We start from the raw sequence: 71564 nt of genomic DNA, 5'->3' as shown, positions 1-71564 counted from the left end.
GTAATTGTAGGGATATTTGACAAGAGGTGTTTGTCTGGTTCGGTTGTTTGAACAAAAAAACAATGTCTGCCAATGAAGATCAAGAGGTAATTTGCACGAATATGTTAAGCCATGTCGTTCGTCCGTGCTAGTTAGCTTACGAGAACAGCATCCGTATTTGTAGCTTGCTAACACGACACTTATGAACTAGTTAACGTTACAGTCTCAGCGTAATGTCACCCAGAAGTAGGTTTGACCATATCAATGAATCGTTATTTTGAATCACTTTACTGGTTTTGTATGAGTCATACGCCAGCTAGCCCATGTTGGGTTTAAACTGTCTCATCTTGTCCCCCCATGTGATTAACGCGAACGAAAGTTAGCAATAACTTAACCCAGCTAGGTAGCTCAAGCAGACTGGACCTGTGATGTTCAGATGTATCATACTCGATAGGCAACTGATCTGTTACCAACCTCAACAGTAAATGTGCATAGGTCTAAGTTATCCAAGAGATAACGGTACCTTAGCATTCCCCATGCAAGCAAAACGGGCTCTGCTAGCGTTGCTGCCTCTTTTTTTTTTTAACTAACACTGGTTAACACTGGTTGACTGTTTGATGGTTGGTTTAGCTTCGGATTGGAATAGATTCAACTTTATTGTCATTGTGCAGAGTACAAGTACATAGACAACGACATTACTGTAACACTTACTGTACACGCCATACAGAATAGGCCGGCAGCTAATTTCGGGGAAGGGGATTGTCAACATGTTCTTGTTAACTCAATGTTGCATTTGTACAGATGGAGCTGGAAGCTCTTCGTTCTATATATGAAGGAGATGAGTGCTTCAAGGAACTCAGTCCGACGTCTTTCCAGTTTAGAGTGAGTAATTTTTGCTAGTCGCATCAGTCCATTGTGTGCCACCGGAACCTGTTGCTAATGTTAATAATCCGGATATGCTGTGTTGTTGATACCACTCAATAGGATGTGTGATTTTGTTATGCATCTCTGTAAAGACACCAGACTCAGTCCCAAATCTCTATTGAAATCGAAATTTGCTAACAGGTTCTCCCAGGTTATGTTGTTACATGAGCTGCTGCACTAAGATAGTAGGATACATCTACAGGTGCACTGTATAGGTGGTCATTACTTGTGTTCCAAGTAACAGTTGTACCTTCTCTCTTCAGATAGGAGATCAGGAAGACACCAAAGCTTTTCTTTTGGACGTCTCATGGCCGGAGACATATCCTGAAACTGCCCCTCAATTAACCTTACAAGCCTTTTTCAACAATAGAATGTAAGTCACTTTCTCAGCTAAGTTGATCAACACAACATAATTGAGAGTACAGTACACTTTGTCAGATTCGTTTAACAAGTTGTTACTGTATATGCTTGTGTAGTTCTATTCTGTCTACATCAGTTGTATTTCTTGCATAACTGTGTCGATATGAACCTACTTTGATGTTAAAATATAAATCATGTACACCACTCTGTGCACCAATCAATTTGCAGAGTGTTGTAAAAATGATACATTTTGACTTACCTACCGGTACCTGTGTTTCCTGCTGGTTTGTTAGATCTCCAACCACAAAGCAGGAGATCATCTCTAAGCTAGAGGAGCAGGTGGAGGCCAACCTGGGAACAGCCATGATGTACACACTGTTTGAATGGGCCAAAGAAAACCAGGCGGATCTGATGGAGAATCACCAGCCTGTGAAGGATGCAGTGGTCAGTCACTGTGCTGTTTGTTTCATGTTGCTTTGCTTGTGTCTGCTGATCTCTCTCTCGCTCTCTCTCTTTCTCTCTCTTAGATAACTTTTTTCATCTTGTTATTAATCTTTTGTCATTTTGACATCTGTTTTAAAAGACTCTCAACCCCAGCAATGACACCTCGAGTCCTGTGTCTGTAAAGAAGAAGGAGAAGAAAGAGCAGCTGACCAAAGCACAGAAGAGGAAGATGATTTCACGTACAGGTACAGCCATGATTTGCATATGCACAACTTACTTTTCTGGTATTTTTCGCTCTATACTACAATGTTAATGTAGCATTTATTTGATATGTAGTGGAATTTAGTCTGCTAGATTACCACTGAATTGTGTTCTGATGTTTTTTTTTTACTTCTGTGTCTGTAGATAATAAAGGAGAGCTTCCTCGAGGTTGGAACTGGGTAGATGTCATCAAGGTAAATTAAGACTTTGCTTTGCGAAATCACAATCATTTGAGATTAACATTCTACTTTGTCATCTAGCCAGATAAAGCATAATGGGCAACTATAACTTTGTTCCAGTAGGGGGCGATATATGACCTTTTCTTGAAACCTTGCAACCTAGTTGACTTTTCTCTTTCCTCCCCCACATAATCTGTCATCTTGTCAACGATGAACATTCCACATCAGCATGTAAGCACATTTTTTTTTAAAGTTTTATTTTGAGCACTCTATCTCATTCATTATATTCAACGCCCTGCTACTGTATGTCATTTACATGTGAAGGCGTGCCATTAAAAGATGTAGTAATGCTGTCTTAACACATCCTTACTACAGCTGAGCAAAACGGGAGGAGCCGCAGATGACTAGACGACCAGCAGACGAACGGAAGGAGGCAGAGATGGGGAAAGATGGATGGAGGGATGGATGAATGGATGAGGTGGTGAAGAGGTCTTAAGTGGAAGGTTGGAGGACTGACACTGTCCGTCTCGCGTTTTCTGGAGAGAGTACAGAGTGCAGTACAGTGCAGTACGACCTCTCGCCACACTCGCTTCAGACAGGGTTATGTGAGAACCTCCAGAAGATGGGTCTCTCTTTGCATTGGGGGGACTGTCAGGCCACTGCACGGATGTTTAGCTTTTTCAAGGTCATGTGAGCAAGGGGTAAGACTGAGAAGTCTCAAGCAGCTTTGCTGTTCCCTCTGCTGTCTGCTCTTGGGTGTTTTTTTTGCTGTGCAATTTAGGTAAAGTTGCGGAGTGTGTGTAAGTGTGAGAGAGAGTGTGTCTGTGTGAGAGAGAGAGACCGAGAGAGAGAGGGAGAAAGAAAGAGAGAGAAAGAGAGAGAGTGTGTTTGCGTATGCGTTTGTGTGTTTGTGTCTAAACGTCTATGAGTTGTATCTGAGTGTGTTTGTATCATTTGTATGAGTTTCCCTTGCAGTATCATGACGATGCCATACATACAAATGTGTTGATAGTCCAATCGGGCAGGCTGCCAGTCTCCTTATCCAATGGTAGATGCCATCCCACTCAGAACTCTCACCTACCTCAAGTGTAAAGGTGGAAGAAGAAACCCAAAATGAGTGAGACAAACAAGGTCAAGATCCAGACATGGAACTCACAAGAGCGGAAGACTAGGCCTACACATTCATTCTTGTTCTCATAGGCTTCAGTGATTGATTGAATTTAATGACGCCTGTTATTTTATTTAAATTCTGGCTGGTGTGCAATGATTAACTAAATGGAAACGTGCTGGAAACAGACCTGAAATAAAGGACCTTTCCTTGTAGGCTTGACACTGTGTGTGAAAGGAACACTTTTTAAAATAAAAGACTTTATAACCTATTTTTCATGTCCAATGTGATTTTTTCCCCCCACTTGAAATCAAAATGTGTTATGAAGTATGTAGGCCTACGTGTAATGTTCACTTGCTGAGAGCTTGTGAATAGTTTTTAATCCCCAATTATGTTACTCACAGACATATTAACTTCCCATGGCAATGTCTGTGAGTAATATTCAGAGGTGAACAACTTTAGGCATTAATTAAGGCATTAGACGTCATGCTGCCTGAGATATGTCAAGGAATGCGTTGTTTTGCATCAAAAAGAGTCCGAAACGAGTTAAAATATATATATATAGGCTACTAGCACTGTCCTCATTAAACCTTAAGATGATCCAAAACACGTCGGAGTACATTAACCTATATTTTCCTGAGACACACGAGCGTGTTGGGGGAGAGAGTAAGGTACTGTAGGCTATCACGTTTGCTGTGGAAAAAACTTGCGCGCAACGAGGAAGTTTGAGGAGTCGTTCACGTCTGCGAAACATGTACAGTAGAGACATTTGGAACGGGGATATTCAATTCGAATCGATTCATTCGAAATGAGTCAGACAAGGCTGTTGGCGAAAATGAAGAGTGCTTAATTATATCCTAAGGGGTTTTGATATGTTTGACAAATTAACACGTTAACCACCACGTTGCCAACCATGTGGACATACTACAGGAACGGAATTGGACCACCAAAGAGGAGAAATAGAGTAAGTTTAAATTGTCTAAAGATACCTTAGGTTTTGTATATGTAGGCCTATACATTACTACAATTGACTTATCTCATGAAATAATATCTCATGAAACGTTGTTCAGTCTCACAAATTGAAAGATTAAAACAGACTGGTCATAATCAGCTGATTTAGTTCTGATCATTAAATGTTTTATAGGACAACTTAGAGGCTCTGAACTTTCCACCCATTTGTAATGAAACATCAAAGCCATTAAAACAGGTGAGTAGGCTATTTAGGCTACATTATTGGATGGGAGAATCTTGTAGTCATTTTCACCAATAGAGCAAGCAGAGCAAAATACATCTCAATACATCTATTTTAGGATCTTAGAGAGAAGAAACAACCCATACCTACATCAGAGAGACTTCAGCAGCTCTTCTTTTCCAACTCTCTGATAGACCATGGTCCTCTTGAAAGAACGTTCAAAGTGAAAAAGGTAATAAATAACCATACAGAAATTATGGATTTTTCAGATTTTTAGTTCTTGCCTTGTTGGTGAATTCATTTATGTTTGATAGAAATCTGAGGGTCGGTCAAAAGTCTCTCATGCTAAACTGAGTGCTGAAACTGAGTTTGAGATCAAGTACCATCTAAGAGTAAGTTTATGATGTCTGTTTCTCTGAGTAGGTTTCTATATATTTAGTCTTCATAGTATGTGGCTTTCAGACATACAGTAACTGACATAACATGTGTACTTTTTGCATAGAGTAATCTTCAGCAGCGTCATAGAAAACCTCACACACTAAACTCTAATCTGGAGGAGAGGGCTGAGGATGTTTTGAGTCTGCTGCAAAATCAGACCTTCATTTTGAAGGTAAGGCTTTGAGTAAACGTGGCTGAGGAGACATAATGCCTAATAAGTTAAGAGTACCCTAATAGTATCCTAATCCTGTTCCTAGGGATGTAGTGGAGGCTAAACGCAAGTAAACACAGTAATCCACCTCTGAAATTTTATAAATACAGTTTATCCACCTATCAAAATAGTTTATTAATCAATTGCATCTTTTGACGCTGTATCACGCTGTATTATCCATATTCACAATATTTACACTCACCAACACAGGAACCATTTAACGCCACTGGTATTATTATAAACATTGGACAATAACCACCATCATCAAATATGTTCTGAATGCCTTTACAAATCTGATACCGCATGGCACAGTCCACCTCACCGTGATCACATAATTCATAGTTTACACACCTCTTATTTGACCACTACATCCCTACTGTAATCCTTCTAGAGACCCATCCTGGTGCTGAATTGCATTATAGCCCTATTGTAATATATATCCAATCTAATTTGATTTATATAACTTAGTCTTTCAGTAGAGATATCAGAGGCAGGTGTGTATAACTTAGTCTTTCAGTAGAGATATCAGAGGCAGTTGTGTACAACTTAGTCTTTCAGTAGAGATATCAGAGGCAGGTGTGTATAACTTAGTCTTTCAGTAGAGATATCAGAGGCAGGTGTGTATAACTTAGTCTTTCAGTAGAGATATCAGAGGCAGGTGTGTATAACTTAGTCTTTCAGTAGAGATATCAGAGGCAGGTGTGTATAGTCTGCTACTTGTCCACGCTTCAGGACCATGCTCTCAGCGTGCTGCTGGACTTTAGTGGACGTGGGTCTGAAGAACCTCCCAAGTTCCTTCAGAGCTTGGCAGCCCTGGGGGAGGGGGACGAGGTGGAGCCGGGTGGAGGGGAACCCACAGAGGGGCCGATGGTGACATCACTGACGGAGTGCGCAACGGACTTCCAGACCTCTCTCCCGGAGGAGTCTCCCGTTTCTGCCTGCCCTGTTCAGGCTGGTCCTACCCTCTCCGAGGTGGCTGGCCCAAGTCCAAAAGCCCTGACCCATTCAGATGCCACCAAGAACAAGGCGGTCACACCTTGCCCAGCCAAGCAGAGGAGGTTTATGGTGTACATCTGTGGTGGATACCGTGGTAAGGCTCACCTATAAAGTTTCACTACAGGAAAGGGAACCCTTTGGTTGTGGGGATGTCCATATACTGTGAGCCCTAATTTGAGTGACAGTCAGAACTTCGGAGGTTTGACATTATCAAACACATGGACTAAACAAACTCTGTATGTAAAAATATTTACGTCAATATGTGTAATCAAAGATCCTTAAGAACCCTAATAAGCTTTTTCAACCGTCTCTGGTGTAATACATAAGCACGTGTCATGTTAGACTTCGCTCATCATTCAATGAGGCACTTGTGTTTTCCAGAGCAGATTCAGGTCAGGGTCTATAATGTCAGTGTCATTACTCGCATGTTGTTCATACATAATTCACACCTCTGGTGTCTTCTTAGGGACACAACTGGGTCATTGGGTCAATAGCTGGTAATCACGGTATAAACATTTGTGTTAACTGCTCGGCCATAATTTCTCATTTGTGTCCCCTTTCAGACACCGTGACAGAGAGGCAGGCTTTGAGGGAGAATGTTTATCCACAGCTCTATCTCTACTGCAAGCAGCGCGGCTATGATTTCAAAATGGTGGACCTGCGCCTGGGTGTCCCAGACCCCATCACTGAGCAGAATGACTCGGTAGAGCTGCACTTGGAGGCCCTGCGAGAGTGTCAAGAAACAGAGGCCGCAAACTTTTTCGTAAGTTCTAGGGGGAACATTTTTTTTAATGACTTACAATCCTTCATCTCATCTAATATATTTGGAAAATTGTTGCACTACGACTCCACATTTCAGGTTGGCATACTTTTTCTCACTCTTTTTAAATCCATCCATCTGTTTTTTTTTTTATTAGATACTATTCTGGTATACCATTCCAAAATGAATGATGTAACAACCTTGACCTGTTTTATAAGGTTGTACCACTATTTCATTGCAAAGTAATAGGTTCCATGATAAATATCTTGAAATGTTGCCCATTACGTCCGGGTCCCGATTGGCTTGCAGAAAAGTAGGCCAGTTGTCTGAACGGACAGATATTTATAGTTGTGCTGTCCTGTTCTGATGCATTTTCTGGCAGGTGTTTGCTGGCCAGAAGCACGAGGTGCCGACCCCACCTGTCCGCATCTCCCAGCATGCATTTGAGTCTATCCTGAGGGTCGTGGAGTGCGACCGAAAGAAGCGCTCCAGGAGGCGACCCGAGCTTGACGACGAGCTCGCCTCCGACTCCCAGTCCAGCGTGACTCCGAGCGACGCGGGGAGCAGCTTCGCCCGAGGCCTGAGCCACGATCGGGAGGATCTGCCCCGAGGCTCGGACACGTTGATCAGCTCGGGAGCGACGGTGTCGCAGACCTCCCTGTCCGACGGGGACGAGACGGGCCTGGCGAGGGGCTGGGTGGATTTCGACCGAGATCTGACGCTCCTGCAGACCTGGTACAAGCTGGATGAGAACCGCGTCCCTGCAGAGTACCGGCTGCTGCCAGTGAGGTGTGTGAGGGTCTTTAAGCTCCTTTCGTTTCCTACATACTGTGGTATATATTCTATTTCAATCAAGGGACATATAGACATGTTATAGATCTGCGTCCTATTGCTTGCAAGTGAGCAGAACAAGTGTACAAGTTCTTGCTTGAGAATGGCAGGCATATATGGAAAATGATTTCTCCCTTTGATTGAAATAGATACTTTCACACAGATTTCCCACCACCCAAAAGACTTTGAGCAATACTTAACCTAGATTCCATGGATAAACAGAACAAAAACGTTCTGTTAGTTATGAAAATGCCCTCAGGAAATGGAATCGATGGTCATGGGATTTACAGAGTGTATGCTAGGGAGTATAAATAGTGTCTATTATGTAGTTAAGATTAGGCTGCCATGGTCGATTACTACGGCCTTTCCTTACAACCCCGTACAACTTGAACAGCAGCTTTGTCCGTAGTGTGACGGTTGGGCCTCATGGAGGCAAGCTATGGGATGATTTGTTTGGTTCCCATGGTTATGGCCTTAGCAGTTGTATTGTTTTTGGTTATGGTGTTTGAGTGTCGTAAAAATGGTCGTCAGGATGCAGTCTGTGGAGGTAAGCAACCATTCTGCAAATACAAAGCCTCCCTCTGTCCCTCTGTCTCTCTGTCTCTCTCTCTCTCTCTCTCTCTCTCTCTCTCTCTCTCTCTCACACTCACACACACACACACACACACACACACACACACATACTCACACCCACACACCCACACAGCCCAGTCCGAGCCATCTAAGCTGGTCTTAAATTACCCTGACAATCAGTCTGAATTTAATGTTCGAGATTTACCGTTGGTTTCAAATGGAGTTGAAGCAGTTCATCACGACTCCTTCCCTGAAGATGACAGCGAGGGAATAAATCCAAAGTTCAGCGAGGACAGTCAGTCCTATCAAAACACAACAGCAGTGACCGCAAACCCATCCCTCATTTTGAAGCCCGTTAATATAAAGTGATAAAATATGAATTAAGGTCGGTGCTACTGGGTGGGAGTGGAGTGGAGTGTAAGGAAAACTCCAATCTGTTATTTCATACAAAGCCATTATTTGTGTTGAAGACTATAAATAATGGAAGGAAGTAACCACCCGGGTGAACCAGCATCCTTATGGCCTCTGGTGGTATGAATTATTAAACTCGCCATTACTGACGGCAGCTTTTAGGTTTCGTATCGTGTTGCAAGGGACACATGTAAATCAGTTGCCAGTTCATAAATTTGATTCCCTATTGTGTGTGTGCTACAGCTCAGCATGAGGTCACCATGTCTGAAGGCGGATATATGAATGTGTGTCTAGCTATATGAGACTACACACTTCGCTGAACTATAATGCCTTATGCTCAGATGACTAAGATGACAAATGTACTATTTTAAGGATTTTGACTTGAACTGTAGCTCACCTGTGATTGGTGTCTGAATCTGAGGACAGGAACAGTAACCATTGGTCGCATCTTTTAGACATTAACTTCCTGTCCTTACAACTTAACTTCCTACTTAATCCTTCTGTTCTTCCTGTTCTTACTGTCCTTCCTACTTCCTGTCATCATCAGCACGCATCACCCTGACTTCCTGAGCCGAGACGGCCAGCGCAGGCGGAGGGGGAGGAAGGCGTGGCGCACTTCCTGTCGACAGCTTTGGGCGGTGCTGAGGCGAAGCGCACCTGAGGCACTGGGGGAGGAGCCAGCCACTCACCTGCTCCGGACAGGTGGGTCTACGCTCGGGTTCATATCGGTGTGAATATTCATGGATGTCTAACATGTGTCTATGTTTATCTGACGCCCATGACAAATGTGTGATTTTTGAGGTTTCTACTGTATGACAGAAAAGAGCAAAACAAGAATGTCACACAAACAGAGGAAACATATCTAAATGATGTTTTTGTGTGAATGGATGGTAGCAATATACAGTTAGCATATTAAAAAATCTTGCTGAGCATCCAATGTATTTCATCAAATTGATATTAGCGCTGCAGGTCTCCTCTTTTTGTCATTTGTATTCACTCTTTCTCTCTATCTCCCCTCTGTCTCACACTCTTTCTCTCTATCTCCCCTCTGTCTCACACTCTCTCTCTCTCTCTCTCTCGCTCTCGCTCTGTCATGGGTGGTGTGTGGTGGGTGGTGTGCGCGGCTCCAGTGTTGGACTGGGAGGTGGAGGAGGGCCTGTCTGCGCGGAGCCCCCCCGAGGCCTTCTGCCACTGCTACAAGAGGATCATCCCCGACCTGCTGTACAACCTGCGCAGCGAGCACGCCGCCAACTACATCGACCTGCTGAAGGGCCAGGGCGAGGTCAACCCCGCGCTCCACGCCGCCCACCAGAGAACCATCCAGAACATCCATGGCAAGGTAACAAGCAGGGGTTGAAGGTGTGGGGGGGGGGGGGAGAGGGGTGGGGAGAGAGAGCGGCAGAGGGGTTGGGAGAGGAGTGTGGGAGGAATATATGCAGACTGAAGACTGAAGAGAAGCATCATTTTATATTCACTGACTCCGGGGGACGGGATGAAAGAGGGAGGAAATTGGAAGCCGAGGCTGGTTGAGCAGGAGAGTGACGGGAGCAGACATAATGAATGGGGCGAGGGAGAACGAACCAGGAAGGAAATAATGGAGCAATTAATAGACCGCGGCAGATAGGAGGAGAGAACAGGATCTAGTCCTATTAAGCTGTGGCGGCTCATCGCCCCGACCACGATTAAATTGTCTGTATAAACGAATGGTAATCACATTATGACTCTTACTTCAGAAGTCAGATATCATATTATTATTTTTTCTTTGACAGCTGCGCCACACAAACATCTATGAGAGGAGCGTGGGCTGGGGACGGAAAGGCCTGAGCCCAAAGAACAACAGGTCCCACCTGTTCTACACCGAGCGCCTCTGCTCACACTTCCAACGCACGGTCACCTCCTCCCTCAATCGGTGAGAAGGCCTCATGGCTTGGCCTGGTCCTACCATACTCTCGTACATTCATAATGTACAGAGAGTCTGGCCACTTTCCATTGCCAAGCGTAAACTTCCTTGAATGTGGATACTCTGATGATGTTTAAAACTATTGGATCTGCCCAGAGCCACTTAGATCTGCCATAGCCAATCGCTAACGTTTGGTCGTGACGTGACATGCTCAAACTAGCGCACGATCTCAGCGTCATCGTTCTCAGCTACTCCCTCTGTTCGCTGATTGGACCTGCAAATTTTTGTCTTGAGAAAACCTGCATATACCGCAGACCCAGACTACATATGAAATGAAAACTGAATGGAAGTACGTAGGAAGGCGGAGCCAGGCTACTCATGGCCACCCCAGCACCCTAGATTCATCAAGCTGGGGCGCGTTTCCCAAAACCATAGTTGCTAACTAAATTAACAACTTTGTTGATTGCAATGCAGTTTCCCATTGCCAACCAACTAAGTTGGTAAGAGGTTAGCATTAGCAACTATAGTTTTGGGAAACGCAGCCCTGACTGACATATTTTTCCCATCTTAAAAGTATCAAAAGCTGCAAATGTATATTGAGAAAGAGTTTATGTCTATTGGCTTGGAAGCGTTTCACACCAAACTGACCTTGTGATATTTTTTGAGGCAGGAAATCATTTGTCATTCAAAGATGTGTACAATTTTCGGTTGACAAAATGTGAATGGTAACAAAAGCTCCATGACCTGACCTCTGTAGAGTACTTTTTAAGTAGCCTGTTTTCATTGTCCATGCTGGACGTGTGCCTGTGATCCTGTTGTGCATTCAGGTCAGGAAATGCAGTGCTGACTATGAAGTTCTTTTTAAGCACAAGTGGAAAGTTCATGTTCCGATCTCCTGACTCTTCTCTTAAGAGATGAAAGAGGTCCATCTAGTCCCAGTTTGCTCATTAGGGCCATATTTGAGTAATGAGAGAACAAACAAAGGGCGAGAGTGCAGTGTGGCAGAGCTCTTTGAACGTTGTCTTTTTCCACTCTGCTTTTGTAATAATAACTGACTGTTTTAATTCCATGCGTGCTTAAGGGTGATGGAATTAACCAGAATGAAAGACTCCTTTGATGTGAGGAGGAGGGCTACCTCTAGACAACAGATGCAGGAGGAGATTCTTTGCCACGTCCGACATGGTCACGCGCTGTATGTCAAACCCAACGACCTTCCACCTACTAGAATGTTCTGCCAAAAAAAGTGTTATTACAGGAATTTCACACGCCCGCCCGTACCTGTCATGTCTTTGCAGAGATAAGGGGTGTGTTTTCAGACAGGATGTCTTGCTGGAGATCAGAAGGGTGGTGGAGGGGGCACCACGGACCCCCGTCATGGTGCTGGGAGAACCCGGCTGGGGGAAGAGCACCATCCTCGCCAAAGTGGCTCTGCTAATGCCCACCTGGATACCTGGGTGAGGGCACGCACGCACGCACGCACGCATGCACGCACGCACGCACGCACGCACGCACGCACGCACGCACGCACGCACGCACGCACGCACGCACTGCATGCACACAATACACTAACACTTAAAGGTTCAGTCAGCTCAGTTGTGTGAAATGTTGTTGATATTTGAACTCAAATCAAATCACATTCCACCCCTACACTGTCAGACATGTACTCATTGTATGTGTGTATTTTCAGAGGTGTTCCTCTGTGTGTGTACTCTCGGTGGTGTGACCGGCGTGTGTGTCTGTGTTTTGTCAGCGATGTGAGGGTGCAGCTGTGCTTTGTGGGCCTGACAGCAGAGAGCAGAAATGTGCGACTGGTGCTGCAGAGTGTGTGCACGCAGCTGGCTGAGGCCTACGGCTGTCACGCAGACATCTCAGAGGTGCTCACACACGCACACACAATGCACAATGAGATTGCATGAGAAATACCCCTCTTTTCCTCCCTCACACCTCCTTATTTACCTTATTTACACGCACACACACACACACACACACACACAGTTTAACATGAACCACCCCCCTCCCCCAAAGAAACTCACACTCAACAAAGGAACACATTGCATACACCCTACAGATATAAAGCACCTGTGCACCACTCAGTCACACACACACACACACACACACACACACACACTCATATCATCATCCATTGTCACTGTGCACCGACCCCATCCGCTTCCCTCCCCAGTCTCTCCCTCTTTTGGCCAGCGAGCTGCGCACGTTGCTGGGCCTGGCGAGTGCGGAGCGCCCCGCGGCCCTCGTGCTGGACGGCCTGGACGAGCTGTCCGAGGAGCACCAGGCTGACGTGTCCTGGCTGTGCAGGCCCCTGCCTCCGCACGTCTGGGTGCTTCTCTCCGCCACCACTAACTCCACTGCGGCCCTGGAGCTGCAGGTATGGAGAGAGGGAGGGAGGGAGGGAGGGAGGGAGAGGGGGAGGTAGAGAGAGAGGGAGGGAAGGAGTGAGGTACAGTATGGAGAGAGGGAGGGAGGGAGAGAGAGAAGTAGTGAGGTATGGAGAGAGGGAGGGAGGTATGGAGGGAGAGAGGGAGGTGGAGAGAGAGGGAGGGAAGGAGAGAGGGAGGTAGAGAGAGGGGGGAAGGAGTGAGGTACAGTATGGAGAGAGGGAGGGAGGGAGAGAGAGAAGGAGTGAGGTATGGAGAGAGGGAGGGAGAGAGGGAGGGAGGGAGGTAAAAGCACATACAGATACCGTACACATACAGTACCTTATTTTATTTTTCTTTAAAATGGCCTTGCTTTATTACTTTGACATTGCATTGGCCAACACTGCGCTGAAGCCGTCATAGAAAATTGGAAGGAAGGAAAAGTGGGAGAGACACAAAGAATCTGATCGGGAATGGTTGATAGAGCACTTAAAGACAGGCAAAGCGGTGTGAAGAGGACAGATAATCATAGACTGTATAGAACAGTCAATGCAGATAATGGATAGCATTTTTCATATTTAAGAAGAGGATGAAAGGTAGGGAGAATAGAGGAATAAAGAGAAAAATGAAGTGCATGTCAAGCTGAGAGAAAAGCTGATTCTTAGGTTTTGAAGGAAAAGAATAAACTGTGCATCTTTTTACAGTACAGCTGTCTACTCCTGCCTCAAACAGACATGTTGATGACATATCTATGCCCTGTGCTCTGGCCGCAGGCCATTTCATGCTGTTCTTAAGCCCAACTCACACCAAAGATTCCCGACTCGACGAGACCGAGTTGCAGCGGTGTGAATTAGAAATTGCACGTAGTCGCAAGCTGTCGCAGAGCGTTCAACATGTTTAATCGCAGTTGCAAGGTTTTTAGAACGTTGTGGCTCGTCTCGTCTCGTCGGTAATCTTTGGTCTGAAGTTGACCCTACTTAAGGTTTTGAAGGCAAATAATAAAGTGTGCATCTCTTTACACTACAGCTGTCTACTCCTGCCTCAAACAGACATGTTGATTACATATCTATGCCCTGTGCTGTGACCGCAGGCCATTTCATGCTGTTTGATGTATTGACTCGCCCTTCTCTCCATCCACGGCCATTGCAGAAGCGCTCTCACGCCCAGGTGATTTACCTGCCTCCCCTCACCCCCGAGGAGGTGTCTCAGGCCCTGGAGCTCCGGCTGGAGGCAGACGGCCGGAGGCTCCAGCCCCAGCAGCGGCAGCTTCTCCAGCAGGCCTGCCTCTCCTGCCCGTCCCCTCTCTTCCTGGAGGCGGCCTGCTTCGAGACCAGGGCCTGGAGTTCTTTCTGTCCCCAGGAGAGCCTCGTGCTGCCCGGGGACCTGGCGAAGCTCTACGGGGCCGTGCTCAGCGGGCTGGAGCGTCGGCACGGGGAGCAGCTGGTGCGGCGGGCCGCCGTGCTCGTCTCGCTCTCCCGCGCCGGCGTCACCGAGGACGAGCTCCTGGAGCTGCTGGCGCGCGACGCCCAGGTCCTCCGCGAGGTGGACGCCCTATCCCATCAGCCCTCGTCCGACAGCCTTCCCAGGGTGCCGAGCGTGCTGTGGGCGCGCCTGCGCCGGGACCTCGGCCCTCACCTGACGGAGGCGGAGAGCGACGGCACCTGGCTCCACCGCTGGAGCCACGCCAAGTTCGGCCGCGTCGCCGCGCAGCGCTACCTGCGCTCCGAGGACTGCAGGAGGGTCGTGCACGCCGACTTCGCCGACTACTACCGAGGGCGAGTCAGCGGGCGGCACCCCGAGGTCTTCCAGCCTCTGGCCTGGGTCTTAAACGAGGGCGAGGAGGAGCGCGGGAGGAAGAACTACGTGTTCAACCTGCGGAAGCTCCACGGGCTGCCCTACCACCTGATCCACTCGGGTCAGATCGTGCCCCTGATGGACGAGTGTCTTTTCAACTACGAGTTCCTCCTGCACAAAGCGTGGGGTCTGTCTGCGCTTCACGTCGAGGAGGACCTGAAAGCTGCTGTTATACCAGACAAGTAAGAGCAACAACTTATGGCCGAGGTTCCCTTAGCAGGGTTCAGCTGCTTATGTTATATAGTTGCATGTTCACGTTTTTCTCTCCATCATTGTGCTTTGGTGTTTTTCATCGTTGTGTTTTGGTGACCACCTGCTTACTTGTGTTGTGTGTAATCACTTGTACTGTAATTTCCCAGCGGTTAGCCGTGACTTATACATTGATTTTGCAAAATAAAATTCAGCTTTGAGGTTATTACAATGGGACAGTAAATATACTATTAATATGGTTTCTTTTAATTTGCATAAAATACTGTCCTGCGGCTTATACACAATACGGCTAATTTTGTACATATGCTTTACATATTGAATATTTACCATCACCAACACAACAGTACCAAAAGCACTTTGTCCATCTCTGTGTTTTTCCCCTCTTCTCTACACTCTCCTTTCCTCCACACATTCCCTCATTCTCCATCTGCTCACTTCATCCCACTAACACTCTCCCTCCTCTCACCACCTCGTCTGCGCTGCACACCAGGGAGCTGCTGGATGTACAGGTGTTATCTCAGGTGCTGCTCTTATCGAGGGCTGTTCTCCTGCAGGACCCATGCCAGCTGGCCTCTCAGCTCTTGGGCCGTCTGGCCCAGATAGTCTCCCAAGACAAACCAGTGGCTCCAGGTAAACACACCGCATTTTTCTTACCACAGCGTTCACAAACTGACACTGAGATTTACTTCAGAAATGTATTTAATTATAATAATAATAATATACTGTATAATATAATATTTATTTAAAATAATAATAGTGTACTTTTGCCATTACCCCAGTCTTTTGGTTTGTCCCAGAAAGAAATTCAGCTGCAACATGTCAGAGGTCTCTTGTCCTCTGCAGTTTTTGTATGTTTTACATTTACAGCTGAGGGACCTGTTAACAGTTTCTTCAGATTGCATCAGACTAACAAAATAGTTTTCTATGATAATCTCCAAGATGATGTCTCTCACAAGGATATAGAAATCCTCTAGAGGTTGAGGTCTGACAGACTATCACACACCATGCTGGCGTAGTTTGCCTCCAGCACAACACTTTAACAGGTCACTGATGGCCTTAAGATCAACTTAGTGTTTCTCTCTCGCTTGGGTCGTCATTTCTTTCTGTAAGAAGACCTCAAGAATCGCACAATGTTTTCAGCGCTAGTTCATGGCGTACACACAGGTATTGTGCTTCAGTAATGAAAAAATGCATTTCTCCCAAGAATTGGCTGTCATTACTGTACCAGTTTAACAATTGGTAGGCACATTGGGAGCTCTGGGGTTAAGTGTCTTGCTCAAGGCCACCTCAGCAGTTAGGAGGAGTTGGGCTCGAACTGGCAACCTTCCAGTTGCTGCAACAACATCTACATTTCATATGTAATCTTCTGAGTTCTTTGTCCCAGACTCTTTCAGCTCTCTTGGCTTCTGAGGTGCCTAGCTAACGATTTATAGTTAGAGTGTGCAGTTACATGCATCTGGACTTGCTCAGAAATAAGGCATACTAGTTTCACGCTAGCTCATTTGTTAGCTTCAAACAAATGACTTGGTGAAATAGCATAAATGACTTCTCTGCTAAGGTGTAATCATATTAACCACCCTCTTTGCTCCCTCAGAGGATCCATACCAATTCACCTACCTGCACAGCCTCCTTGCCCAGTGCCAGCGCTCCACTGTGCCCACTCTGGTGCCCTCCTTCACCTGCCTACTGCCCCCTGGTGGTTTGGTGTACACCCTAATTGCTGGTAAGCCATCCAATGGATTTTACAGGCCTCGCTAGTTTGCTACTGCTACACATCCTTCAATAAACAACAAAGAGTTTCCAAGTGGGACATTTTTACATGAGATTGAAAATTCAACTCTATACTCCAACTCCATAATGTAGAGAGCTGATGAGTTGCCCATGTTTCTCATCCTAGGTCACACGACTCCAGTTACTGCCATTGCGGGAGGTCAACATGGCTCCCTCGTGGTCACATGTTCCAGCGAGGGGTCATTGAGGCTGTGGGACCTGGAGCTGGACAGTGTGATGCAGATGCCATCTGGGGACGACGAGAATCTCTCCGTGGCCGACACCCTGACTCTGTGCTTGAGCGATCGCCTGGTGGCCATCACCCACGGACACTGCCTCCAGGTCAGAGAGCTGTCCTCTGGGAAGGTGCTGTACTCCGAGAGCGAGTCTCTGGACGTTCCCGTGGTAACCTGCGCATCTGAAGGACAGCTGCTGGTGGCCTTCTACGACGGGAGTCAAGTGGTGAAGGCGAGTGTGTGTTCACCTTCATTCTTCCTTTCTTCTCTCTCTCATCTCTTACACTAAGAGCTCTTTTGATATCCTCTGCCTTTAACACCTTTTCTCATAAGTGTGGTGTAATCCTTCCTTCCCCGTTCTTTTCACCCTCCTTTCCCTTTCTTTCTCCTCCATTTGTTTCCCTTTCTCTTTGTTGTCATTCTCCACTACCTCTTTCATCCCCTGAAGGTTTTCCTTCTCTCTGAATCCTCTACACTATTCACTGCCCAAGGACATAGCATAATATTCACACACAACTCTGCCAGGTACCATAAATAATGTGCCTGTAATAAAAGCATCACACAAATGGTCTTAAGTTAGATGACAGCATATACTGTGTTTACACAGCATCTCCAAATACATTATATGTTGTGTGTTGTTCTCTAATCTATTTTACAGCTGTTGTTATCTCTCTGCACTCTGTTCTCCTGTCGTTCTCCTCTTTTATTCCCTCTCTCAGGCGTTTGACCTGACGGCCTCGTGTAAGCTCTTGTGTCGCACCAGCATCACCCTGGAGTCCGATCCCATCCACAAAGACCGCTCCATCCTTGTGTCCCGCAACTCGGTCAAAGACTACGTGCTGTTTGCCTACAGGTCAGCAAGCAGCGACGACGACAACACAAACAAACAAAAGCGCCGCGCGTCGATCAGGTTTCCAACCTTACACCTGAGGCTCCTGCGAGAGCACGCTTAGATAGTCTGATATCAGCTCTGAGAACGGTTTAAAGTTCCCCCAGGATTCCACCATGACGTGTGGACGATGTGTGTGTGTGTGTGTGTGTGTGTGTGTAGTTGTGCAGTGTGTGTGTGTGTGTGTGTGTGTGTGTGTAGTTGTGCAGTGTGTGTGTGTGTGTGTGTGTGTGTGTGTGTGTGTGTGTGTGTGTGTAGTTGTGCCGTTCTTACATGGACTACATTTCCCCTCAGTGATGAGCCTTGAATGTCTTGAATGTCAGACTTTGAATACCTCTAATGAAATCTCAACAGGAACTGCTCTTTTTTTGACACTCTGCTGCTACAACACGGGGCCACTGAGGGCCCGCTGACAGGCAGACAGGTCATTAATCATTGCCACGGCTCTTTCATCACGGCCATCAAAAGGCTTTCGCTCTTAATTAATATCACCTATCCAACAGGCACCCAGGTGTGAAAGCACGCCCCTGTGCGAAGCTCCTGGGGATCGAGTCAGTGCCTGGAAACGATATATTAAAAAAAAGAAAAGATCTGTTGAATAATTGACCGAGACGACCGTCTCCAGTGCCAGCGTATGTGATGCGTGCCGCTAGCCCCCGTTTAGTTTCCACGCCCGCGGTGCCGGCGTCAAACGCTTGACAGCGATAGCGGTCTCGGATGGTGTCTGCCAGAAAGAGGGATAAAGCTTTTTTTTTGCTCTTTTCTTCGCCTACCGGAATTTGTCTTTATCTGATTTCGTGAGCCGATTAGAATCAGGGATTAGCAGTTTGCCAGTGTAATTGGATTGAAATCCGGTCATTGTGTGTGAAATGACGGATATATCAGACTCATAGGGTAATTGGGTATATTAGGTCATTAAAAACAGGAACACGATATCAAGTGAATTTTCGTTTGTGGTTGCTCGTAATTAAAAATGGACAGTTTGCCCATTGTAATGTTCTGTAAGCCTAATAAAGAAAAAAACATATGGGATGTACTTGGTGTGTTCACACAAATGACTCATTGATATGTGGAGTTTTATGAGAACATTGAGCATATTTTCAATGAGTCAACAAGTTACTGTTGTAAGGATCATTGAGCAGCTGTTGCGCAACATAGACCAAATCATTTCTATCTTATTTTTTTTGTTCTACCATAAAAACATAGACCTCTTTGTAGTTGGTGTTCTAAATGGGCTGAAATGTAACAGCTTGTGAACTGTGTTTGAACTTGACTGGGTCTTTGAACGGCCCCTGTTTATTGACTTCCTTGGTTGGGCTCTGTGGCAACAGACTGCCCATGATGGGTCCTTAATGGCCTTGGCCACTGTGGCAGCAAATCACTGGTAGCTTTTTAAAAGGTCTTCATTCTCAGTTACTGACTGTGTGACTGTGGTTCCCCCCCTCCTCAGTACCCCCATACTCAGCTCGATTTGGCACTTCGGCTTTTTCACTGCCTTCTGTCATGTTGTTGTTTTTTTTGTCATTTCATTGATTGCATCTTTCTTTTTCTTCCTTGACCCCACACGGACACACACACACACACACACACAACACACACACACACACACACACACACACACACACACACACACACACACACACACACACACACACACACACACACACACACACACCACACGGACACACACCACACGGACACACACACACACACACACACACACACACACACACACACACACACACACACACGCACACAGAAGTGGCAGGGAAGCCGCTGTGCTCAGTGCCCGTGGAGGATCTGTTGTGGCCACACTGAAAGCCCAGCATCCATCTGCTACCATACAGGCCGTGGAGATGACCCCACACTATCTACTGGTCTTCTGCAGGTAATCACTTCCTCCTTAATCTATACGCTTTCCTCCCTCATGGACTCATTCTGTCGATTAAACATTAAATTCGCCTCATCATGCGGTTGCTCAGCAGAGTTGGTTCCGAGTAAAAAGATCTGTAGTTAAGGACTTGGCTGTGTATTGATTAAACAATCAATGCATTCTGCCACTATAACTGGCTTCGCCTCAGATATGCAACCTATCTAGCATCAGAGGGGGGTAGATATTAAAGTTTAATTCTGTAACGGATAGTTCCTGTCTTTGATCGTGTTTGGCTAGGCTGTGTTTGAAGTCGTTTCTCTTAAACGTCCGGTCTCGGCCTCTGTCCTTAGATACCCATACAAAAGCCAGGGTGACATCATCCACATCGAGCTCTTCAGCGCGAGCACCTTCCAGTATCAGCGCTCCATCCTGGGCTGTGGTCAGGATCTCGTTTCCCAGGTAACCGTCACCAGGGCTGGCTCCCACGTCGTGGCCTTTTGCCCCTCCACGCGCAGCGGCACCACTGACATCATCGTCTGGAACCTCGAGACGGAGGACCACAAGCACCTGGCACGCTTTCCAGGATTGGTCACTCAGGGTCAGTGTGACCAGACACTCATACTGCCTGACAACCTCAAAATGCTGTAACTACGCAAACAATGAAACTGAGAGAAAACATTTTTTTATAATGTCCAGCCAAATATGCTATGGATAGATTGCTGGTAATATATCAATGTAATGTGTAATGTAATGTGGACTTTTTGTATTGATAGGAAACTTTGACACAAGACAGAACAGATGCCACAAAGCCTATTTTGAGTCTTCACTTAATTTTGACCTTATGTGTAGTTACTGTGGTTTGCCTTTGAACGGCAGCATAAACATGGGAGAATGGAACGCATAAGAATGTTATACTCAATGCAGGTGTTTCATATACTTCTCTAAGATACAAATATCGATTTTGTTCCGTCCTGAAGGGATGTGCTTTGACCTGCGGTTCTGCCTGGGGTTCTGCCGGGGTGAAAGGTTCCTGAGGCAGTGGAACCTCGTCTCTCGGATCAACGACCAGAGCCTCACCTACAACACTCACCGAGTGAGGAGGGACGGCACACAGGAGGTCATCCCTATGGGCAAAGTCCCCAGGTGCGTAAGGAGGAACACAGTTATCCACACGAGCATCCATAGGACACATCACTGATGATAGAATTAAGTTCCACTGTGACATTTTAATAGAAGCCAACATGATTCAGCTAGGCTTCAACAGGGTGACTTAATACATCAATGTAGAGGTTAACATGGGCAGAACTCATCCAATTGAGTTTCAGGTAGAAGTAGTGTTCATCAGTGTTGAACGCACACATATTTATGTTTCATTTAGAAGGAGGTGCTTGAAACCTCAGAGACATCAGTGCCGCTGACACTGTCTAATCCCCAGCCCTCTCCCTCTGACAATGTGCATATGTGAGATGAATCCATGTTACAAGGTTTAAAAGACCCAAATCCCTAAATCCCATTTCACCGTTGTGTCCCTTCATTGTGCATGTCTTTGTCCTGTCCTGTCAGGTACGTGTTGTGCAGGAGCATGCGTCCGGGCACCATACGGGTATGGAACGTGGCGCGGCCTCGGTTGGCAGGGCGCCCGGTGAGGGTGGAGCACGGCCTGTTCGCCAACACGGATGTGGCGTTGGCACGCGACCTCAAACTCTACATCCTGACGGGCCGGGGGCCCTCCAGCTTCACAGAATCAGCCGCTCCTGTCTTCCAGGTTCCTCAGCCTTCATCTCGTCACCCCCCCCCCCCCCCCTCCCCACTAACCACCCTCGTAGTGTTTTTATGAAATGTCTTCTGTTGTCATTCGTTCCTCTGGGCCTTTTAAACATGCTGCTCAAATCACTGAGGATCCAACGGTTGCTTAATGTCGAGTCCCACTTGTGTGACACACGAGAATACAAAGCCCTGCAGCTATCTCACTCAAGTGTTTAATCAAAAGCACCTGTCTTGAAACTCATAGCCCGTGACCTGGAACGACGGCTTCCGTCTTCAATACCATATTCCTCAGGGCTACATTTTAGATTCACACGGGGGGCTCCTGGAATAGTTTGTTGACTGATGTCTCCATTTATTTTTTAATATCAAAATCTACCCTCTGTGTGTGTGTGTGTGTGTGTGTGTGTGTGTGTGTGTGTTCTAGACATTGTTGGTGTATGACCTGCTGAAAAGGAGCTATATAAAAAGACAGACAGGGCTCTTCGTAGTGCCTTGCCCACAGAAAGACTACACCATGCTGAAAGACCATATTCTCCTGGGCCTCTCGGAGACCAGGTAAGAGCCCATTCACGATGCCACCTGCCATCAGGTCAAACTAACGACACAGGTAAACGAAGAAGGATTGAAATTAGCGTTGATGATGAGCTGCTGTGACCCCCCCACACGCCCAGGCATCCTGTAACAGACGTGCCCGCGAATGGCGTCTCAAGTCAGCCGCGTCTGTAAGCCAACACCCAGTGTGTGATTACCCCAGAGGCTTTAATGAGACTGTGGTCAGGGCCCGGCCATCTCATCCATTATAGCTGATATCTTTGCATCCCGTGCTCTGATAGCACACTCGTTTGTGTGTGTTGATGGAATGGAACTGTTTCCCCAGCCTTCTTACAATTGTAAACATAGTGTCGGATACACACACAGCACCATTCAAAAGCCATGTACAGTCAGACTCATTCATACAGTATACAGTAATTTCCTGTATATAAGCCGCATTGTGTATAAGCTGCAGGACGGTGTTTCATGCAAGTTAAAAGAAACAAAACCATATTAACACCATATTAACTGCCCCCCTGTATTAACCTCACAGCTGAAGAAATTTAGCAAAATCAATGTATAAGCCGCGGTTAATAGTCAGGAAATTACGGTATGCATTTGTGTCTGGGGACGGTGGTGTAGCTTCTCCTGTGTTGCTCATAGGGACCATCTGATTTTGTGGGATCTGGACTCTGGGTACATCAAAGGTCGGATCAAGCCGTCTCACAAAGAATCTCTGCTGTCCAACACGCCTGCTGTGAAAGACAGGCAATCCCAGATCCTCCCAGTTAAAGAACACAAAGGTACCATGGACAAAATAGAGTACGATTTTAATAGAGCATTCTATTTCTTTTGTAGCGGAGTGAGTTTTAGGAATGACTTTTGGGAATTAATACACAAAGCGTTCAGATGCAAAACCCTCTAAATCCATCTGACCACTTTTCTTTTAATTGAGCATTTGTTATCAGGCCCCCCATAGGTTTTTGCCTACAAATCGATTTTTCAGAAAAGGAACAGAGTGGTATTGAGCTGGTTTTGAAGCGCAATTATTTGATTAACACATACTACGAACCATTCACTCACCATCACTATCTCATTTTTAAACGAGGTGGTGTTTAGAGAGTTTTGCATCTGAACTCCTCACATCTTTTTCTATCTACATTGCAGAGGTGGAAAAGTCCAGTTTCAGAAAGTAAAAGTCCTACCACATATCTGTGCCAACCATTCATTTTTAAACCAGTTGATTCTAATTAGAACTCTTCAGCTAGGTAGAGCTGCTAATTGATGGGATCACCTGTGCTAAGTGCACAGGTAGAACCAATACATGATCGGACTTTTACTCACTGAAGCTGGAGTTTACCTCTGCTACATTGTTACATTTCGTATGTGTAGCGCTCAGCGAGTGTGCTTTTCGTACACATTCTCAGCATTCCAGCTGGTGATGCCCTGGGACCGGCGCATGGAGACGCACACGGCGAAGAGGAGGCGCCTGGAGAGGGAGGCGCAGAGGGAGAAGGAGGCGCAGCGGCAGCTGGACCAGGAGAAATTCAACGCCGTGGACCAGTACCTCCTCAGCGGAGACGAACAGGCACGGCGCATTTAAGAGAGACTCTACGTTGTTCGGGCTAGCTTGTGCTTGTGTAAGGGCTGTTTTAATTAGCGTTGCGGTGTGGAGGACACTTCACGCTCCATGCTACTGCAGTAGTCCCAATCAGTAGTCCCTTGTGGGAGCCGTTGCAGCTGTTGTGAAGTGGTAGTAAGAGAGGGTGGGGAGACATCAGAGTCCAGGGGATTAGACAGAGCTTGTACTGTATGTCTTCTCTCTGTCTAATCAACTGTCTCTGTCTCTCCCTCTTTACCTCTCTCTCTGTCTGTCTCTTTTTCTCTATCGCTCTGTCTTTCTCTCTCTCTCTCTTTACCTCTCTCTGTCTGTCGGTCTCTGTCTTTCTCTTTCTCTCTCTGTCTGTCTTTCTTTATCTCTCTGTATATATCTCTCCCTCTCTCTCTCTCTACCTCTCTGTCTGCCTGTCTGTGTCTGTCTTTTTCTCTCTCTGTCTCTCTTTCTTTCTTTCTCTCTGTATATCTCCCCTCTCTCTCTCTCTCTCTCTTTCTCTCGCTCTCTCTCTCTCTCTAGGTAGTGGTGTGCTCTTACTTTGCTCACCATCTGAATGTGTTCTGTATGGGCACCCTGGACCACCTGTACACCCTGGAGGACCGCTCCTCTCTGCTCAGCCTCCAGACAGCTGCTCTCGCACACACCGGCGGGCACCTGGTGATCAGCAACTACGGCGAGGCGCAGCACACCCCCTACCTCACCCTCTGGGACCTGAAGAGAGGCGTGGTGGGTAATGTAGTTTATTAAGGGGGGTTTCAAGTGGATTGTTTTCACTCAGTTGAACATATAGGAGCAGTTGACATGGGATAAATGTCTGTGGTATTTGTAACTTTATGCATACTTAGCCGTTGTTTACTGTGCACCAATATGGTGGTGTGAAGTGTGTTTTCTCATCTGGTTACCCTCCATTTATTTTGTGGCAGGTGCGTAAGCGATTGAAAAATGAGCCCGGAGTCTGTTGTGTTGCCATGACAAATGATGCCAGCCGAGTTGCATTTGGCATTGCTGCAGTAAATAAGTACGCCACATAAAAGAGTTGATTGTTAAATTACTAAAATCATTAGTCATTACACACCCTCACAGACACACACAGTCACACACACAGTCACACACACACACACACGCACGCACGCACGCATGCATGCACACACACACACACACACACACACACACACAGACCATAATTTCATAATTAATTTGGATACTTTCCATTGTGAATTAAACTTATAATCACAAAGTATGCACAAAGAAATAACAATTTATAAAAGGATTTTGATGACCAAAAAGTTAATCATTTATTCTTTAGTGATATACTGCCCCCAACAGTTCCATAAGCGCATTGCACACAACAGGTATAATAAATGAACCGATAGCTATTTGTTGCACTTCCTAACTTACATGATCCTTTTTTACGCCGTCAGACTTAAGGTATGGGATCCATTCAAAAGGAAGCACAAAGCCATTCCCGGCTATGGGAGTCTGCAATTTGGGGTGGTGAACCAGCTTTTCCTTGTGGAAGAAGGGGCTAAAGCTATTCTACTGGCTGGTAAGCATACATTCCTGCTTAGATAACCGAATGGGTTGTCTGTGGTCAGGTCTTTTAGACCTCATTTGGCCCTCAGAAAAAGGTGCTGGATGAAAGAAAAACTTTAAAAGACACTGAGCACTGAATACCTGTTGTTGTTGTTGTTGTTGTTGTTGTTGTAGAGTTACCAGTACAATGAGTTACCATGTGACTGACAGCAGGTGCATCTTCCAGGTGAGCTGAGCATGTGGGACCTGAACGCGGGGACAGTCCTGTCGGTCTTCACGCCCGACTCCACCATCCAGTGCGTGTCCCTCCTGGGTGACGCGAACAACACCATTCTGCTCGGCTTCAGCAACGACCCCACCCTCATCACCGTGAGACTGAGCAACAAGGGGGTCGCCGTCGTCAAGGCCACGCCTGGTTCCCGCGGGGAGGACCTGTTCGGGGAGTCTAGCAGCAGCGAGGACGAGCAGAGTGGACATTAACTGGCCAACAGAGGTCATTCTGGGATGAAGAGAGAATGAGCTAGGGACGTTATGGAAAGCAATTGGAGTGAGATGTCTGTAATATCACATATGTCATGCACGGTTAGAATCAGAGTGAAACTTACCATAATTGGGGAGACAGACACCAGAATAAGGTTAATGGCTTTGAGTAAATATTTGTTTTTCAACAAAATAGCCTCTATGAATGATGTCACATGAATGAAATAAATGCCATTCATTATTACATTGTAGCCTAATTAGGCATTGTACAATGATGTATTATTTTTCACGTTATCTGATTCTGTATATAATATCCACAAGTATTAACATATAGTGCCTTGAAGATAGCACACATTAAAGCATGGCATATAACATAACCTGTTTATTGATGTTTATATAGTAGTTATTTACACAATGATTCTATGCTATCTTCTAACAATTAGAATCTAACTAATCAGCTGTTGATCAGTGAGGGATTTGAAGTTTCATTGGCTACTCTATTTTACTAACAGACATGTATGTAGAGACATTTGAAATGGCAGAAAAGCTATATTAATTGGTATTAAGCTGTATTAAGTCATATCATTATGTAGGCTACCTCAAACAATTAAGTTATTGTGTGCAAGGCACACTACAAAACAGTAAAATATACCTGACAGTGTCTGCGCTACTTCAGCGCATGGTTGATGTTGGAAACACACGTCTCGAATCCTGTTTTTCGTCGCTCATTTTCAACGTCATCCACGACCTGAGTACATAACAGAAGGGGAGCTGTCCAGAGGAAGAAGGTAACTCGAATTGTTCATTTTTTGTGCATAACGTTATTTCAGTCCATTTCAGCGACGCATTTGAAGTGTGGAAAGTGATGTAGTTTCAGTCTGTTTTCACATGCGAATGTAATAGCCTAATGACACATCTCAGGTAACCTCTAAATTAAATTAGGGGAAAAGGCAACTCAACTTGTTTGCTCAGACAGACAGACCGTTCGTTTTGTAAACTCCTCAACTTTATGCCAGAAAACCTAATGTTATAGTTGTAATATAACAATATCTTGGCTCAAACTACACCACAAATGCCTGAAATGAACCAAACATGTCATGGAAGGTAGCTAAATTACCAAACGTTGTCAGTGATGTAACTATCTCATATGGGAGAGCTCAAGCACGTCAGCTTTTGAACTTTGATTTACTACTGTGGGTTTGCCAACGACCGACGTCAGGTAGGCTCTGTTAACGGGTCTGATGTAAGTTTAAGATTTAGAGATCATCTTTAGTAGGACTGGACAGCTGCTTAACATAGCTGTGTCAGTTCAGTTGCAGCGCTATCTATCTGGCATAATAGAAGACCATTATTTTTTATTTGCCAAAAGCTTCTACAGGTAGGCCTCTACAGCATAGAGCTAACTGATCACTGATGGCTCACTGATGCTAAACCATTTTCAAGACTTTATACAGTCTAGGGGTGGGGGTAATAATACAATGTCAATCCACATATTTTTAACACGTTATATGCTGAAGCCTCTAACCTGTTGTTTCCCCTCTTTGTTTTTAGATAGAAGTAGTCATCAAGTGCCTTGAAGAAGATGAGTGTGCCAAGCTACTCGGAGGATAAATTCATATTGATTGATAGTAACAAGGATGACGACATTCCAGATATGCCCCATGGGCCCTTGGACATATACAGGAGAAAGGCCTCCTTTAACTGGAAAGATATGGCCAGGTTCATCGATGGTGAGGAGATTCTGGCATTCAAGGTAATACGCTTATTACTGTATAATGACTGTGCAGATACTGTTGTGGTCTTAATCACTGAATTTGATCTTTGAAATGACTATATTTGGCCCATGTATGAAATGTTATATCTGCATCACAACACTTTGTGTCATTTAAAATGTTTCAGTAACAGTTTCCCCAACTTTTATTTTGTCTGGTCTGGTGGGATAGCCTACCTTCTTGCTTGGAAGATTGCGTAATGGAGACCGCTGTGTCTTATATGACAAAGTTTAGATTAGATATCATATCATATCATAATGCAAACCTATGTTGATCAACATCATTGAGAACATCCATCAGTTCTGTGTCATTAGGTCACCCTTTGCAGGAGTCATAGGTTCACCCCCCAAAGCACACAAGCTTGATACAATTTGCTTCCCAGTAATTTCAGTAGAAATGTTTTTGGATATTGTTATTTGATTTATCTTTACTCAATCAAAACAACACAACCACAAACTTCAAGTTGATGCATTAGTCTATTTGAGAGTGATGGCATAGAGTGTAATATACCTGTTACCCATTTTGGGGTTTCTGCTCGAAATTGCACACTGCCTAATGGCCCTGTTTCCACATACTTTGACTTATAATTAAGTGCTTGACCTCTTTTGAAAGCTGAGGCCTTGTAGAATTTGTGTGTGACTGTGTGATGAAGCGTCAGAGTGGCAAAAGGTAGAATGATAGTGGTCATGTACATCTCTGGAATTGACCACATTCTGACCCCCTCTTGGTGGTCTTGGAAATACAACTGAACTGAGGCCCACTACCAGATCTTTTGAATCTGTATATATACAGATTCAAAAGATTTTTGATATATCAATTTTTTTTTTGATCATATTTTTGATATATCAAAGTAGATCACCAGGGGGGGCACTGTGACTGCCCCATATTCAGCACGCCTGATTGGTAATGGGTTTTAGTCTCACGCAGTCTTTCATCTCAGTGAGGTTCCGTAGGGCTGTGCAATCTCTGAGTAATCACGTTTAATAATCGTGATCTCAATATTGAGCAAAAATAATCGTGATAATGATTTTCACCATAATTGAGCAGGTTCTAACGGTTCCCTTTGTTCTGCCCTGTCCGGCAGCGGCACGTGTGGACGGCGCTGGAGAACGACCCGGTGTTCGCACGGCAGCCCGGCGAGGACGTGTCGCTGGAGCGCGGCCGGGAGCTGAACTTCCGCCGCTGCAAGCAGCTGTTCCGCTACGACTTCCTGACACGCGACGACATGATGCAGATGCCCTGGAAGACCACCGTGCTCAACGACTGCCTGGGCATGTACGATTGGTCCATGGGCGCCAAGTTCTTCCTCAACAAAGGCGTAAGTGTGTGTGTGTGTTTGTGTGTGTTTTGTGTGTGTGTTGTGTGTGTGTTGTGTGTGTTGTGTGTGTGTTGTGTGTGTGTTGTGTGTGTGTTTTGTGTGTGTTTTGTGTGCGTTTTGTGTAGTTCTATTAAGCACCACTAGTGCATCATGTTTGTGTGTGTTTTTCAATATTTGCAGTTGCATGATACATCTGTATCTGTATGTTGATTTTGGGAGTGGGGGGATTGGTGTATAGCACGATGCTCCTACTGTATACAGTCTCTTAAGTCATATTCTGTCCCTTCCAGATGTTTGGTGCGACAGTGGCCAACTCCGGATCCAAGCGGCACGAGAAGTTTGTCCAGAACACTGAGAAAATGATGGTGAGCTCCCTGAAACTGCACTATATGATACATATTAATAGAAGGGTCCAATTTCTTCCACTAAACATTTCATAAGTCTTGTGATTGTGCTGAAATTCCAGAGAAATGCAGTTTAGTATGAGTTTATTGACATAGTTTGTACCCCTATAATTGTACTCGTAATCAGCAAAATGTAGGTTTTCAAGCTGGGATTCTGTTTATTTAAGACTGGCTTGTTGCAGTGCTTATTGGGGTTCACTGAAGTTCAGTGCTTGGTGTGCTCGATATTTGCTCTCCGTCTTGGCAAGCACACACACCACACACACCTACAGTAGATAACATAAACTCTCTCTTATCTTCCTGCTCCTCTTGAGTGCTGAAGAACTGATTGCTTGATACTATCAGGAAATTGTCGTGGCTTCACAGCTATGGATAGACCTTGAGTGATGTCAAGATTAAACTCACATTGAGGGGAAGCTCAAAGGTGCCTATTACATATGAGGTTACTCAAAGCTATGGCCTTGAAACGTTACCGTATACAAACCACAGCTACAATCACAACCAAAGTTGCTTATGTTTATGCTGACAATTGTTTATCCAGATCTGTCTGCTTTTTCTGTATGTTTAAGGTGGTTACATGAATATAGATGTACGTCTGTTTGTAGGTACATTTTTCTGCGTCATGTAAATGTTGTGTTCTTGCCAACTGTGAGATAGTTCAATGTCCCTCTGCTTGTTCTCTGAGCCACCTGTTTCTCTCTCTCTGTGTGTGTGTATGTGTGTATGTGTGCGTGCGTGTGTGCGTGCATGTGTGGGTGTGTGTGTGTGTCTGTGTGTGTGTGTGTTTGTGCCCTACAGACCTTTGGGTGTTTTGCATTGACTGAACTGAGCCACGGCAGCAACACCAGAGCCATGAGGACAACAGCCAAGTATGACCCAAGCACACAGGTACCCGAGAGATTTTTCTCCTCATTGAATTAAACACACACACACACACACACACACAGGTACCTTTTTTCCTCTCTGAATTAAACACACACACACACACACACACACACACACACACACACACACACACACACACACACACACTGAGGCATCCTACCCTGTAGAGTGCTGGTGGCCTCGGCTGCAGAGTGTCACGTACAGCTGTCTGTCTGGACGACTGCAGGCGTACATGAGCTGACTGGGTAGCAGAGTCAAGGTCAGGTCGATAAGTCGACGCCGAGATATTCACCTGCGGAGATAAGAACTGAGTCACACTGGGAAGGTCATGATACTCCATCTCAGCAGCGCCATAATCCCTCAGCTTCTCTCAGTGTTTCAGATGTTAAACAGGCATGAAGTCATTTGCAATATGCAGCCAAAAGCTGCATTATTTTTTTCAGACAAATTATGATGGAAATAACATGCAATGGAAGGTCATTTTTGCATGTAAACTGTATATAAAAATGTTAAAACAGGTGCTGTTTTTGTCCCATGACCTTGGTTGAAATACATATTGCATACAGTAATCAAATATTATATTGCCATTTGACATTTTATACATTTATACAAATATATACATTTATAGTTACTGTATATAAAATTCTCTTTAAAAATATGCAGGAAGTGATTGACAACAAAGCAGCATTGGTAGAAGCCATGTGTGTGTCCTTGTCCTATTGTGTTGATTTGATGTGGTGCAGTCTGTCCCTCCTGAGCACGTCTGTGTGTGTCCACCTCTCCTGCAGGAGTTTGTCATCCATACTCCAGACTTCGAGGCGGCCAAGTTCTGGGTGGGGAACCTCGGCAAGACGGCGACCCACGCCGTGGTCTTCGCCCAGCTGTACACGCCGGACGGGGCCTGCCACGGCCTGCACTCGTTCATCGTCCAGGTACGGCTCGTTATTGTCACGTCCGCCGAGTGCCCCGGTCTTGTTTTGGTGAATCAGCACAGAGAGGGGTCTGTGCCAGTTTGCTATTGGGCTGCAAGCCTACAGGCATGTCTGCACAGCACAGCACAGCACAGCACACCCCTGAGGGCATTTCAAAGCATGTGGGATTCTTCAGATTCTTTTGAGTTGATAAGTTTAGATCAAGTTTTGATAAGACTATTATAGTACCGTATTTTCCCAGCTAAGCCACAGCTATGAAGTTAACACAGGGGGCAGTCAACATGGTATTCATATGGTTTTGTTTCTTTTAACTTGCATAAAACACTATCCTGCGACTTAAACACAGGAAGTTACTGTAGACACCTCATATATGTGCTGCCATACCATCATGGTCAATACTGTATGGATGGACAAATGCCTCAACAAATGCCCTCAGTGTGGGGGTCATTAAGAGGTGCATTGACTTCCTCTGAAGCAGATGTGTAAATATCCGTTGTCCTGATGTCACTACGTACAGGTGAGAGACCCGAAGACCCTGTTGTCCATGCCTGGAGTCACTGTAGGAGACATGGGCAAGAAGCTCGGTCAGAATGGCCTGGACAATGGGTGAGTACACTGATTAAAAACACACACACACACACACACACACACACACACACACACACACACACACACACACAAATATATACACACACACACACGCACACACAGACAGACAGGGTTGATATGATTTGTGTATCATGTATCATGTTCAAGTGGTCGTGGGTCTGTTACCCCAAGCATGCCACATTTACATTTTAAAATGAATGAATTTTTAACTTAATCTTCTGTGCTATACCTTGTACAAGCTAATTGCACTGACTGTGTAGTAAGCCCATATTTCCAGCAGATGGTAGTCATTGTAAAGACATTTTCCACTCACTGACTGCTAGACCAAGAAGGTTTTGCAACACCAGACTGATGGGTTTAACTCTTAGGCATCACCCAGACTGATAAAATGCCTGTAATTCCTTACTCTGTTATCTGTCTGAATAATTTGTAAAACTTTTTTGGAATGTGGTCGTGGATATGTTGTAATTGAAGTGTACTCAAAGCAGTTTACCAGTGTAACAGAAATTAGAGAGCATATGTTGGATATCTTTGGAGCAAACCATTCTCATGGCCCTGGATCCATTTCATATGGACTTTCTTTTGTTGTGAAGTTGTTTATTGTTTATGCCTGATGGCTTGTGCTTCTTCCCTGTGTGTGTGTGTGTGTGTGTGTGTGTGTGCGCATGTTTTAGGTTTGCCATGTTCCATAACGTGCGGATCCCGCGGGAGAATCTGCTGAACAAGACGGGCGACGTGACACCGGAGGGGAAGTACGTCACACCGTTTAAGGTCAGCCGACGTCCACCCAGCAAGCACTCACTCGCCGGGTCATTCCCACGTCAAACTACACAGATACAAAATATAGGGCATCTAAACAGTGGACTTACTCATTAATGCCTGCCAATACACAGGCAGCTTATAGCGACCTTAAATAAATATATATTTGGCTTTTGGGGCACTGGATTCCCCCTCCCCCATCATCTGTAGGCTCAAGTTGAAGAATTGTCTCATGGCTTTTGGCCTTTGGGTGTTTGAACCACAGAGGCCTTTTGGTTTTTGAGCAACAGAGGAAAAGTGCTGTAATGTTGCTTTAAGCCCCAAACGTCGTCTTCCAGGCAGTGCTGTATGGAAGGCACTAGGGTTAGGCAAGGGTTACGGTTAGGGTTAGGCGCCTTGAAGTCAACGGTCGCAGCGCTGCCTTGAAAGGTGTGTTCTTGCATTCTATGTCACCGTCATGAAGTTGTACATGTGTAGGCCACACTAATAGATGTTTCAGATAGCAACAGCTTGGGCTAAACCACATCTCTGGAGGGGTAGACAGGATGGGCAACCGACCCGTGGATGGGCGAGCTGAGAGAATAGGCTGAGAGGGAACGGCTCTGTTGTTCCAACCACCAGGCTGGAGCTGGAGTGGAAGATTCTCGCTGTTTTCAGACCAAACAAACGGGCCGTATTTTGCAGGCCGTCTTTTGACTGACGGAAAACCCGCAAGGAGGGCGTCTGTGAAAACAAACAGCGCCGAGAGGCCCGAACCCAATTAACCCGGCCGGATGTGTCCTCCAGCGCCTCTCATTTGTTTGGAGAGGCCACTCGAGCAGAACCAGGCTTTTCTCATAATCTCTCGCTCTCTCGCTTTCTCTCTCTCCTTCTCCTTCTCCTTTCTCTCTCTTTCTCTCTTTCTCCTTCACCTTTCTCTCTCTCTCTTTCTCCTATCTCTCTCTCTTTCTCTGGTTGCCCTCTGTGTCCCTCTTCAATCCTGTTGCATGTCTCATTTTTCTGTCTGTATTTTCTCTCTTTCTCTCTCTCTGTCTGTTTTTCCTGTGTTGAATGTTTATTGTCATGCTCTCTTTCTCTCTTTCTGTGTTATGTTCACACACTCTGTTGCGTTGTCCACTCTCTTTCCGCTCTCTATTCTCTGTCCTGTCTTTTGTGCCTCACTTTGTCCTTTGTCCTCTCTCTCTCTGTCTCTCTCTCTATCTATCTATTTATCTATCTACTGTATCTCTCTTTCTATCTGTACTTTCATCATCATCATCATCATCATCATCATCTCTCTCTCTACCCCTCTCCCTCCTCCTCTCTGTCCCTCCATCAGCTCCATCAGGACCCCAATAAGAGGTTCGGGGCGTCTCTGGGCGCCCTGTCTGGGGGGCGCGTGTCCATCTCCAGGATGGCGGTGGTCAACCTGAAGCTGGCCACGACCATTGCCATCCGCTTCTCCGCCACCCGGCGCCAGTTCGGCCCCAAAGACGACGAGGAAATCCCCGTGCTGGAGTACCAGTTGCAGGTACCACATCACAGAACCCATACCACACCACAGAACCGGTGCCACACCACAGAACCGGTGCCACACCACAGAACCCGTACCACACCACAGAACCCGTTTGGCACCACAGAACCTGTACCACACCACAGAACCCATACCACACCACAGAACCCATACCACACCACAGCACCGGTGCCAACTCTTTTCCAGACCCACCACATGCCAACACTGAATACTTTATGCTGACATGCAGGGTTCAAGGATAACTTTTGGTTAAAAGTGATTGCCAACTTTGTCAACCAGGTATGAGTTTTTGGTTGCCAAAGCCAACCAAATCTGGTTGCCTGTTGTAACAATTTGGTAGCCAAGGGCAACCAGGCAACCACACTCTGTTGACTCTCACTGTCTGACTGACTGACGCTTGTGTCTACTGACATGCTCAGGTTGCAGTCTGCTTCTTATAATGTCAAGGCATTCTCAGATATCCGCCAAATATTTTGCAAAAGTCTGTTGAGAGCTGAAAATCTCGATCTCTGCTAAGGACAGAGAAATGGCCATTCCTATTTACTGCGGGTGTTTCCTTCCCAAGCAATGCGGTGTACTCTACCAGTGTACAGTCATGTGTCGATGATTTGGAACATAAACAAGAGTGTGATGGAGTTCTTCTCAAAGTTGAGGTTTTGTTTGAAGTGCTATTTGATAAGCATGTGGTTGTGTGGTTGTGTTGTTATTGAGAGTTTCTTTGATGTCAATTTTCAGTTGTGTGTGTTGAGCATGTGAATACTGTGTTGGCTATTTCCTGTTGTTGTTTACTGTTGTTGTTTACCGTGTTTGTTTGGTTGCAGCAATGGCGGCTCATCCCTTACCTGGCAGCGGTGTACGCTCTGGAGCACTTCTCCAAGACCTTCTTCATGAACTTCGTGGAGCTCCAGATCGGCCTCATGATGGGGGACAAGAGCGACAGACAGGTGTGTGTGAGTGTGTGCGAGTGCGAGTGCGTGAGCGTGTGTATGTGTGTGTGAGGATGAGTGTGTAAGTGTGCCTGTATGTGTGTGTGTGCATGCATGAGTGTGTGTGTGTGTGTGTGTGTGTGTGTGTGTGTGTGTGTGTGTGTGTGTGTGTGTGTGTGTGTGTGTGTGTGTGTGTGTGTGTGTGTGTGTGTGTGTGTGTGTGTGTGTGTGTATGTGTATGTGTGTGGAGAAGAGAGTGATATATTACTCTAGTAAGGAAGAGGCAGAGGAACAGCTGTCTTCAGTTTTACAGGCTAAAATATTTGTTGGCAAGTTAAAGCTACGACCACCATGTGGTTTTCCATTGTTTGTTAGTGTTTATTTATGTTTGTGTGCATCCTAACATGAGTGCTCTCTGTCACATGCCTCTCTGTCTCTTTTGTGTGTGTGTGTGTGTGTGTGTGTGTGTGTGTGTGTGTGTGTGTGTGTGTGTGTGTGTGTGTGTGTGTGTGTGTTGTGTGTGTTGTACCCCTGCAGGCCGAGCTGGGGCGGGAGATCCACGCCCTGTCGTGCTCCAGTAAGCCCCTGGGCTCCTGGACGGCCCAGAGAGGCATTCAGGAGTGCAGGGAGGCCTGTGGTGGACACGGCTACCTCGCCAGTGAGTCTCCTTTAGCTCTCGCTCTCGCTCTCTCTTTCATACTTTAGCTCACTACTGAGACCCTCCCTCAGTCATCCCCTCTCTCACTCTACTATTGATGCTCTCTCTCTCTCTGTGTCTCACAGTCTTTATCTCTCTCTTTCTCTCGCTCTCTCTACTTCTCTCTCTCTTTCATTCTTCATCTCTCTAGTGAGACCCTCCCTCAGTCATCCCCTCTCTCACTCCACTATAGATGCTCTCTCTCTTTCTCTCACTCTCTCTCTACTTCTCTCTCTTTCATTCTTCATCTCTCTAGTGAGACCCTCCCTCAGTCATCCCCTCTCTCACTCCACTATAGATGCTCTCTCTCTTTTTCTCGCTCTCTCTCTACTTCTCTCTCTTTCATTCTTCATCTCTCTAGTGAGACCCTCCCTCAGTCATCCCCTCTCTCACTCCACTATAGATGCTCTCTCTCTTTCTCTCGCTCTCTCTCTACTTCTCTCTCTCTTTCATTCTTTATCTCTCTAGTGAGACCTTCCCTATCATCCCTTCTCTCACTCCACTATAGATGCTCTCTCTCTCTTTCTCGCCCTCCCATATCTCTTTCTATCTCTGTTTCTTTCTCTCTCTCTCACACACTCTTCTTTTCTCTCTCACACTTGATCTCTCTCTGTTTCTCTCTCTCCTATTCTTTACCTCTGTCACTCTCTCTGTCTCTCTCTCGCCCGTGCTTTCTTTTGCTCTCTCTCCCACACTTTATCTCCCTCTCTCCCTCTCTCTCTTAATGCAGTGGTTCACAGTAGGTCGATAATTAAAGAAATGTGCCATTTAACGTTAAATAGAAAAACAGATGTCCATCAGCTGTTGCGTAACTTTTAGTAAACAGTTTTCACAATTACATTTAGTAATTACATTTCACAGATAAATATTTGCAGTTTGATTTCATTAATCAGTTTAGCGTAAACAGTTTATCAGTTAAACATGTGTGTTTTATTTGGTCTGAGCGCTGGTTGAAAACATTTAAACATGTTTATGATGATGAATTTGTGCCAAGTTGATGTTAGGCACATGTACATTGCAACAATTAGGCTAGCTATTCTGTCTGCATCTAGGCTAAACAGTAGGCCCAGAACATATGTCAGATCAGAGCCGGCTAAAAACTCACCAAGTACCAAATAGGTTACTTATAGGTCACTATGTTGAAAGAGCACTTTTATATTTGTGTCTGTTGTTCTGATATCACCCTGTACAATACCTCCTTGCTGTAACACTGCACTGTCTTCTGTCTTAACATCTTAACAGATCAAAGTAAGCTAAAAACTCCAAGTAGGTTACTTATATATAGGTCACTATGTTGAAAGAGCACTTCCATACCAATTTGTAGTTGTATATTCGTGTGTATTGTTGTTCTGATATATCACCCTGTACAATACCTCCTTGCTGTAACAGATCAGAGTAGGCTTAAAAACTCATCACCAAGTTGGTTACTTATAGGTCACTATGTTGAAAGAGCACTTCCATACCAAAATGGATTTGTGGTTGTATATTTGTGTGTGTTGTTCTGATATATCAGGAAAGGAATATAATGTCTGCAACACTGATGAATTGCTCCCGTTTAATGAGAAAAAGCAACGTTTCGACCCTACTGGGTCTTCATCTGGCAAATGGTGCAATAAGTAACCAAGCAGGTTACTTCTAGGTCACTATGTTGAAAGAGCACTTCCATGCCAAATTTGATTTGTAGTTGTATATTTGTGTGTGTTGTACTTGTTCTGATATATCACCCTGCACAATACCTCCTTGCTGTACCAGTGCACTCCCACCCCGTCCCAGGGGAGCCACTGGTCACTGTGACAGCTCTGAGACTTGCTCCTTTGTTGCGGTTCTCCGGAGTCCACTACTCTACAGTTACTCAGTCCTCAGAAATGTCTGACACGCGTCTCCTCGCGTCTCCTCGCGCCTCCTCAAGTCACATCGCGGCTCATTTGTTTGGAATCTGTGTGACGATGTTGCGATGCCTTTCCCCCTGCAGTGAATCGTCTCGGCGAGCTGCGCGACAACAACGACCCGAACTGCACGTACGAGGGCGACAACAACGTGCTTCTGCAGCAGACCAGCAACTACCTGCTCAGCTGGCTGCACCTCAAGAGGAAAGGTCAGACCTCACACACACACTCACTCATGCACACTCACTCACTCTCATTAACTCATTCACACTCACTCATTCGCATACTCACTAACTTACTGACTCACTCACTCACACTCACAGTCACTCACTCACAGTCACTCACTGACTCAGTCACAGCCACTCACTCACACTCACACTTACTTTTAAACTGACTCAATCACTCGTACTCCCTCACTCTCAATATGATTCAGTTCAATTCAAAGGAGCTTTATTGCCATTATTCAGTGAAGCCGTGTTGCCAAAGCAGACATATTTTAACCGAAGAATACAAACAGATACGATATCTGTTTGGGAAAGAAACAAACTCACTCACTCACTCACAGACATTTTCACCCTCTCTCACTCAATCTGTCACTTACGTACTCTCTTTCTCACACACACACTCTCAGACACAAACTCTCTCTCACACACACACACACACACACACACACACACACACACACACACACACACACACACACACACACACACTCAAACACACTCTCACACACACACACACACACACACACACACACACACACAGCATGACTAAACCAACGTCCGAGCGTCAGCAAAAGCAAGCCCAGGTGCGGGTGTGTTGAGGCCCTACAGTGTAACACTTGGCCCGAGTGTACCATCCTCATCCTCATTCAGCCCCTTCATCGCTCACTCAGCTTGACACAATTGCGATGAGTAATGGGAGGGAGTTGGTGGCCATGGCGCTGGGGGATGAGTCAGTGAGCAGGAGGAACACCCAGGGCCATGGGGCTGCATTCCTCTGGCTGCAGCACAGCTAGCACACAATGCTGCCTCTCTTCTGTGCACATCACCTGGGCTCAGATGCACCGTAGATGAGTCAATCAGGCAATGTGAGATGAAGGTGAATGGGGTCTCTCTCTCTCTCTCTGTCTGTCTGTTTTTCTCTTTCTCTCTCTCTGTGTGTGTCTCTCTCTCTGTCTGTCTGTTTTTCTCTTTCTCTCTCTCTCTGTGTGTGTCTCTCTCTCTGTCTGTCTGTCTGTCTGTCTGTCTCTCTGTCTCTCTGTCTCTCTCTCAAATTCAAAGGAGCTTTATTGGCATGACTCATGAAGCGTTGCCAAATCTGTGTTGGGAAAAGCAAAAAGAAAAAATCTTATCTTATCAAATCTCTCTCTATCTCTCTCTCTCTCTCTCTTTCTCTCTCTCTCTCATTCTCTCTCACTCCGTTTGTAGGCCAAGGGCGTATTGAGTCTCCGCTGGAGTCGGTGAACTTCCTGGAGGACTTCAGCTCCATCCTGCAGAGCCACTTCACCGCAGGCTCCATGGAAGAGTGCTTAGACTCAGCAGGTGAGGATTACACACACACACACACACACACACAAACAAACACGCACACACACACACTCACACATGCACACACATGTGTAATCTGCATTGTGTTGGCCAACTGGATCAGCCCTGCAGTCACCAGAACCTGACTTGAACCTACACACACACACACACACACACACACACACACACACACACACACACACACACACACACACACACACACACACACACACACACACACACACACACACACACACACACACACACACACACATATAACACCTTGGATCGGGAGTCGAGCCCACTAGCAATACATCTAACAAGCCCAGACTGCTAACCCTCTCACTAGCTCGACTCTTATGGCATCGGGAGGGAGGTTTACACAACACACATACTACACAGCTACGGGCCAGCTGACTATTGCTACACACACACACACACACACACACACACACACACACTTGCAAAGTGTTTTTCCACTCTCCTCCTTCAGCACATACACATTTACTGGCATGTCCTGTGCATATGTAAACACACACACAAACACATTTGCACAGAGCCGCCTGTTCGCTCACAGCAGAATTGCGATCATTCCAATTGTTCCCTTCAGATTTGGCAACTAATTTAATAAAGTGCAAAAGAGAGTAATGGAACATATAGTGGAAAGTAGCTTTTGTTATTGCAGTACAGGCACGACACGAGCCCTGTGAGGTAGTATGTTTTGGTCGTACTGTGTGTGTGTGTGTGTGTGTGTGTACGTGTGTGTGAGTGTGATGTGCTGAGTGAGAGGTACACTTTTCCACACTAAAAAGGAGGATTCCCGAGTGCGAGAGCGCGATGTATATCCTGGCGGCGTTCCCGACACACATGTGCTCCACATCTGTCCCCCGTTGTCGGACCGCCTGCCACTCGACAGCTGGAGGCCCGACCCCCGGCTGCCGTTACCTAGCGACAGGGGTCAGAGCCGCCGGTGTGTAATTGGACGGCGTAGGGCGCAGGCGAAATAGACGGCGCGTGTCACGCTTTGTCACCCTCCGCTCACGTGTGTGTGTGTGTGAGTGTGTGAGTCAAAGGTTAACATCTGTCGGGTGTTATGTGTGTGTGTGTGTCTGTGTTCATAGGCCAGCACATATCATGTTTATTATGTTTAAACAGTCTTTTTGAACGTGTCTATGTGTGTTACAGTTTGTGTAAAAATGTAGCCCCCCCCCCCTTCCCCTCTCTCAAAAACACTTGGGTCTTGTCCATCTGTCAGTACCCCTGCGGTCACAGTACGGCCTGCGTCTGTGAACCCGGCTCTCCCACAACTCATTTTCACACCTCTCCCGCCTCGTAGCCCGCGCCCTGACAGACTTACGGAGCCAGGCAGCTCCACCGGGCCCCAACCCACAGACCAGACTAAAGGCAAAGGGGCAAAGGGGTTGTGTGTGTTTGTTTGAACGCCACCACCAACACCTACACACACACACACACACACACACACAAAGTTCTCGGACAGAAGTGATATGTCGTCACACACCATAAACAGCCCCTAAGCCACACACACATGGACACACACACACACACAGACACACGTGGAGGGCTGACGGGGGTTTTTGGCTGACGCCACAAAATGGCAGCGGATGAAATGTGTTCTCCGATCTGTCTTTGGGGGATTTGATCGCAAGCATGCGGAGTACTCAAGTGTTGTTAAGCCCTTAATGAGCATAGCGGCCTCACACCAGGGCAGTCCCCCACCCACTGCCCAATCCTCCACCCTCTGCCCAATCCTCCACACGTTGGTTGCAACAGGCGTCCGATTCAGACACAGCCTTGTGCGTCTCATAATGTGTTTGCCTGTAAGGGGACGTTGACCTATTGGTGCCTGTCCGGTACTTTCCTGTAACTCGACTCTTTGTCATCGGCCGTAAAAACGTTAATTGCACTAAATGCCGATCGACTCAAGAGGCAGTCACGGTCACCAGATGTGACTTACCGTTCAGTAATTCATGGCCACAGCCAGCTGTGACCTTAGCGAGGGTGATGTCAGTGGGGATCAACACTCACTTTCTCACACACACACACACACACACGCACGCACACATACTCTTGCACCTGCAAACGGATCGAGTGTCGTGCATTCTGACGAGGGTTGCCACAGCAACAGGGAGAGTTGGGGGTGTGTTTGGGTGTTTTTCTGCAGCATGCTGGTGTGTGTGTGTGTGTGTGTGTTATGGATGGACAGTAGTGATCTCACACACACTGGTCATCACACGGCCCTGCCAGGCCAAGTGAGCCACGAGAGAGATCAGTAAGATTATGAAACACACACACACACACACACACACACACACACACACACACACACACACACACACGGGCTCCAGCAGTGCAGTGCTGCGGATGGACGACAGACTGCTGGTGTTGTGCAGTGTTGTGGTCACTATGCGGTCACCATGAGTAGCCCCGACATCAAAGCACAGGGCGGAGGGAACCGTGACCGCACTAGTGTGTCTGTGGGCTGTGGCCAGTCTGTGGTCATCCCTCTTCAAGTCATCATCTGAGATAACAGAGTTTAGTCTATTCGGTTGCCAATATTGTTATTCATGGTATTATTGTGAAATATATTTTATTGTGTATGTCTGACGCTATGGTAATATATGTGGATGTTGTTGTTATTGTAAAATATGGTGTTGGTGGTGCTGCTGTAAAATATGTTATTGGTGGTGTGAGTGTTATTTGTGGTGTGAGTGTAAAATATTTTTTATTGGTGGTTCTATTGTGTGTTTGTTTGTTTGTTTGTTTGTTTGTTTATGGTGGTGGTGTTTGTGTTTACTTCTCAGTGCCGCTGGCAGCCTATAAGTGGCTGGTGTGTTTCCTGCTGAAGCAGAGTGAGGAGAAGCTGGCTCTGGAGAAGACTAAAGCCATGGGGGACTTTGAGGCCAGGAACAACAGCCAGGTAAGGTGCACACACACACGCGCACACACACACACACACACACACACACACACAGGCACATGCACACAAATATACAAACATCACTCAAAGACACCATAAACACACATACAAACACACACACACATACTGTACGAACCCTTCTCAAGGACACACACTATACACTCAAGTACATGCTCAACACATGCCAAATACCATCATTTCTGTCAAAATCACATGCAGATGTCATGTACACACACACACACACACACACACACACACACACACACACTCAAACACACACACACACACACACACACACACACACACACACTCAAACACACACACACACACACACACACACACACACACACACACACACACATACATACATGCACAGACATACACAAATAACCATACGCATAAATGCTCAAACCTCAAAAGTCATAACAAGTGATGTCACACATATAAAAGTCAACCCACCACTCACACCCATACAAACATCAAAACCGTAATGTAACCCTGCATTTCAGACATGTGGGCAGGCGGGCAGACACACACACACACACACACACACACACACACACACACAAACACACACACTCAGGGACCATTTCTCCTGTCTTTTGTCATGGCTATACTTAAGCAGACGTATTCATTCAGTTTGAGTGCTTTAAACCTCAAACTGGCATATTTACGCATAACAGAAGTAGTGTCTATCTGAAGTGTGTGTTTGTGTGTGTGTGTGTGTGAGATGGAGACTAGTGCTTGTTACCGAGGACCTGAACTCTCTCAAATCAAACTCAGAGCGACAGCTAAGCCGGAGCGTGAGCGAGCGAGCGTGTGTGTGAGCGTGAATGTCCATGTGACGTGCATGAGATCATGTGTGTGCAGACGCACACGTGAAGGCTGGTGCGGCCCCTTAGCATGACGGCAGTCCCGTGATTGTAAAAGAATCTTCTGGAATGCGGCCCTAAGGATGGGGGTTCTAAGTGGGACCAGTCCACGAGCCAACGGCCAAAACACACATGATGTAACCTTATTAGAGACAAGAGTGGGTGCACACACACGCACACACACACACACACACACACACATACACACACACACACACACACACACACACACACACACACACACACACGCACACACCAACCTGCACCAACGCACCAACCAGTACCAATAGACAGATGTTAAGCATTGCTATGACACGCAGACAAACAGAAAACATGCATGATATAACTAAATTGTAGACAACCCACTCACACACAAACACACGCACACACGCAGACAGACGTCATACAAACTCATGTCCTCACACACATTCTGCGTCAAAGTAAGACACAGACAAACACAAAATAATTTTAGATGACTGCACACATACTCATACACACATGCGCATGTACTTCAAACACACACACACACGCACCACAAGCGTACACACATTACACTGTGAAAAATTGACGAAAGCTTTTAGGATTTCTCTAAAAAAGACCCCAGAGGAACCACACCCAAATCTGAAGCCTCACCAGTGTGTGTGTGTGTGTGTGTGTGTGTGTGTTATTGCGTGTGCGTTCTCGTGCACTTGAATGCGTGTGTGTATTTAAGTTGAACCCTGTTTTTAATATATGTCGCACACGATGGCTCAACCCCAAGAACTTGGAATAAGCCTCCTGTGGCACCCAGCCAAGATCCATCATAACTGAACTTTCTCTGTGTGTGTGTGTGTGTGTGTGTTTGTGAGTTTGAAAACAGTGCAAATCACATTAGTTAAAGCAACACACACACATTCCAGCTGTTCACTCCCCCCCTAATTGCAAATGGGCAGACAACTCATGCCTCACCAACAACTACTCAGGGTGATTGATCACTCTCTCTCACACTCACTCACACACACACACACACACACACACACCAGGTAGTAATGTGTCCTCAGACTCACACACACTTACAGACACATGGACATGATCAAGCACACTCATTCAAATAGAGACACCCTCCTCCACACACACACACACCCACCCTCCTCCACACACACACACACACACACTCACCCCCTAGAGACACACTCTTGCTCAATCACTTCCACAGAATCCCTCCCTCCATAAAAAGTCCCTACAAACACATACACACACTAAAGGCCTGAAAGGCCACTAGGAATCCTGCAGCCATCTGTCAACAGGGGCCTCTGCATTCAAACTGGGGACAGGGTTATGAAGCCAGGCTTTGGACGGCCTTTTATGTGTGTGTGTGTGTGTGTGTGTGTGTGTGTGTGTGTGTGTGTGTGTGTGTGTGTGTGTGTGTGTGTGTGTGTGTGTGTGTGTGTGTTTGGTAAACAGTTTACACAATGTTTTGGGATGTGCATTCATTGGCTACTTCCTTTTCCTCCCTGTAAATGTGGTGTGCGTGAGTGTGTGTGTGTGTATTGAATGAGTGTGCATGATCATGTCCACGTATCTGTAAGTGTGTGTGTGAGAGTCTGAGGTGATGGAGAATTCATGTCTACATGTACATGTCCTGAGTATGGTTATGTGTGTGTACGTGTGCATTTACCAGCATGTGTTTTGTGCCTTTTGTGTGTGTGTGTGTGTGTGTGTGTGTGTGTGTGTGTGTGTGTGTGTGTGTGTGTGTGTGTGTGTGTGTGTGTGTGTGTGTGTGTGTGTGTGTGTGTGTGTGTGTGTGTGTGTGTGTGTGTGTGTGTGTGTGTGTGTGTGTGTGTGTGTGTGTGTGTGTGTGTGTGTGTGTGTGTGTGTGTGTGTGTGTGTGTGTGTGTGCGTGCGTGTGTGTGTGTGCGCGCAGGTGTACTACTGCCGCTCCCTGTCCATCGTGTACATGGAGCACACGGTGCTGCAGCGGTTCCATGACCTGGTGCGCGACGAGGACACTCCAGCTGGCCTCAGACCTGTGCTGCTGCGCCTGGCAACCCTCTACGGCCTCTGGAGCCTCGGCAACCACATGGCCATACTGTACCAGGGTCAGTAGACCAGCTGTAAATAGTAGTAACACGTCTGGGTGTGGGTGTGAGTGTGTGTGTGAGAGAGAGTGTGTGTCTGTGTGTCTGTGTGTGAGTGGAAGACATTACAACGCATTATGTAACGTCTTTGGACACCAGTAAAGAAAAGCAAAAGATGGATGCACGTGTTAATTTTGAAGCCAAGCTGCAAATAGGCCTGTTAGTTGAACTCTCCACAGACGTGCTAGTCTAGCCTTTTGAGTGTGTGCGTGTATGCACCACAGTTGTGATCACCTACACGAATAACAGGTCTTAATGATGTCTCAATGCGTAGTGTAGTGTATGTGTTAAAATGTGTATTTTGTGTTGCTCTCTTTGTCTTGTGCTTTGTAAACGCAGGAGGATACTTCTCTGGCAAGGCGCCGGCAGACTTCATCCAGACAGCTATCCTCCACCTCTGCACTGCGGTGAGCCACTCTGGCCTTTATATTTAGACCTGTTTTTTCCTCCCCTCGGGTGCGTGCCAGTCCCTTAACCTGTCCCCGGTTTCCCTTCACACGACACCGAGTGTCGGGTCTCGGCACCTGCTCCTCTCCTCCGCGGCACAGTGCTGCGGTCCGGTTTGAGTCGCAGTCATCGGGACACGGGCCCGGGAACAGCTCGCCACCGTCAGAACAGGAAATGATTCACACCAGCAGAGCTGAATGTTTTTCCTTTTTCTGCGCTGCTGTCCTTTTGCACTGCTGTTGCCATCCCCCTCCTCCACACGCACACTTCTCTCTTTCTCTCTCTGTTCCTCTATTTTTCTCTCTCCTTCTTTCTCTCCCCCTTTCACTATCCCTTGTTTTTTCCTGCGCCGCTGTCCTTTTGCACTGCTGTCGTCACCCCTAGACACACACACTTCTCTTTTTCTCTCTGTCCCTCTGTGTTTTTCTCTCTCCTTCTTTCTCTCCCCCTTTCACTATCCCTTGTTTTTTCCTCCTCTTCTTCTACACCATTTCTTCCTCCCCCTTTCTGTAGAATAGAAGTGTTGCCAAAGCACAGAATGACGGTGTAATGTCTCTTTCTCTCTCTCCCTCTCTTCCTCTCTCTGTCTCTCCCTCCCTCTCTTTCTCTCCCCTTCTCCCTCTCTCTCTCTCTCTCTCCCTCTCTCTCTCCCTCTCTCCCCTCATCCTGTGCAGCTGAAGGATGATGCGGTGGCGCTGGTGGACGTGATCGCTCCCCCCGACTTCATCCTCAACTCTCCCATTGGCAAGGCCGACGGTGAGGTAAGACCAGAGCACAGAGACGGCGTGCCGCTCGCGTCAGCTGAGTAAACAAAACACACACACACACACACACACACACACACACACACACACACACACACACACACACACATGCACGCAAAGGCGCACACACTCAATGCACACGCACACACACACACACAGGCATGCACACACACGCACATTCACACAACACTTCACACAACACTCACGCATGCGCATACGCACACACGTTGACAATACTCACACACATAGACAATACTGACACACATACACACACACACACACAGAACCCAAACTCTCACAAACACACTCACACACACAGAACACATGCTCTCACAGGCACACACACACACACACACAGAGAACACACACACTCTCACACACATGCATACACGTAAATGAGCGCACATACATGCAATTACTGGCCATCACATGTATGCATACCAGCAATCAATCACTGTACAGCTGGCCTCTCACACATGCCCGTATGCCAACACATTCTAACACGCGCATGTCAACAATGTGAGAAAAATCAAAGCGGTGACTTGTTGGTGATAAAACGGCCTCATCCGAGAGGCCTTTAATTTGATAGAGTGGTGTTTTATAAGGAGACGGGAACGAGCGCTCTGGACTAACAATGCTGAGTGGAGGAGCGCGTTGGAAACGGGGTCAGGGACGCCAGCCCAGAGAGAGAGGGGATAGAGCCAGCCAGCCAACCAGCTGTGCAGTGCAGACCAAACGACTTGATGATCTCTCTCTCTCTCTCTCTCTCTCTCTCTCTCTCTCTCACACACTCACACACACACACACACACACACACACACACACACACACACACACACACACACACACACACACACACACACACACACACACACACACTTGCCAGAAGCTACACACACACACACACACACACATGCTAGAAGCTTCAGACAGACAAAAACACACACACACACACACATACACACTCATATGCCAGAAGCTTCAGACACACACACACACACACACACACACACACACACACTCACACACACACATGCGTAAGGAAAACATTAGCAAACGTAACACTCTGTCCTGTGCTCCGTTTCTGGAGGGGACACAGCGCTGATGTCAGAACACTGAGAGGCTCGTTATTAGCCTGCTGGACGGAAGCGGCGCCGAAAAAAATCACCAAACGCCACGTCCAAAAACTCTCTCCTTGTACGCTAAGAAAGACTGCGAAAAAAAAAAAAACACACGTAATCAATGACCTCTGATTACCTTAATTCAAGAAGATGAGTTTAGGCTCTTTCCTTGAAATCAAAGATAAGATAAGGAGAAAAAAAAAAGAAAAGCAATGAATGACCTCCAGTGACCTTGAAGTCATTCAAAAAGATGAATTTGTGTTTTCCCGTGCAGCTAGTCACTGTCTGAGAGGCGGCGGTTACATTTGCAGCCCTGTTGAGATTTGCGACCTCCATAATGCCCGGTCCAGACGCCCAGACAGTCATCTAGGGCAGTGAATCATGGGGGCGCGCGTGGCGTGATTTAAACGGAGCGTCGCCCGTCTCGACACTTTGAGTTGTGATGCGCCACTCGACTGCGGTTATGAAGGCTGAGGTCGAACAGACATTCTACTGTCTCTCGTTATAACAATAGACGCGGTGTGTGTGGGGGGGGGGCAGGGGTGGTGGGGGATGTTTGGAAAAGCCAGACCAAAACAAAACAGACACTCACAGCACACATGGTGGAAGTGACACACACACACACACACACACACACACACATACACACACACACACACACACACACAGACAGACAGCACACGTTTTGAGTACCATAGGTTTTAAACAGTCTTGTGAGCTTAGCCAAACAGTGAAACCCACCTGGATATAGATAGACAGACAGACAGACAGGACTGGCTTGGTGGTTGATTGCGTAGACAGAGACAGTGCCAGACACTCGCACAGACATGTTTACTCACACTGGCTGTCAAGTGCAAACACATTGTCTGTGTGTGTGTGTGTGTGTGTGTCTGTATGTGAGTCTGTGTGTGTGTGCGAGTCCAAGTGAGAGAACAAAACACACACACACTCACACTCTCACATTCACTTAGTCTCAAAGTCAAGTGTAAACACATTGTCTCACTTTCTTTCCTCTCCCCTTTCTCCATCTTTTCTTCTCTCTCTCCTCTCTCTTTCTCTCTCTCTCATACACACACACACACACACACACACTCACAGTGGGACTTGTTTGTAGCCGGGTGGGTGTGTTCCTGGAAGGGGACTGTGAGGGCCGGCCTCCCCTCTCTCTCTCTGAGTTCCTGTAACGGCGATGGCTCAGCCGCTCTTTCACTGCACACCCGGGACCGTCTGATTGGGACCTCATGCTGTTTGCACTTGCCTGCTCTGACCACTGCTTTTTTCTCACTTTTTAGATAGAAAGCAGGTGTGTGTGTATAGAGGGGTGTGTGTTTGTGTGTGTGTGTGTGTGTGTGTGTGTGTGTAGAGGGGTGTGTGTCTCTGTGTTTCTGTGTCTCTCTGTCTGCCTGTCTCTGTGTGTAGAGGTGTCTGTGCATCTGTCTCTCTCTGTGTGTATAGTGTGTGTGTGTGTGGGGGGGGGGGTGGGGGGGTGGGTGCGGGTGTGTGTGTGTGTGTGTACAGACACTCTTCCCACCTTCCTCCATTCCTCTTTCCATCCATCCCGTAGTGGACCAGGGGACTTGGGTAAACACTGGAGTGCAGTTTGCTAAGTGGGCTAGATTTTTGTCATTGCAGCACTCAGCAGCCTTAGCATTTAGCAAGCGCTCTCGAGGAGGGGACCGAGCTTGACCGAGCTTTGTCTTCACTGTTTACCTCAAAGGGTTGTTTACATGACCCTAGAACGCCCGAGTGTGTCTGCGCTCAGAAGACTGTTGTGGGTTTGAATTGGTTTAATTAAAGTTCATGTGTTTTGTCTTAACTGTGGACAGCGTAAACATTAGAGAAACAAGGAACTTTTGTTAAGTGCCTTAATGTAAACTAGAACTGTTCGTGGTACGGAGGTATGCGTTCATTGTTGTGCGGGCACTGCCTAAGTCACGGTTGTTCTTGTGTTCTAGCTGTACAAGAACATGTGGGCCGCTGTGATGCAGGGCGACAAGGTTCTGGAACGTCCGTCCTGGTGGAAAGAGTTCTGCTCGGACAAGCCTGAAGTGGGCTCCCTCCGGGCCAAGCTGTAGGGCTGTCACTGGTAGACGGTTACCATGGCTACCACTGAAACACTTTGAGATTGATCTGCCACCATTTTGTATTTGACTGGGCATTCTTGACCTCAGCCATTGATAGATGGATCACCACTACTGGTGGTGGTATCGCTTTTGCCTTTGTTTCGGATGACCACTGCAATTTTTAAACCGATTATCTACAGTATACCTGTCTGTCTCTCTGTCCCTCTGTGCCTCTCTGTTTTGCTTTATCTCCAAATTAATTCTCATGTTAAAAATATTTTTTTTTTCCATCGTCTCAAACTCGTAGCATTATCATGCTCATTGTACTTTCTCCAGTCCTCTCTCAGAATGTTCTTCAATCTCTTTGTGGCCGTTTCTGTGTCGGGCTGCTGGCAGGGTACAGATCACATGTGACAAAAGGGATCATTCAGGCCACAGGTCTAACTGAGCTTGCTGCACTTTAAGCTTGTAGCTGTACCCGCTATGAAGCAGCAGATCTTCCCTCCTGGTTTTAGCACTTTGCTGTGACGACAGTCCAAATATATAAAAAAGTGTTTTACGGGCTGTTAGCCTTGTTGATGTAGTAAATGGCATCGGTTTACGTTGCTATGCTGCCGGTAAAATAATTGTTGAAGTTGTTTTTAAGGATTTTACGTAGGACTAATTTTCATTACACTAATGATATATTGTGTAACTAATTTCATTTGTAAAAATAATGTAAATTGTAATAAATCATGTATATTTTGTATAAATAATTGATCAGTGATATGCTTTTGCTAATATGTCTGCATATATGATGTATAATCTGTTCAAATAAAAGAAAGCCAAATGTAGTCAGCGAAGGCTTTGTGTGTATTTGAAACTGCATTTGGTGTTTGGTGATTTAAGCTCTCTGAAATGCACGATTGAGTTGTGCCTGAAATCAAATGTGAGTGTGTTAAGCGCCTAATCCTTCTTCATTTCTCAAGAGATGATTTATGTCTTTATGTAGACAAATTAGCAGATAGTCATCAGGACCTAATTCTTCAGTAAAAATTCATGACATAATACCTTGAAGGTGAAGTTTAGATGGAAATTATGTTTTTTTTTTTCTTGAACTCATTTTTTCTTTGCCTTCAGTCTCATTCAAATGGAATCTTAGACTTTTTTTTACAAATGAGCTTTTGGTACCAAAGGGCGTGTGTCTCAAATACAACAGAAATGTTAAAACAAACAGTCCTTTGCCATCAAAGCTCCAATGTGGATTTAGTGTGTAAATGGACACTCCGGATTGAGTGAACACAGGACATGTAACCTAAAGCGTATGTATGCAGGGCTTTCTTTTAGGGCTTGGAAGTGTGAAAGAGAGAGGCCTGTGGTCTCTTTTTTTCAATTTCTCTGTTTTTTTTATCAGGTGTAACCCTGTAAGCCTCAACATGAAACGATTCTATGAATGTGGTGATGTATGTGTCCCACAGTCTGATAGAAATGTGCTACATTATCATCGGTTCCTACGCAATGCCATATATGCTTGACGTTTGGCATTCCAGTCGTAATTATATCATGTCAAATAAAACATGGAAAAATGTCCTTGGATTATGCATTGCTGTAGGGAGGAAAGAAAGTAAAAATAATCCACTATATTTAGCCCAGGTCTTGGAGCCGGTGGTAAGAGTCCGGCTCGAATATCCATCAATGGGCATAGAAGTTTTCAAACAAGTCCTCCAATGCTTTACGCAAGTGTGACCCAGTTTGCACAGGCCTGTTTTGATTTGTATGGGTTGAAGTTCAGAATCCCTTCTCTACAGCAGGTTACAGAGATTTCCATCCATATTAGTTGCTCTAGGCCTTGAAGGACCTCCATGAAATTGAATGATCCATTACCCCAAGGGCAGGCTTAGCGTTTTACCCATTTATGGCAGAAGTCTAGTTTTGAAAAGGAGCAGCCACTCATCCAAAACTTTGTTATGGTTGTATGACACATATAAAGGCAATTTGGTGAAAATACAAATTCAAAAAGAAGTTAATGAATGGCAGTGTACTGTCTGTGTTTGTGGATACAATTATGTGGATAAGAATCTTAAAACAAATCTAATAGTCTATTCCATTCTTTCAACCTATAAGGTGAAATCTCACTGTGCAGTAGGCCTAGGCCTATCTTGTGTGCAGAGTCTCAGCATGTGGACATTCCTTTTTTCCACAGAGGATTATTTTGGCGCTAAACAGCACCCATAGCTGGCCGCGCGCTCATGAGGTAATGTTGCCACAGGGAAATGATCATCATATTTCAGCACCTTTCGAAAGCACAGGGTGCCCCTTAGGTCTGTTTTCCAGATCAGTCTACTGTCTAATGTGAGTGTGCTTTTGAATGTTTCGCTTAAAAAGAATTGAATTACGTGCTTTCTTTTTCTTTTAACTGTAACGTCATGCTTGAAGACGACAGCTACAGCACAACAGAAGGCCTCATCAGTGTTAAGGATAGGCGTACTGGTCTTCCTGAGCGAAAGTGATAACTAGCCTATAATGTAACTATAATGATACTAATATAACGATACATATTTAAAAAATATGTGCTTTCTTTGTCTTTTAACTTTGAAGTCATGTTTGAAGACAACAGCAGGCGTTCAGCACTACAGAAGGACAGGGCGTCATCAATTAAGGATAGTAGGCACTAGGCAGCCTCCTGTTGGCCTACTGGTCTTCTGAGCGAAGGTGAGTTCTTCTATGAGTTTCACCAATGTAGCCTACTTCCCACCACCAGTCCATTCTCTTTCCCTCCCGCATCGAGAACGATAAGTTTGAAGCACCGTTCATACCAACAACGATAACTATAAACAAATATTGTTATATCGTTATTGGTTGTTATGTCATTATGGATAGCCTACTGATCTTCCAGAGCGAAAGTGAGTTCTTCTATGAATTTCACAAATGTTCCTTCCACCACTGAGCCCTTTCCCTCCAGCCCCAAGAACAATAACTACAGTATAAAGGGCCATTCACACCATGAATGATAAGTAGGCCTCATCATTCTCGTTGATATGAATGACGACGTTCACACATAAACTATAATGTTAACACTGACGAGGCCCTGCATGGCCTTCTGCAGTGCTGCATGCCTACTGTTGTCTTCAAACATGACTTCAAAGTTAAAAGACACAGAAATCACATATTTTCTTCAACAGATATTTTTTTTACCGTTATTGTTATAGTTATCATTCTAGATTTGAACGGCTCTTTAATAGTTATCTTTATAGTTATCGTTCCTGGCATGAACGTCCCTTTACACTACAATCCTAAGAACGTAGGCCTACACCTGCAGAAAGCATCAACAACAACAGGTTCTCACAACACTTTGATCTCTTTCGCTCGGTCTCTTTTCCTTTCCGTCTCTTGCTCTCGCTCGCCTGTTTCTCCTTTGTGTTCCTGGCACATTTCATTGGCCTGCATTCCACACATGCATGTGAGCGCTCTGGAGTTGGCCCTGGATGGACACAGGCAATGGTCACACTATACTCCCAGCCACAGTACCCCTCACTAAAAACAGCTCACACACACATACACACACACACACACACACACATATACACACACACACACACACACGTACACAGGCTGTACTTGTCTTACTTGTTGGCAATATTTATGGGGGTCTGTTCCGGGGGGCCAGACGGATATTTCAGCGACAGGAAAGGTTGCGCTCATTTGGGGGTGAAAATGACAGACTGTGGGAACATTCGGCCACAGACAAAAGAAGGGCCCGCCGCGCTGCACATTCAGGAGTTGAGCTCTCGGAATGCTGGCGGAACATTCCGGCACACTGGACCACTCATCTGCGGTTAAACTCCTACAGGAAGGCACTCGATCATATTTCGAAATAAAAAAAAAAAAGACCCAGTCTTGATAACCTTTGATAACTGAAAAATCATAACTACACACTAACATGTCTGGGAACTGTGTCAAGCACAAGAGAAAGACTTTAAGACCTCTATTTTCAGGATTCAATCAACTATTTATTCAGCTTCATGCTGGTATTTCAGGTTTACACATCCTGAGCGTGTTGGCCCGTGTTCAGGTGCAGGATCTATATTCCCCACACCGTGGTGTTTATGCTAACCTCGTGTGACTCCGCTCGCAGTCAGCGATATTCCCATCCAACACAAACGGAGGCAACTTGTCAGAGAGCGGCTTTATCCCCCTGCGGTATGCTTTCATCCGCATGGCTGGAAAACCACGCCGACATGAAAAAGATGAGAGTCGACTGCAGTTCTCATGGGCGTCTGTTTTTTTCCCCCCTTTCCTTTTCCTCGTCTCTTTCTTCTCTCCCCATTCATCTATTCCTCCCTCTTTCTATCTCTCATTTGGAGCAGTGGCAGAGGGATGATATCTTCCCTCTCTTCTTTGGGGTCAGAGGTTGTGACTTTCATGTTACTTCAGTTCCACATTGACTTCTCTGAGTTCTCCAGAGACCTGCTGCCTCACCATGTTCGTGAGATGATTTGTAGTCCGTCCGGTAAAAAGTGTCCAAAACACATCTGAATAACAACCTCAGTGACACAGAGAAACATGATCTTAGGACAAACTATGACTACTTTTTCTTCCTCTCCCTCATCCGTCTTCTCTCTCTCTCTCGTTTGGAGCAGTGACAGGGGGTGATGATTTATTCCCTCTTTTCTTGGGGTGTGTGTGTGTGTGGGGGGGGGGGGGGGGGGGGGCTTTCATGTTGTTTCCTCAGTGGCTTCTGTGAGTACTCAGAGAGGCCTGATTACCGCACCATACTGGTGAGATGATTTGTTGTCCATTTTCTTTAAAAAGTGTCCAAACGTGTGTCTGCAACTGTGTCACCACTGAAATGACACAGAGAAACATTATCTTCTGACACACTATGACTAGTCCATTCTGGGATTTAAAAAAAAAAATGGCCAAAACATCTTTGTAACCCCAGCACCTCGCCCATCTGTGACTTTCAAAACATATTGGATTCATTTTAGCTTACTACAGCTACGTGCAGAAATCCTATTCCTCTCTGTTTTGAGTTTGTCTTAATTCTTAAGGGGAAAAAAAAAAAAAAAAAAAATCAGACATGATATATATTAGATATTAAAAACCCACGTCTCCATCGACAGTGCATGGCCTGAAGTCTCCGCCCTGAGTCATGCAATAGAAATGAGAGAGTCGGTTAAGAAATTACAGCGTGCAGTGGGAAGATGTGGCCCCTATAACCTCATCCAGGGCCGACCGCGGGGAGCGAGGGAGACGGACCAGATTCATGTGGGCCGTCTGTTTGCCCTACTCTCTCTCTCTTTCTCTCTCTCTCTCCATCTCTCCAGTGCAATCACGTCCTGGACACAGGCCAGGGAGTTTTAGCCGGCTAATAAGAAACCGACATTTCGCAGCTGTTTGTTAATGAAAGTGGCTTATTGTCCTTTCGAGTTTATGGAGGGTGACACATCCCATACGCACACTAGGCTTATTTCAATGCCAACTTTTATTGGGCTTTGTTTGTGGCTGTTCAAGGATCATGTCAAAACACTGGTGACATATGACAGGAACTTTCCGGTTCGTGATTTACATTATGCATTTTTGACACTCCTCTCTTTAAGGACAAGCTAAACTAACAATGACATTGTAGCCTTTGTAGCCATTTTGATGTGCTTACGCTAATCTGTGAGTGCAAAGTGTTACACAACAGAAATTCCAGGGCATCTGCCGTGGACACACTGACCCATATTCTTATTCACAGCGCAACGATTAAATAAAATAGCCATATTTCAAGACTTTTGCAAAGGTTGCATGTCTTTGTAATATCTCCCTTAGGGTCAGCCGGCCTTTTAGATCCAGTATATTTTCCTTATCAGTAAATTTAGGGCAAAGGTTAGTGTCTGTTTCTTTTGTCAATATAATAGGCCATGTGAAGTCCGTAAGAGATAACATCACATGAGCCTCGATGGGAAGTCAATAAGAGATAACATCACATGGATCTCAAGCGTTTCCTGTAACTTACTCGACCTTAAACTACAGTAAATGAGGCTACCAGCACACGTCTAAGAAGTGAGTTATAGCGCTGTCAAGGTGTCCAGAAGAGCTCCGTAACTCAGACTGGTCTCCACGCTAGAGGAGCAGATTTCCAGTGGTGAACTTGATCCATCCATCCATCATCTGCCATCTCACTCCCGGTAGTGAGCATCTCTAAATCAGTCTGGCTCTTTAAGGGTGGCAGACCATGGAAAGCCAGCGGGCCCAAGCAGCTTGAGTCCATCCATTAGCTCCGCGGGCCAGAGTTTTAGGCTCAACTTCTGCGTCGTCTCCGGTGCCAAGAACAATAGGAACCTGGAAAGTAATGTGCCGTGTAGTCTCCTGATCCCCCTCACCAAAATATATCCCATCAAAATCCTCCAACACCCCCCCCCTCCCTCATCCACCAACCCTCTCAACCCCCCTCACCTTCACTGCAAAGCATTCCTCTCTAACACCCCAATCTGGATCCTCCCCTGTGTTTTGAGAAGGGGAATTTCCTGATATCTTAGGCTGTTGTCTCTGTTTTAATTAGAAGCATGCTTTGCTTTTACAGGCTGGAGTAACACACGCGGGTGTTTTTGGGGTGGAGGGCTGGGTTGGGTTGGGGTGGGGTGGGGTGGGATGAGGTGGGGGGAGATGTCCACTGGCGGAGACGGACGGTTCCTCATGTGTTTCTCATCGGACCAGGGTGGACGTGCTGGGAAGTTAACAAGGCCCGATCTCGTGTGCGATGGCAAAAATTTCCATCGCACGCTCTTGCCAGCGAATTGTTCCCTCTCAGATGACTTAAACAGGGGTGACTCAGTTATGGTTGCATCCAACGGCAGGCAAGGAGTGAGATGAAATCTCCTCAACAACAGATGTAGGCTACACTCAACGCTATCAAACAAGGCTACACAGTCAGGTTATTTTTGCAAGATACTATCTGGCTCTATTGAATAAAGATGGCTTGCAGGACAATTTGTGCAATGGGTCCTCCAACACTTTGCCTTTTGACTCTAGGCCTATTTAGACATGGCCATGCCAAAACTCACATCTGTCAAAGCTGATCAGCCAGGCATTGATTTTCATCGATTTAATCGGTTGGAATGATCCTTCCTTTTTTTCTTCTATTATGATTTATCTTGTGGTCACGGTTCAAAGTTGTGCATCATCGTGGTTTGCAAGATTATGGGCCTTAGTGTGCACAAGTTCAAAAGAGACATCATTTTCCCTTAGCATTTCAGACTAAGTTAGTTTGTAGACTTTTCTCTATTTCTTTTTTTTTCACTATTCTACAACTGAATGAAATGGAAATGGCTCCCCAGCCTCTGCAACAGTGACATCACTTCCCTTGTTTTCAGGTCCCTCTCTTAAGTATACCCTGCCAGCAACACAGGCTCCAGTTTACAGCACGCCACGATCACTGAAACTGACCCCGGTATTTAAAGCATACCCTTCCGCAAATAACTCTGAATTAGCATTTGTGTAGTGTGTGTGTACAGCCTTGTTTCTCTGCCTCAGGGTCTACTGCAGTTCATAACAAGTAACAAATTGCTCACAGACTTGAGTGCCTGGTTTTCCTGTTAATACACTCCGCAGTTGGCCTAATTAAAAAATCAGCGAGGATAAACAAACATGGCATAGTTTCGCCGAACAGGGAGCAGTTGAAAACCAACAACACCACCTTGTTTATTATGCAGAAACGGTATACAAACACAATCCGGTGGATACGCGGCTATAATTGGGTTTACCTTCGTTGTAAATCGTACATAGCTCCAGGTGACTGGTTAAAACACTGTGTAAAAGGACATCAGCTCTGTGAGGAGCCTGACCAGAATCCAGGCCAGCCCGTGTGGATTCTCCTCTCTCCCATTCCAATTTAAAATTGGACAACACAGAAGATTTTTTTTTTCCAAAATGAAAAATTACAATGAAACGAACATGATTATTGAAGTTACTTTCAGCCCAAAGTAGGCTACATGTTGTTGACTCATAAGTGATAATGATACTCCGACATATAAATTCATAATCTAAAAAAAAGAAAAACACTAACCAGCTGATCATACCAAAAGCACTAATGAAATTTAAACAAAGCAACAGCTGAGATCATGAAACAAAAATAAACATACAATGCTTTGGTCCCATTTTTTTCTCATCAAAGAAAAATAACCAGCTCTCAGTCTCATCCTCCCTTCTTGTGTTGACTTTCCCATATTTTTTTCACATTAGTTATTAGTGTCGCACTTGAGTCGAAGCCAAGTGCAAGTATTGCATTTCATGGGTTTTGGTGATATACAGACTGTTGAGAAGGCTGAAGGCAAAAGTCTGACGGTCGAATGCCCTCTCAGATAAAACAAAGACATGTTGGTTGTAGCTTCTGCCCAGCAAAAAATGTATCTGCTTTTGGAGAAACTAAGTGCTTTATCTACCTCAGCAAAAGGTCAGTGTTAAAATATGTCAATACTGTAAACTGTTTTTGATACATTGCTTTGTGTCTTTAACGCCTGCTGGCCACTACAGTAGGCACGTCAACAATTAAGAGCTACAGTACATCGTAACGGGTAACATGAAAAGAGAGCACAAATTTGAACAATCTGAATTGAATCAATATCCAATGAGGAAATTGTCATTATGCTGTATAACGCCTTGAATGCTTAACTGGCCTGCTGTTCATTCAAGCTGTTCCTTGATAAGTCTTTAAGGTTGGCCAAAATGTCTGGCCTTTTGGCATCTTCCTCTTTGTTGTCAAAACAGCTTCACGTCCCCTCTCCTCAGAGTCTTTGAGTTTTTTGGTGGCGACTTTTTGTGCAAGCTCCTTCTTTGTGTCTCATCAGTCGCTGCTCAGTGCATGATGACGTCAGGCTGGATGTTGAAGAGCAAGTCGTCGTTTCCGCGGCGCACCTCCAGCAGCAAGGCCGTCTCTTCCGTCAACGCCTCTTTGAGGTCAGAGGTCGTCATGAGGGGCATGCCGTTCAGCTTCACGATGATGTCGCCGTCTCTAATGCCGCCCCTGAAATCAGACCCAAAGTCAGCTCCAACTCAGCATTTAGACAAAGGACAAAGGATAGTACAGACGTTCAGTATAACAAGAATAATGTGTTTTGGGTGCAGCGAAGCATGTACTAAATCTACTCTAGAAGAAGAATTATGCATCATAGGACCTCTTTTAAAGAAAATAACTTATTATTCAATGCCTGGATGATTCACCTCAGACTAGATTACAATTGTCACTGATCCAGTTAAAGGCTGTTGTATTCCTGGAACAAGCATGTTGAGCGTAGGTGGGGCTGGTACAGTATTTCCAAGAAACTAATGGAATACTGAACATCCCCACAGTCCCCCACACATGAACCCTCAGGATTAAGTCCCAAGTTTCAGAAGATTTCCCTCTCCCTACAATTCAACCTCAGCAAAAAAAAAAAAAAAAAAAACATGTGTGTAATAGATGGGCCATTTGACGTGACACTCTTGTGGCATCTCAACATGAGGGAGGGGACCACCTACTTCTGAGCGGGGGAGCTGGGGACCACCTCGTGGACATAGATCCCACTGCTGACTTCGGGGAAGTCTGGGTTCTGCTGCTGCAGCTCCTCCACCAGGCTGCAGGAATGAAAGCCAGCGGTCACGTTAATTTATAAACGTACTCTACCTCCTCAGGCCAGCTCTGACCAGCGCCAGTATTAACAACACATATCATCTTTACTAGATTATTATTGTTGTTTATGACTGGGTGCATATGCGCTCAGAATTATTCATGAATGAAAGGCATGTTTTTCGAAAGTAGTAGTAATAGTCTTATGCATTTTCAGTGGCTAAGCCTCCTGGAGCTTTTGATTCATAATGTAGGCATTGCCAGTGTTTTTCTTGAGAACCTTGAAGTTTATTTAAGAAATATTTATGCTAAATGTGAAACTTCAAACGTTTAAGGTCCCTTTGCATTCTGTGCCACAGAAGAACACTGGCGTGTAGGCTGCTGTGAACGGATGTCAAAACTGTCCCAGAACGTACGCTGGTGTGATGGTCAGCATACGTATTCCAATGAAACGCTTCTTCACACTTCGGATTTCTGGAAAGAGAACATGAACAGACTTAAATATGCAGAGAGAGAGGACTGTATAACATTGCATGGGCCAAACTGAACATGTCGGGGTAAATATGGACCGAAACTAAGAAGCCCATCATCATGGTGAATGGTATTAGCTTGTATAACAGACAAATACCTTTGCTTTGTTTTCCATGAGATTCATTGAGGAAGCGTGTTATCCTATCTGAAGGAATGGCGAAGGAGATACCGGCAGCAACTTTCAAGGTATTAATCCCAATCACTTCTCCATCCTGGTGGAAATTCCAGAACAATTCCCTTTAGTCAATAAACATGCTCATACTGGACTCATATCAGTTCAACTTATCAAATCAATGCGAGTTGTGTTGCGTCAACTTACCAAATTTACCAGAGGTCCACCTGAATTCCCATACTGAAAAACAAAAGAATCCAAAACATTGTGTCAGTGTTAGTGTACACAGACATTTCTAATGAATAGAGAATGCAGGTAAAATGTGTCTTGGTCACAAATATACAAGTCTAATTGATTATAATCTAGAGACCGCTCCCACTGTGTGCGTTTGTTGGCTGGAACGAGGTTTATCATCATGTCAAGTAAGAGGTTGATATAATTAGCTTGACTTGAAAAACAAGTAACTATGTAAATAAACTGTCGCTGTGTGTGCCTCCAAACATCCCCAACATTCCCATTCCTCCAAGAGGCAGCTTTAGCCCACGGTGACGTGAGTAGCGCTCATTAACGTTAGCATAAACAGGCGTGAGTAATTAGTGCTCCTGGAGTCTCACGTTGATGATGGCATCTGTTTGGATGTAGTCCATGTCGGAGTCACGGATGCCCAGCTCCTTGCCATCTCTCTGCGCCGTGCTGACGATCCCCGTGGTAACGGTGTTCTGCAGGGCGAAGGGGCTGCCGATGGCAACAACAAACTCGCCAGGGCGCAAGTCTGTAGATTTACCTAAAGCCAGCACTGGCACCTTTTTCTGTATGAGACAGAGGGAGAGAGACGGAGAGGGAGGGAGAGAGAGAGGGAGGGAAGGAGAGAGGGAGGGAGAGAGAGTCATAAACAAAGAGGTCAGCAAATGTGTGAGTATTAACAGAAAAATGATGGGAGGATGTATAAAAGTAAGAAGAGAGAGGACAGAGAGAGAGAAAGAGGGAGAAAAAGAGAGAGAGAGGAGGTAAGTGAAAACACATGAGAACAGGAGCTGAGAGGACAAATTTAAACCATCTCCACCCAGAGTCAGTCCAGTAAAATAATAACCATGGTTACATCTCAAGACAAACCCTCCAAACAACGACTAAACGGACTGGATTAATGACCCGCAGTCAGACAGTAATTACGGCCTCTGGCTGACTTTTGCTTCCCTCGACCATAAACACGATCTAACACCAAAAAGAGGAGATCATGTGTTGGTAAAAAAACATCCGGTGGTCACCTGGGGGTTGATCTTGATGGTGGCGATGTCGGACTTCTTGTCGATGTCTTTGATGGTGGCCTCGTAGACGGCGCCGTTGTGCATCTGGACCTTGAGCTCCTGGCGGCCAGACACGGGCGTGGTGCTGGACACCACGTGAGCGTTGGTGACGATCAGGCCCGTCTCCAGCATGACGAAGCCTGAGCCGCTGGACAGGGGGACCGTCCGGCCAAACAGAGGATGTCTGGAGGAGGAGGAGGAGGAGGAGGAGGAGGAGGGATGGAGGTGTGTAGAGAGGAGAAGGAGGGATGGGGGGATGGAGGTGTGTAGAGAGGAGGTGAAGGAGGGATGGGGGATGGAGGTGTGTAGAGGAGGAGGGATGGAGGTGTGTAGAGAGGAGGAGGAGGAGGGATGGGGGATGGAGGTGTGTAGAGAGGAGGAGGAGGAGGGATAGAGGTGTGTAGAGGAGGAGGAGGAGGGATGGGGGATGGAGGTGTGTAGAGAGGAGGTGAAGGAGGGATAGAGATGTGTAGAGAGGAGGAGAAGGAGGGGTGGGGTGGGGTTGGTGGAGGAGTGGGGAGTTAGAGCTTTTCAGGCAGTTTATGAGTGGGATGTTTACAAGACTTGGGACACGTCCCAAATCCCACCCCCTTTTCCTCTATTTCAGCAACCCATCTACTGAATAGGTTTATAAGGTCCACATGCTGAAATAACTGAGGTGGCTGGACCCAACAAGGACACAGGGTGGTCATGGTTAAACATTTTCCACAGGCTTTTCTTAGACGCACAAGGCAGGTCCTTCATAAGTCCAATAATGGGCTTAAGGATGAATGGACAAGATTCTAAGTCATAAAACTTTAAAGGGAGAATAGTGAGGGAACGGTTCTTTGAACGTCTTGATCTTAAAACAACGCCTCCGTGCCATATTCCCTGGACAGAACACCAGGGTTCGGTTTCCAGAGTTTCCACTATTGTCTTCTTTTATCTCCCTCGTGCTTGCGAGAGACACCTGTCCTGTGTTTGCGTCCAGACTGAACTCTAAATGGACCATTTGATCTCTAAAACAACAGCCTGATACAGCTGCAAGACATCATTGTTGGCCCGTTGCTTTACACAGGTGTGTTAGTGTGTGTGTGTGTGTGTGTGTGTGTGTGTGTGTGTGTTTATGAGTGCAGTTCAAAGGATAGTCCCTTGATACTGTGCATCCTTAAAAGTGAATGAGGCACAGTGGACAGCATTTCTCCATACTCGCACGGACACGGGGGGGCTTACCTAAGAAAGAGCTCAATGTGAACCACAGCCGGAGCGATCTTCTCCACCACATCAGCGATGAAGTTAAACTTGTACCGCGGACTGTTGGGATGTATGGGACCTATACTAGCACAAACAAAGATGCGTGTTACTTATGCATTAAGCATGTCCAGCATGGTAACATTATGTTCAGTTTGACTTTAGCATAACAATACATGAATAATAGTACTTGCAATGACAGTCGATGCCAAGCTGTCAGACAAATGGACAACCTATGCAGACAACTTATGCAGACATTTCCGTTTCCTTGCATCTGTTAAGCAGTGTTGTATGGGTGGTTGGAACTGTACCCATCACAACAAGAACCATTGCTTTAACTAAAGTAAAGCTATTACCATTCCATCACAGTAATGATATTTAACCACCATAATTACTAAAGGCAATCTTGGGTAGCAGTTAGCCTTTGAGACTGAGCGTGCAGCTATTTCGGCCATGAGTATTTTCAGCACCGTGCAGGGCGTATTTTCCTCAGCTGACGACCGTTTCCTGTGGCCGCCTTGGCACTTCATCAGATCTCTCTCTCTGTCACACACACACACACACACGAGTGCGTGCGCTTTTGAAAGCCAGAGTGCAAAAGGATGTCATTCGTTTGCTGTTACACCCTTGCAATGTCCCAGTGACCCAAAAATGATGAGAATTCATATTTCTGGTACGAGTGGTACAAGGACTTTATTGTGATTCTAGGCCAATGGTCAAACAGTTCTGAGAACTTTGACATGAGGGCTCTCACCTCAGTCTGGGACTTTGAACAGCCAGATAGCCCACAGTCGTAATCAGCAGTACACTGCGATCAATCTTAATGTTGAGCTTAAGATGACATTTTATGAGTTAGCAAACCACTTGGTCTTGGTGATGTTCATTTAGAATTCAACTCAAGTGAGCTTGCACATTCAGCCCTAGCCAAACCCACACTGCCACAGTGGTTATTACAAACAGGGGAAAAATGAACCTTTACTCCCCCCCCCCCATTCGTCTAGATCTAACGAATGAATCCATTGACCTCTAAAATGACTTCACCAAGCTATGGGTAAAAGCTAGACGCACCGCACCACAGAAGTTGGTCAGCCATGTGTTCTAGTTTCCATTGAGACGGCTGGACTCCCACCAAACCAGCATGCTGCTCGAGTTGGCCCCGGGCATGGAAAGAGAGCCTTGGGCCCTCTCTCCCTTCTCCCCAGCTGACAAGATAATGACAGCGATGAAAGTGCCTATGTAACTCAACATGGCTATTTGCAATATGGGCACTTAAGTCGGTTAGTGAAAAACCTTTCTCTGATTTTTGCCTTCACTTTACTTTCCAGCCCACTTTCGCAAAACTCTCTTGTCTTGCTATGTCTGTGACAGTGGTCGTGCCATACCAGCTGCTGCAGTGGTTTAATATTTTACAACTGCACAAAAAGGCAAATGAAGACAGACGTTTTATGATGTCCTCCAGAGATGTGAATCTCTCAAGCAGAGGTGGAAAAGTCCAGCTTCAAAGGGTCCTTGGTAGAAGTCCTACCACATATCTGTGCCAACCATTCGCTTAAACCAGCTGATTGTACTTAGCACAACTCTTCAGTCAGGTAGAGCAGCCAATTGGTGAAATCACCTGTGCTAAGTGCACAGATAGAACCAATTCATGGGTTTCATCAGGTCCTTTTCCATCAAGCACCTAGATTATGAATGCATGGTGCTTGATTAACCCACCTGTGGAAATGGACCTGATGAAACCCATGAATACATGGTTGGACTTTTCCTTTCTGAAGCTGGACTTTTTCCACCTCTGCTCAAAAGAACAAGTTAGACCATGAGCTACTGTAACTTCACATACTGTATGAGTTTGTCCAAGAAGTAGGTCTCTGGCCTGTCCCCATGTGTTGATCGGTGGCTGAACATGGTGGAAGAGAGGACATGACATCAAAGCCAGGCTGCTGGCTCCACTTAAGAGAACCTATTCTGATCTGTTTTCATTCTTTAAGTTTAGAGAGACTGCCACCACAACTTTAGGTTCTACTTAAAACCCGATGACAGATTATTTGATTGGCAAGTTCTTTTTTTTCCTCTCTCTCTCTCTCTTCACAGCCATTTTCAACTTCTAAGTGGAATCATTAAGGGTTTTACAATACACACAGGCCACAGAACCCTGAAAATAATACAATAAATAGTAAGACAGCCCTCTAATTTAGGGCCAGCCACTTTACAGCAATTTCCCGTTTCTGAGAAGTCAATCTTTTTGGGAACGCAAGCAGAGCCTGCAAGAGTTCATCTGTAAGTACAAGGCAAAAAAAGCCTTATTCATGTCTCGGGACGTCAGGGTTGGTGCTTAAGGTTTTTGGCTCAAGAAACAAACGTGGTTTTAGACGCCAGATGGGAATAACCATGCATAAGTAAAACAGAACTCAAATCAGAGGCTTATTTTTTGGTAATAAGTCATAACTTATTACCAAAGACATTCACACTTTCCCTGTCTTTTGTAGCACGTGTCAAGAATTTGGGTCAACTTCGGACTGAGGAAGGAGAACAAAAAAAAGAGACACACAGCCGGAGGGCGGCATCTCCCACATCCAAGGCCGCACACCTCGCTGCTATCATGGCACTTCCTGTCCATGCTGCCTCACAATTCCTGTCGGGTCTCAGCGGGGCCCTTTGGCTGGTCCGCACACAACAGTGCCTCTCTGTTAGCAATCCCACACACACACACACACACACACACACACAGCTGCTGCAGCCTGCCTGCACGCCGACCCACAGACGGAGGGAGAGGCAGGGTCAGTAGCCTGCTGGATCGTCCACTGAGGGCCATTACGGCCAGGAGCGCGATGTGCCGAGGAGGAGGAGGAGGAGAACAAGGGGGGTTTCATTTTTAGCGCCTCAAACACACACCGTCATACATACACAAAGACACACACACATGTATACATGCATGAAAATGAATTCAAACACAGACACACATGCAAACATGCATGAAAAATGTATTCACACACACAGACACTACACATTCAACTTCCACACACAGATGGATAGACACTTCCACACACACATGTGAAGATAGATCAACTCTGGTCACAGTCACAGACAAAAACAGACCCCCCTCTCTCTCTCCCTCCCTCCCTCCGCCTTCTCCCTCTCCCCCTCTCTCACAAACACAGTCCGTTCATGCTTCATTTGCAGCAGGAGTTTGAACTGTGTGTGGTGTGGTGTCAGTGGTGAGCCCCTGGGGTCCTGCTTCCGGGGGGAGCTGTGGGAAGCGGCCGGTCGGGTCCTGTGGCTTTTTTTTTTAATGACGGCGCCTGTCCATTAAAACAGTCTGCCCGAGATACAGCGGCCACAGCCTGCTGAGCCAGGGGAATGCCCAGATCCACAGACAGATTCAGCGGCTGAGTGGGATCGAAGGAGTTGCTAATAGGAACTAAGAGTTGTGGAAAAACACACACCTCCCAAAACAGTAACACACAAATGACACTCACATGCTCATTTTGTTGTTTGTGACACACACACACACACACACACACACACACACACACACAGGGGCATTAAAGTTAAACTGATTACTGAAGTCAAGAGGACTTCTTAGTTTAGACTTGGAATCTGTTTAAGGAGAAAACACTGATGGTTAAACAACAAGCAATAAAAAGTCTAAAACGATTTCTCCTGAGATCCAACAGCTTACCTAAGTCAGTTTCACAGGGGCCTTTGTGCACTTGAGTAACGCCGGGGAGTCCCTGTTGCAGAGCCTTTCGGCTCACCGCTTTGAGCTGGCACACGTTCCCGTACGTCTTCCCGTCGCTGCCGCATACCTTGCTTGTGAATCGGCACTGGCATACGCCTTTTGAGAGTCGCTTTCCCGCAGGATGCTTGCACTCCAATCCATCTCCACAGGGCAGGTCTTCTTTGCGTCCGCAGGGATCGCCTTCGCCCTGTGCGCAAACCAGGCAACAGTTGCAACGGTCTGGGACGTACCCACTCGGACAGCTTGGGCTCGGACAAGTGCTTACATCGCACCGCGATGGACACTTCGTTTTAGGCTCCGCTCCAACGAAATCCCTGATGTAAAGTAAAACTGTAGCTAACACAACCACCTGCATCTTTAGATAATATGTTAAACTGTGCTATGATAAAACGGTGGAAAAAAGAGAGTCGCGTATATAGAATTAGCAAGAGTCCATTTTCATCTCCATGAAACCACAGTTGTACGTATGATGTCCTTGCTTAAAAGGCCAGGCATAAACAGTTGAGAGACCCCCATTCAAATAAAACAGCCTTTCCTGAAGTGCAATAACCAAACAACCATATCGTCGCTCAGCGGGAAAAAAGTTGAGTTTCAGTTGTCTTACACGCAGCAGGCAAAAATTCTTGAGGAATTACATACTCCGTAAAAGTGCAGACTCCGGACAGTATTGCATGCAGTTAACTAGATGAGCTGCATGCACTAGAAGATGCTGCTTTTAAGTCGGTCTCTGCCAGCGCACTGCCACTCTCATCATCACCACGACCCTTTCTCGTCATTGGAGGCGGGGATGACAGATCAGGCGCGCGCGCGCGCACCCATTCGCTCCCGTGCTTAGCGTAACATATCAGGTTGATACACATGGTACAGTACCTCTCTCCTCTTTTGCATGGGGTTGCCGAACATCTGGCACGGTGGTAAGGCAAAAGGAAGTCACAGAATGAGTCTTTCGCAGTGTAATGTTAAGTCCAAAAATACACAAGCACTCTTTCACACACGACCCGTGTTTACTTAAGTGTAGGCTACTTCGGGAACTCTGTGTGAATTCAAGGTGTTAAGTAATTCTTTTTTGACGAGATGACGGCATGGTTCTGCCATGACCACGTTTACGGTCCATTTGAAGTTGCCAGCCGACAGATGTCTGAACAGGTCCAGCTCCTCTAAGCACACACTATATGCAAATAGCCATATCGTGACTGGGCGAAATCGTCCGTTTATTATGTTAGGGAATAAAAAATATATATACCCCGCCGAGTCACATGTTTATCAGCAGCCATGACCATGTTTATTTGAAACAACAACGTCAATCATTTTCAGCACTTAGGGCAAAGAGTTCACGAGGCTAAAACAATGTGCCCATAGAAAATACCATAGGGGACGTTGGCAAGGTCCTTCCTTGCATCAAACAAAACATAGTCCATGTTTCAGTTGGAATTTGGGAAAATAATCACAAGCCCACATTCTTTAATGCGAAATAGTCTTCATGAAAATGTTAAGTTTATGTGCCCGCTCCATCCATTCTGATTTCCAGGTGTTGGTGTACAATACATGCAGGCCATGGGATGATTTGCTGAGAGTCAATATACTTTTGTAATCTACTGATATGGACATCAATGAAGTGGCATCACTGGTCTTGTGACATATTCTTTGGTCTGAGAACACCATCAAACGCTTCAAATCATTTCAGTATGTAATGTTCTGCAAGACTGTCCAAGATCGCCCGTTGTGTGTGACTATGCCTGGTTAGCAGGCTGGTAAAATAAGCATGCGCATGCATGCACGCACACGCACACACTACGTTCTGGGGCCCCTGTCAGTATTGGGCTGGTGGAATAGTGACAAGCCCCCTAAACACAAACACACACACACACACACACACACACACGGTATATTACATCCAGGTTCAGATGAATACACCCCCCCAAGCATAGGCCAAAGGTGAAGGCTCTCTTCTCGTGTGCAGTGGTCATCCTCATGTTTTAAGAATAATTCAGTGACTGAAATACTGAGTTCACACTGAACACACACTCAACTGGACAAGCCGTAGAACTAGTTATTTCAGAATCAAATGAAGTACTGAACAATGCCTGCAACTTCCTGTGTAGGTTTATGACTATGGCCATTATGTGCCACCTAGTGGTTGTATGAACAAATTGCAGTGGTATAGATTCACCTCACAAATGCGAGGGAGAGTGACTGAATAGGATCATATACACGCACTAAGGAACAACCTTTAATTATGAGCAAAGATTCAGAGACGAAGAGTATAAAAGAGAAGAGAAGGAGACAGGTGTGATTCTGGGATCAGAACTTTAGGGGTGCTCAGTCCCTAATGAGCAGCAGACAGTGAATCTCGTCCCAAAAAGTGGGACAACAAGGTTACTTTAAAGATATTTCAGAATACTAATATCTCTAAAACTTTGATATATATGTGTGTTGATTATCTCCAAGTATTCTTATTTGAGTTGTGTAAAGTTTTGACATAATGAGACAAATCCTGCAAAAAAACTGTGTTTAATTATTGCATTGTATTTATTGTATTATTGTCTCCAACACCATTAACTGCTGTTAATCGCAATGTTACACTGCTGCTGAGCAAAGTTGTCATAGGCACTACTGTAACCATAGCATTGGACAGTGAAACCAAAATTGCAAGCTAGTAGATCTAATCAGGTGCACTTTGTTACATTGCTGAGTATAGAAACCATTGTGCACATGACGTATGCAAAACTGGTGAAGGCATAGAGAAGTGACATCAGGTCTTTGTCACAATCGGTATCCTAACAATGGTAGGTTGCTAATGGTTGGTGTAGTGTCAATTGACATTTTCGTCTGTGAAATTCATCTCATTTCGGCATGTTGGGTCAACGCTGCTTCAGACTGAACTACACAACAGTAGCAGAAATTCTGAAGAAGAAGAAAAGATTCATTATAACATTTCTGTCTGACCTCTCATTGCACAAGTCTATAACTGTGAAGACTCAAATGGCATAAAGAAGTTACATCAGATTGAAGAAAATCTAATGTCGAAAAAAGGGACAGACTGACACCTCAACTTGAGTATCTCTCTCATAAAATGTCAAAGAAAGTGCTATCAAGTTGGGGTGTTTGTCTGAATTCCTGGAACAGGCAGGAAGTTGTTTCTGCACATTCTTTCACATTCATAAAGATTTCTACTGTAAAGTTTCCTCAAACAGAAGCATTGATTTGAAAGGTATGTACATAAGTGCTTCTCTTTGGGGTAGCTTGATAGAGATGATACCACAGTTGTATGCTAGGAACCAGGGGCCCTTTGTTACACTGCTGAGTATAGAGCCAGATGACATGAGCAAAAATCATGATGGCATAAAGAAGTTACATCAGATTGTTGTCATAGCCACTACTCTAACCATGGCATTGGCCAGTGACACCACACTTGTAAGCTAGTTACCAGGTGACCTTTGTTAGGGCGCTTACATACTCAACGCGAGCAACGCAAGCAAGTAACGTTAGCTACGCGAGTGACGGGCTCCCTTTCATAGTGTACACAGCGAACGCAAGCAACGCGGGCAATAGCAAAACGCAATACACCGCTCACGCAACAGGGGGTAGCACTGTATTATCCACATTCACATCATATATAGGCGATAATCATCAACACCCTGAACAATTTAAGACCACTGGTATTGTTAAAAACATTGGACAATAATCTCTCTCTCCCATTTCAGCCTCTCGAGGAGGTCACACAGCATATTAACTTCATACACACACGTAGGCTACACACAACGTTGATTATTTATTGCCTACCGAAAATGTTCACTCGGTAATCCTGTGCTTCACGAACTCACTCAACCATCTTAACTGCCAGTATTTATCGGTAGCTGGGTACAAATGTGGACATTTTCGTACTTTCACATAGTTTTTACTCTTTGCCCGCAACTGTATTCAAAGCTTCTTCTGTAAATATGACATATAGTTGAAATACTGAACAATTATTGGAGTATCGCCCCCACCGACAACGCATGGTATTGCATGCTTTGGTGCGTCGCGTATCAAAAACTGGGATGACACATTTTGCTACGCATCGACGCATAATGGCGGCCGAAGCGTAGCGATGCGTAGCCTTGCGGCCGCGTATGCGTAGCAATGCGTTGAGTATGTAAGCGCCCTTACACTGCTGAGTGAAGAGTCTATTTTGCACATGACATAAGCAAAATGATGATGGCATAAAGAAGTGACATCTCGACAGCTGATCTGAGGGAAAGTAATGATGACGCAAAGGAATTGCATCAGAACTGAGTCACATTCATTACTCTAACAATGGCACTGACCTGTGTTGAATATTTGGCAAGTGCTATTTGTTGGGGTAGTTTCAGTGACATTTTCATCTGGGACCCCCTTCAACCTTCATATTTCACTAAATGTGAAAGAAAACAACACACTGGGATTACTTCAAATGGTAGCACTGTTTCTTCAAAACAATGAAAAGTGCTTCTCTTTGGGGTAGTCCCAGAAGTGACCAGCACATATTCTGTCCTTGCTTCACATGTTAATCTCTACGTGCAAGAACCCTCAAGAAAATATACTGCAGAAAAAGGGGACAGACTGACACCTCAACTCGAGTATCACTCTCATCTGAGAGAAAGTAACGATGACGCAAAGGAACTGCATCAGAACTGAGTCACATTCATTACTCTAACAATGGCACTGACCTGTGTTGAATATTTGGCAAGTGCTATTTGTTGGGGTAGTTTCAGTGACATTTTCATCTGGGACCCCATTCAAACTTCATATTTTGCTAAATATCAGAAAATAACACACTGAGATTAGTTCAAATGGTAGCACTGTTTCTTCAAAACAATGAAAAGTGCTTCTCTTTGGGGTAGTCCCAGAAGTGACCAGCACATATTCTGTCCTTGCTTCACATGTTAACCTCTACGTGCAGGAACCCTCAAGAAAAACTACTGCAGAAAAAGGGGACAGACTGACACCTCAACTCGAGAATCTCTCTCATAAAATGTCAAAGAAAGTGCTATCAAGTTGGGGTGTTTGTCTGAATTCCTGGAACAGGCAGGAAGTTGTTTCTGCACATTCTTTCACATTCATAAAGATTTCTACTGTAAAGTTTCCTCAAACAGAAGCATTGATTTGAAAGGTATGTACATAAGTGCTTCTCTTTGGGGTAGCTTGATAGAGATGATACCACAGTTGTATGCTAGGAACCAGGGGCCCTTTGTTACACTGCTGAGTATAGAGCCAGATGACATGAGCAAAAATCATGATGGCATAAAGAAGTTACATCAGATTGTTGTCATAGCCACTACTCTAACCATGGCATTGGCCAGTGACACCACACTTGTAAGCTAGTTACCAGGTGACCTTTGTTACACTGCTGAGTGAAGAGTCCATTTTGCACATGACATAAGCAAAATGATGATGGCATAAAGAAGTGACATCAGGTCTTTGTTACAATCAGAACCCTTACATTTGGCCAGTGATGAGTTAGTATGTGCTAATTGTTGGTGTAGTTTCAAGGGAAATGTTTGTCTTGGAAATTCATCTCATTTCAGCATGCGGGGTCAACTCTTCTTCGTGCTGAATTACACAACAGTAGCAGAAATTCTGAAGACAAAAAAGATTCACTATAACCTTTCTTTCTTTCTAGGCTCTCATTGTGAAATGATATAAACGTGGTCAGCTCAATTCAAAACCATACAGGTGCCACCTAGAAAACTAGCTCTGTACATGTGCTTCTCTGTGTTGCCTATGCTCTCTTTCCACCACCAGATGGAGCCCAGCTGGGATAGAATTAAAAGGGCAAATGCTACCAACATTCTGATGGAGAACAACTTGGG

General features: G+C 45.7%; 4 protein-coding genes across 6 annotated transcripts in view; 3 read left to right on the top strand and 1 right to left on the bottom strand.

The window, feature by feature from the left end:
• Positions 1–3526, top strand: part of rwdd (RWD domain containing 4) — a 3617-nt gene extending 91 nt beyond the window's left edge. Inside the window, exons 1-6 of the mRNA XM_062516927.1 lie at positions 1–86; positions 781–861; positions 1167–1276; positions 1557–1707; positions 1847–1952; positions 2113–3526. The exon at positions 1–86 is cut by the window's left edge and continues 91 nt beyond it. Coding sequence (XP_062372911.1) covers positions 63–86; positions 781–861; positions 1167–1276; positions 1557–1707; positions 1847–1952; positions 2113–2171 — 531 coding nt within the window. The 5' untranslated portion in view covers positions 1–62 and the 3' untranslated portion in view covers positions 2172–3526. The remainder of the gene's footprint in view (positions 87–780; positions 862–1166; positions 1277–1556; positions 1708–1846; positions 1953–2112) is intronic.
• A 16231-nt stretch (positions 3527–19757) lies between these two features.
• Positions 19758–24618, top strand: LOC134060522 (uncharacterized). The gene is made up of 9 exons (XM_062517251.1): positions 19758–19789; positions 20125–20372; positions 20752–20917; positions 21338–21539; positions 21966–22096; positions 22736–22875; positions 23500–23660; positions 24207–24417; positions 24611–24618. Exons 1-9 carry the CDS (start codon positions 19758–19760, stop codon positions 24616–24618), a joined length of 1299 nt encoding a protein of 432 aa, XP_062373235.1.
• Positions 24619–26424: 1806 nt separating this feature from the next.
• On the top strand, positions 26425–50085 carry acox3 (acyl-CoA oxidase 3, pristanoyl). Of its 3 annotated transcripts, none has more exons than XM_062515725.1 (18): positions 26425–26488; positions 27252–27453; positions 28557–28790; positions 29081–29155; positions 29993–30082; positions 30868–31011; positions 31529–31617; positions 32295–32391; positions 33707–33889; positions 34714–34836; positions 35356–35476; positions 37488–37610; positions 38832–38945; positions 41753–41868; positions 44644–44818; positions 45197–45264; positions 45979–46065; positions 49145–50085. In XM_062515725.1, the coding sequence occupies exons 2-18, from the start codon at positions 27283–27285 to the stop codon at positions 49262–49264; spliced, it is 2130 nt and encodes a 709-aa protein (XP_062371709.1). In that variant the 5' UTR covers positions 26425–26488; positions 27252–27282; the 3' UTR covers positions 49265–50085. The 3 variants fall into 3 exon arrangements, with proteins under 3 accessions (XP_062371709.1, XP_062371706.1, XP_062371710.1); XM_062515722.1 differs by lacking the exon at positions 26425–26488 and adding an exon at positions 26562–26711; XM_062515726.1 differs by lacking the exon at positions 26425–26488 and adding an exon at positions 26959–27078.
• Positions 50086–56869: 6784 nt separating this feature from the next.
• On the bottom strand, positions 56870–66460 carry htra3b (HtrA serine peptidase 3b). The gene is made up of 9 exons (XM_062515721.1): positions 65674–66460; positions 61980–62079; positions 60729–60951; positions 60078–60272; positions 59671–59703; positions 59449–59563; positions 59237–59294; positions 58733–58828; positions 56870–58238 (listed from the first exon to the last, which is right to left on the bottom strand). Exons 1-9 carry the CDS (start codon positions 66086–66088, stop codon positions 58070–58072), a joined length of 1404 nt encoding a protein of 467 aa, XP_062371705.1. The 5' UTR covers positions 66089–66460; the 3' UTR covers positions 56870–58069.
• Between the last annotated feature and the right edge of the window lie 5104 nt (positions 66461–71564).

Source organism: Sardina pilchardus, chromosome 16 (genome assembly GCF_963854185.1).
Source record: "Sardina pilchardus chromosome 16, fSarPil1.1, whole genome shotgun sequence".
NCBI lineage: Eukaryota > Metazoa > Chordata > Actinopteri > Clupeiformes > Clupeidae > Sardina > Sardina pilchardus.
The sequence above is the reverse complement of the archived record's forward strand: the minus strand, read 5'-3'. Positions and strand labels throughout refer to the sequence as shown.

Excerpts from the sequence above, each read along its gene's own strand:
- LOC134060522 (XM_062517251.1), top strand. The coding sequence starts at position 19,758 with ATGACCCCACACTATCTACTGGTCTTCTGCAG. Across the intron at positions 21,540-21,965 it reads CAGCCGCTCCTGTCTTCCAG|ACATTGTTGGTGTATGACCT; the intron begins GTTCCTCAGCCT and ends TGTGTGTTCTAG. Across the intron at positions 22,876-23,499 it reads CCCAGTTAAAGAACACAAAG|CATTCCAGCTGGTGATGCCC; the intron begins GTACCATGGACA and ends ACACATTCTCAG.
- acox3 (XM_062515725.1), top strand. The coding sequence starts at position 27,283 with ATGAGTGTGCCAAGCTACTCGGAGGATAAATTCATATTGATTGATAGT. Across the intron at positions 38,946-41,752 it reads AGAGTGCTTAGACTCAGCAG|TGCCGCTGGCAGCCTATAAG; the intron begins GTGAGGATTACA and ends TTTACTTCTCAG. Across the intron at positions 45,265-45,978 it reads TCCTCCACCTCTGCACTGCG|CTGAAGGATGATGCGGTGGC; the intron begins GTGAGCCACTCT and ends CATCCTGTGCAG.
- htra3b (XM_062515721.1), bottom strand. The coding sequence starts at position 66,088 with ATGCAGGTGGTTGTGTTAGCTACAGTTTTACTTTACATCAGGGATTTC. Across the intron at positions 62,080-65,673 it reads CCCCTGTGAAACTGACTTAG|GTCCCATACATCCCAACAGT; the intron begins GTAAGCTGTTGG and ends GTGCTAGTATAG. Across the intron at positions 59,564-59,670 it reads GTGGACCTCTGGTAAATTTG|GATGGAGAAGTGATTGGGAT; the intron begins GTAAGTTGACGC and ends AATTTCCACCAG.